General features: G+C 41.4%; 1 protein-coding gene and 1 long non-coding RNA gene across 2 annotated transcripts; both read left to right on the top strand.

Moving 5' to 3' along the window:
• The first annotated feature begins 27196 nt into the window (after positions 1-27196).
• LOC135760302 (uncharacterized) lies at positions 27197-28975 on the top strand. The gene is made up of 5 exons (XR_010537372.2): positions 27197-27771; positions 28301-28394; positions 28493-28626; positions 28709-28810; positions 28921-28975. It is a non-coding gene; the product is annotated as an uncharacterized lncRNA (long non-coding RNA).
• An 8937-nt stretch (positions 28976-37912) lies between these two features.
• LOC135727296 (uncharacterized) lies at positions 37913-60141 on the top strand. Its single transcript, XM_073812469.1, has 9 exons — positions 37913-38003; positions 38151-38354; positions 38434-38490; positions 38610-38955; positions 48710-48788; positions 49606-49674; positions 56041-56163; positions 58993-59157; positions 59376-60141. Exons 7-9 carry the CDS (start codon positions 56158-56160, stop codon positions 59985-59987), a joined length of 783 nt encoding a protein of 260 aa, XP_073668570.1. The 5' UTR covers positions 37913-38003; positions 38151-38354; positions 38434-38490; positions 38610-38955; positions 48710-48788; positions 49606-49674; positions 56041-56157; the 3' UTR covers positions 59988-60141.
• The last annotated feature ends 11948 nt before the right edge of the window (positions 60142-72089 follow it).

Here is a 72089-nt window from a genome sequence, read left to right on the forward strand (position 1 = left end):
ATGATTAGCACGAAGCTAACATGAATTAGCATGAAGCTAGCACGACGCTAACATGAATTAGCATGAAGCTAGCACGACGCTAACATGAATTAGCATGAAGCTAGCACGACGCTAACATGAATTAGCATGAAGCTAGCACGACGATAACATGAATTAGCATGAAGCTAGCACGACGATAACATGAATTAGCATGAAGCTAGCACGACGATAACATGAATTAGCATGAAGCTAGCACAATGCTAACATGAATTAGCATGAAGCTAGCACGATGCTAACATGAATTAGCATGAAGCTAGCACGATGCTAACATGAATTAGCATGAAGCTAGCACGATGCTAACATGAATTAGCATGAAGCTAGCACGATGCTAACATGAATTAGCATGAAGCTAGCACGAAGCTAACATGAATTAGCATGAAGCTAGCACGAAGCTAACATGAATTAGCATGAAGCTAGCACAAAGCTAACATGAATTAGCATGAAGCTAGCACGATGCTAACATGAATTAGCATGAAGCTAGCACGATGCTAACATGAATTAGCATGAAGCTAACACGATGCTAACATGAATTAGCATGAAGCTAGCACGATGCTAACATGAATTAGCATGAAGCTAGCACGAAGCTAACATGAATTACCATGAAGCTAGCACGATGCTAACATGAATTAGCATGAAGTTAGCACGATGCTAACATGAATTAGTATGAAGCTAGCATGATGCTAACATGATTAGCATGAAGTTAGCAAGATTTATTATGAAATTAGCATAACGCTAGCACGAAACTAGCATGAAGCTAGTATGACTTAGCATGGAGCTAGCATAAGGCTAACATGACCAAAAGACCCAACCCCCATGTCTCTATGATGTTCGGATCCAGAGATATAAGGCTTTGTTTATTATGTTGCTAGGGTGCTCATATTTGGTTGCTAGGGGCGTGGCTTAATACCTCAATAAGAATCCTCCGAGACTGATTGGATGCCTGAGTAAAATGAGCCCACCCCCATGTCTCTGTGACACTGTGCTGCAAAGATATCCATCTGGGCATTTTATAATGGCAGTCTATGGGATATGTTGCTAGGGTGCCCAAAAATGGTTGCTAGGGGCGTGGCTTAATAGCTATGGGGCGATCCTGAGAGACTGATTGGATGCCTGACTAAATTGAACCCACCCCCATGTCTCTACGACACTCTAAAGTGAAGATATTCCATCTGGGACGCTTTTATTCCCTTATATGGGCATGTTCCCTGCCCCATTATAAGTCAATGGGGAAATTTGGGTGCCCCTTACACCCCAGGGGTGAAACTTACACCCCAATGTGATGTATGTTCTTACAGAGCCTGCCAGCCTCTTCAAATGTGGTAACCCACAAGTTTCTACAAATTTCTCGCTTGCAGCTATGACCCGTCAAAGTTTGTCGCAATGTTAAGTCAATGGAAAATTTGGGGTGTTTGAGCGCCCCGTTTAGGAATTCGGTAGGTCCCATCAGTTAGAAAAGTCATAGCAACAATCTACGTACCAGTCTTAAAAGTTTTGTAAAGTTTTGTGGGTGTAGCTTGAAAGCTCTAGGAGGAGTTACTGTGAGAAAAAGTTTGTACCAGAAGAATAATAATAATAATAATAACTAGATAGGTACATTTCCTGAAGAAAATGTGAAGTGGTGCTTGCCGTGGCAAATTTCGGGGGACAATATATGATTATACTCCAAGCCAAAAGTAAAATGGTCCAACCCCCGTGTCTCTACGATGTTCTGAAGCAGAGATATAAGGCTTTGTTTACTCTGTTGCTAGGGTACTGTATTTGGTTGCTAGGGGAAAAAATGGCATCCACTAGTGATTACCCTCCGAGTCACGAGTCAAACGGTCCAACCCCCATGTCTCTACGATGTTCTGATGTGGAGATATAAGGCTTTGTTTACTCTGTTGCTAGGGTACTGTATTTGGTTGCTAGGGGCGTGGCTTGGGAGTGGCCAATGATGTGCCCAGTGATTACACTCCGAGTCACAAGTAAAACGGTCCAACCCCCGTGTCTCTACGATGTTCTGATGCGGAGATATAAGGCTTTGTTTACTCTGTTGCTAGGGTACTGTATTTGGTTGCTAGGGGCGTGGCTTGGGAGTGGCCAATTATGTGCCCAGTGATTACACTCCGAGTCACAAGTAAAACGGTCCAACCCCCGTGTCTCTACGATGTTCTGATGCGGAGATATAAGGCTTTGTTTACTCTGTTGCTAGGGTACTGTATTTGGTTGCTAGGGGCGTGGCTTGGGAGTGGCCAATGATGTGCCCAGTGATTACACTCCGAGTCACAAGTAAAACGGTCCAAACCCCGTGTCTCTACGATGTTCTGATGCGGAGATATAAGGCTTTGTTTATTCGGTTGCTAGGGTGCTCAAATTTGGTTGCTAGGGGCGTGGCTTGGGAGTGGCCAATGATGTGCCCAATTGTTACACCCCTAGTCACAAGTAAAACGGTCCAACCCCCGTGTCTCTACGATGTTCTGATGCCGAGATATAACTGTTTGTATTTTATGTTGCTAGGGTGCTCAAAAGTGGTTGCTAGGGGCGTGGCTTAGTAAGTCTGTAAGGATCCTGAGAGACTGATTGGATGCCTGAGTAAAATGAGCCCACCCCCATGTCTCTATGACACTGTGGTGCAAAGATATCCATCCGGGCATTTTATAATGGCAGTCAATGGTATAGGTTGCTAGGGTGCCCAAAATGGTTGCTATGGTAACCTTACACCCCATTGTGGGGGACGTCCTGAGAGAGTCTAGCACCCTCTTCAAATTTAGTAACCCACATGTTTCTATGAAATCCTGGCTCGGACCTATGACCCGTCAAAATTTTTGCAATGGTAAGTCTATGGGATTTTGCCCCATTGACTTTTCATTGGGGCACTTTTGGGCACCTCTTACACCCCAGGGGTACAACTTACACCCCAATGTGATCCATGTTCTTACAGAGCCTACCACCCTCTTCAAATGTTGTAACCCACAAGTTTCTACAAAATCCTCGAGCGGAGCTATGACTCGTCAAAGTTGGGCGCAATGTTAAGTCAATGGGATTTTTTGGGTGGTTTTTCGCCCCCCTTTCGGAAATCCTGCACCCGATCGCTTATAAAAGTCATAGCACACCTCTCCTCAATAAGCCGGTCGATTTGAGCCCTAATTTATGGGTCTACGACAAAGCGTGCGGGACGAGTTACGCGCCGAAAAAGTGTCCAGAAAAAGAAGAATAATAATAATAACTAGATAGGTACATTTCCTGAAGAAAATGTGAGTGGTGCTTGCCGTGGCAAATTTCGGGGGACAATATATGATTATACTCCAAGCCAAAAGTAAAACAATTCAACCCACATGTCTCTACGATATTCTGATGCGAAGATATAAGGCTTTGTTTATTCGGTTGCTAGGGTACTGTATTTGGTTGCTAGGGAGAAAATTGGCATCCACTAGTAATTACACTCCGAGTCACGAGTCAAACGGTCAAACCCCCGTGTCTCTACGATGTTCTGATGCGGAGATATAAGGCTTTGTTTACTCTGTTGCTAGGGTACTGTATTTGGTTGCTAGGGAAAAAATTGGCATCCACTAGTGATTACACTCCGAGATACGAGTCAAGCGGTCCAACCCCCGTGTCTCTGCGATGTTCTGATGTGGAGATAAAAGGCTTTGTTTACTCTGTTGCTAGGGTACTGTATTTGGTTGCTAGGGAGAAAATTGGCATCCACTAGTGATTACACTCCGAGTCACGAGTCAAACGGTCCAAACCCCGTGTCTCTACGATGTTCTGATGCGGAGATATAAGGGTTTGTTTACTCTGTTGCTAGGGTACTGTATTTGGTTGCTAGGGAAAAAATGGCATCCACTAGTGATTACCCTCCGAGTCATGAGTCAAACGGTCCAACCCCTGTGTTTCTACGATGTTCTGATGCGGAGATATAAGGCTTTGTTTACTCTGTTGCTAGGGTACTGTATTTGGTTGCTAAGGAAAAAAATGGCATCCACTAGTGATTACACTCTCAGTCATGAGTCAAACGGTCCAACCCCCGTGTCTCTACGATGTTCTGATGCGGAGATATAAGGCTTTGTTTACTCTGTTGCTAGGGTACTGTATTTGGTTGCTAGGGAAAAAAATGGCATCCACTAGTGATTACCCTCCGAGTCATGAGTCAGACGGTCCAAACCCCATGTCTCTACGATGTTCTGATGCGGAGATATAAGGCTTTGTTTACTCTGTTGCTAGGGTACTGTATTTGGTTGCTAGGGAAAAAAATGGCATCCACTAGTGATTACCCTCCGAGTCATGAGTCAAACGGTCCAACCCCCATGTCTCTACGATGTTCTGATGTGGAGATATAAGGCTTTGTTTACTCTGTTGCTAGGGTACTGTATTTGGTTGCTAGGGGCGTGGCTTGGGAGTGGCCAATTATGTGCCCAGTGATTACACTCCGAGTCACAAGTAAAACGGTCCAACCCCCGTGTCTCTACGATGTTCGGATGCGGAGATATAAGGCTTTGTTTACTCTGTTGCTAGGGTACTGTATTTGGTTGCTAGGGGCGTGGCTTGGGAGTGGCCAATGATGTGCCCAGTGATTACACTCCGAGTCACAAGTAAAATGGTCCAAACCCCGTGTCTCTACGATGTTCTGATGCGGAGATATAAGGCTTTGTTTATTCGGTTGCTAGGGTGCTCAAATTTGGTTGCTAGGGGCGTGGCTTGGGAGTGGCCAATGATGTGCCCAATTGTTACACCCCTAGTCACAAGTAAAACGGTCCAACCCCCGTGTCTCTACGATGTTCTGATGCCGAGATATAACTGTTTGTATTTTATGTTGCTAGGGTGCTCAAAAGTGGTTGCTAGGGGCGTGGCTTAGTAAGTCTGTAAGGATCCTGAGAGACTGATTGGATGCCTGAGTAAAATGAGCCCACCCCCATGTCTCTATGACACTGTGGTGCAAAGATATCCATCCAGGCATTTTATAATGGCAGTCTATGGTATAGGTTGCTAGGGTGCCCAAAATGGTTGCTATGGTAACCTTACACCCCATTGTGGGGGACGTCCTGACAGAGTCTTGCACCCTCTTCAAATGTAGTAACCCACATGTTTCTATGAAATCCTGGCTCGGACCTATGACCCGTCAAAATTTTTGCAATGGTAAGTCTATGGGATTTTGCCCCATTGACTTTTCATTGGGGCACTTTTGGGCACCTCTTACACCCCAGGGGTACAACTTACACCCCATTGTGATCCATGTTCTTAAAGAGCCTACCACCCTCTTCAAATGTTATAACCCACATGTTTCTACAAAATCCTCGAGCGGAGCTATGACTCGTCAAAGTTGGGCGCAATGTTAAGTCAATGGGATTTTTTGGGTGGTTTTTCGCCCCCCTTTCGGAAATCCTGCACCCGATCGCTTATAAAAGTCATAGCAGTCTTCTCCTCAATAAGCCGGTCGATTTGAGCCCTAATTTATGGGTCTACGACAAAGCGTGCGGGACGAGTTACGCGCCAAAAAAGTGTCCAGAAAAAGAAGAATAATAATAACTAGATAGGTACATTTCCTGAAGAAAATGTGAAGTGGTGCTTGCCGTGTCAAAATACCCGGGACAATATATGATTATACTCCAACCCAAAAGTAAAATGATCCAACCCCCGTGTCTCTACGATGTTCTGATGCGGAGATATAAGGCTTTGTTTACTCTGTTGCTAGGGTACTGTATTTGGTTGCTAGGGAAAAAAATGGCATCCACTAGTGATTACCCTCCGAGTCATGAGTCAAACGGTCCAACCCCCATGTCTCTACGATGTTCTGATGTGGAGATATAAGGCTTTGTTTACTCTGTTGCTAGGGTACTGTATTTGGTTGCTAGGGGCGTGGCTTGGGAGTGGCCAATGATGTGCCCAGTGATTACACTCCGAGTCACAAGTAAAACGGTCCAACCCCCTTGTCTCTACGATGTTCTGATGCGGAGACATAAGGCTTTGTTTACTCTGTTGCTAGGGTACTGTATTTGGTTGCTAGGGGCGTGGCTTGGGAGTGGCCAATTATGTGCCCAGTGATTACACTCCGAGTCACAAGTGAAACGGTCCAACCCCCGTGTCTCTACGATGTTCTGATGCGGAGATATAAGGCTTTGTTTATTCGGTTGCTAGGGTGCTCAAATTTGGTTGCTAGGGGCGTGGCTTGGGAGTGGCCAATGATGTGCCCAATTGTTACACCCCTAGTCACAAGTAAAACGGTCCAAACCCCGTGTCTCTACGATGTTCTGATGCGGAGATATAAGGCTTTGTTTATTCGGTTGCTAGGGTGCTCAAATTTGGTTGCTAGGGGCGTGGCTTGGGAGTGGCCAATGATGTGCCCAATTGTTACACCCCTAGTCACAAGTAAAACGGTCCAACCCCCGTGTTTCTACGATGTTCTGATGCCGAGATATAACTGTTTGAATTTTATGTTGCTAGGGTGCTCAAAAGTGGTTGCTAGGGGCGTGGCTTACTAAGTCTGTAAGGATCCTGAGAGACTGATTGGATGCCTGAGTAAAATGAGCCCACCCCCATGTCTCTATGACACTGTGGTGCAAAGATATCCATCCGGGCATTTTATAATGGCAGTCTATGGTATAGGTTGCTAGGGTGCCCAAAATGGTTGCTATGGTAACCTTACACCCCATTGTGGGGGACGTCCTGACAGAGTCTAGCACCCTCTTCAAATTTAGTGACCCACATGTTTCTATGAAATCCTGGCTCGGACCTATGACCCGTCAAAATTTTTGCAATGGTAAGTCTATGGGATTTTGCCCCATTGACTTTTCATTGGGGCACTTTTGGGCACCTCTTACACCCCAGGGGTACAACTTACACCCCATTGTGATCCATGTTCTTACAGAGCCTACCACCCTCTTCAAATGTTGTAACCCACATGTTTCTACAAAATCCTTGAGCGGAGCTATGACCCGTCAAAGTTGGGCGCAATGTTAAGTCAATGGGATTTTTTGGGTGGTTTTTCGCCCCCCTTTCGGAAATCCTGCTCCCGATCGCTTATAAAAGTCATAGCACACCTCTCCTCAATAAGCCGGTCGATTTGAGCCCTAATTTATAGGTCTACGACAAAGCGTGCGGGACGAGTTACGCGCCGAAAAAGTGTCCAGAAAAAGAATAATAATAATAATAATAATAATAAGTATGCAAGATAGTAATAGTGATGCTTTGCATAAATGCAAGCACCACTAATAATAATAATAAGTATGCAAGATAGTAATAGTGATGCTTTGCATAAATGCAAGCACCACTAATAATAATAATAATAATAAGCTTAGATACAACAACAGTATGTTGGCTTTGTCAAGCCAACATAATAATAAGTATGCAAGATAGTAATAGTGATGCCTTGCATAAATGCAAGCACCACTAATAATAATAATAATAATAATAAGTATGCAAGATAGTAATAGTGATGCTTTGCATAAATGCAAGCACCACTAATAATAATTATAATAAGTATGCAAGATAATAATAGTGATGCCTTGCATAAATGCAAGCACCACTAATAAGTATGCAAGATAGTAATAGTGATGCTTTGCATAAATGCAAGCACCACTAATAATAATAACTAGATAGGTACATTTCCTGAAGAAAATGTGAGTGGTGCTTGCCGTGGCAAAATTCTCGGGACAATATATGATTATACTCCAACCCAAAAGTAAAACGTTCCAACGCCCGTGTCTCTATGAGGTTTTGATGCAGAGATATAAGGCTTTGTTTATGCGGTTGCTAGGGTACTGTATTTGGTTGCTATGGAAAAATTTGGCATCCACTAGTGATTACACTCAGAGTCACGAGTTAAACGGTACAACCCCCGTGTCTCTACGATGTTCTGATGCGGAGATATAAGGCTTTGTTTACACTGTTGCTAGGGTACTGTATTTGGTTGCTAGGGAAAAAATTGGCATCCCATAATGATTACACTCCGAGTCACGAGTCAAACGGTCCAACCCCCGTGTCTCTACGATGTTCTGATGCGGAGATATAAGGCTTTGTTTACTCTGTTGCTAGGGTACTGTATTTGGTTGCTAGGGAAAAATTGGCATCCCATAATGATTACACTCCGAGTCACAAGTCAAACGGTCCAACCCCCGTGTCTCTACGATGTTCTGATGCGGAGATACAAGGCTTTGTTTACTCTGTTGCTAGGGTACTGTATTTGGTTGCTAGGGAAAAAATGGCATTACATAATGATTACACTCTTGAGTCACGAGTCAAACGGTCCAACCACCGTGTCTCTACGATGTTCTGATGCGGAGATATAAGGCTTTGTTTACTCTGTTGCTAGGGTACTGTATTTGGTTGCTAGGGAAAAAATTGGCATCCCATAATGATTACACTCCGAGTCACAAGTCAAACGGTCCAACCCCTGTGTCTCTACGATGTTCTGATGCGGAGATATAAGGCTTTGTTTACTCTGTTGCTAGGGTACTGTATTTGGTTGCTAGGGAAAAAATTGGCACCCCATAATGATTACACTCTGAGTCACTAGTCAAACGGTCCAACCCCCGTGTCTCTACGATGTTCTGATGCGGAGATATAAGGCTTTGTTTACTCTGTTGCTAGGGTACTGTATTTGGTTGCTAGGGAAAAATTGGCATCCCATAATGATTACACTCTGAGTCACGAGTCAAACGGTCCAACCCCCGTGTCTCTACGATGTTCTGATGCGGAGATATAAGGCTTTGTTTACTCTGTTGCTAGGGTACTGTATTTGGTTGCTAGGGAAAAAATTTGTCATCCCATAATGATTACACTCCGAGTCACGAGTCAAACGGTCCAACCCCCGTGTCTCTACGATGTTCTGATGCGGAGATATAAGGCTTTGTTTACTCTGTTGCTAGGGTACTGTATTTGGTTGCTAGGGAAAAAATTGGCATCCCATAATGATTACACTCCGAGTCACAAGTCAAACGGTCCAACCCCCGTGTCTCTACGATGTTCTGATGCTTAGATATAAGGCTTTGTTTACTCTGTTGCTAGGGTACTGTATTTGGTTGCTAGGGAAAAAATTGGCATCCCATAATGATTACACTCCGAGTCACAAGTCAAACGGTCCAACCCCCGTGTCTCTACGATGTTCTGATGCGGAGATATAAGGCTTTGTTTACTCTGTTGATAGGGTACTGTATTTGGTTGCTAGGGAAAAAATTGTCATCCCATAATGATTACACTCCGAGTCACGAGTCAAACGGTCCAACCCCCGTGTCTCTACGATGTTCTGATGCGGAGATATAAGGCTTTGTTTACTCTGTTGCTAGGGTACTGTATTTGGTTGCTAGGGAAAAAATTGGCATCCCATAATGATTACACTCCGAGTCACAAGTCAAACGGTCCAACCCCCGTGTCTCTACGATGTTCTGATGCGGAGATATAAGGCTTTGTTTACTCTGTTGCTAGGGTACTGTATTTGGTTGCTAGGGAAAAAATTGGCATCCCATAATGATTACACTCTAAGTCACGAGTCAAACGGTCCAACCCCCGTGTCTCTACGATGTTCGGATGCCGAGATATAACTGTTTGAATTTTATGTTGCTAGGGTGCTCAATAGTGGTTGCTAGGGGCGTGGCTTAATACCTATGTAAGGATCCTGAGAGATTGATTGGATGCCTGAGTAAAATGAGCCCACCCCCATGTCTCTACGACACTGTAAAGCAAAGATATCCCATCTGGAACTGTTTTATTCCCTTATATGGGCATGTTTCCTGCCCCATTATAATGCTGCGTTCCAGGCAACCCGTAACCCGTAACTCACGAGTTCAAAACCACGCCTCACGACTCTGAACTGGGAGTACATCGATCTAGTACGAGTTCACGGGTGGGAAGTCACGGGTTTGACTGCCGTTCCAGTGCACTTTCACCGGTAGAAGGTTGTAAAAACACGAGTTACAGGCTGCCTGGAACGCATAAGGTCGTGAGTCGTGGTTTTGAAGTCGTAACTCACGGGTTTAAAAACCTGCCTGGAACGCACCATTAGTCAATGGGAATTTTCGGGTGCCTCTTACACCCCAGGGGTACAGCTTACACCCCATTGTGATGTATGTTCTTACAGAGCCTACCACCCTCTTCAGATGTTATAACCCACATGTTTCTACAAAATCCTCCAGCGGAGCTATGACTTGTTAAATTTGGGCCCAATGTTAAGTCAATGGGATTTTTCGGGTGGTTTTTCGCCCCCCTTTCGGAAATCCTGCACCCGATCCCTTATAAAAGTCATAGCAGACGTGTCCTCAATAAGCCGGTCATTTTGAGCCCTGTTTCATTGGTCTACGACAAACCGTGTGGGACGAGTTACGCGCCGAAAAAGTGTCCAGATATAAGAATAAATAAATAAAGATATAATAAGTATGAGCAATAATAATAGTGATGCCTTGCATAAATGCAAGCACCACTAACTAGATATTAAAGTTTGAGGACAAACTTTATGTTGGCTTGAAAAAGCGTAGCCTGAACATTTAAAATGGTTTAACAGAAGTTTATTTTAGTAGGCTATCTGGCTGTTAGCATGATTAGCATGAAGTTAGCATGATTAGCATGAAGCGAGCATGATTAGCATGAAGCTAGCATGATGTTAGCATGATCAGTATGAAGCTAGCATGAAGCTAACATGATTAGCATGAAGCTAACATGAAGCTAACATGATTAGCATGAAGCTAGCATGATGCTAGCATGATTAGCATGAAGCTAGCATGAAGCTAACATGATTAGCATGAAGCTAGAATGAAGCTAACATTTATTCCGTTGCTAGGGTACTAAGTTTGGTTGCTAGGGAGAAAATTGGCATCCCATAATGATCAACCTTCAAGCCCCAAGTAAAACGGTCCAACCCCCGTGTCTCTATGATGTTCTGAAGCGGAGATATAAGGCTTTGTTTATTCCGTTGCTAGGGTACTAAGTTTGGTTGCTAGGGAGAAAATTGGCATCCCATAATGATCAACCTTCAAGCCACAAGTAAAACGGTCCAACCCCCGTGTCTCTATGATGTTCTGAAGCGGAGATATAAGGCTTTGTTTATTCCGTTGCTAGGGTACTAAGTTTTGTTGCTAGGGAGAAAATTGGCATCCCATAATGATCAACCTTCAAGCCACAAGTAAAACGGTCCAACCCCCGTGTCTCTATGATGTTCTGCAGCGGAGATATAAGGCTTTGTTTATTCCGTTGCTAGGGTACTAAGTTTGGTTGCTAGGGAGAAAATTGGCATCCCATAATGATCAACCTTCAAGCCACAAGTAAAACGGTCCAACCCCTGTGTCTCTATGATGTTCTGAAGCGGAGATAAAAGGCTTTGTTTATTCCGTTGCTAGGGTACTAAGTTTGGTTGCTAGGGAGAAAATTGGCATCCCATAATGATCAACCTTCAAGCCACAAGTAAAACGGTCCAACCCCCATGTCTCTATGATGTTCTGAAGAGGAGATATAAGGCTTTGTTTATTCCATTGCTAGGGTACTAAGTTTGGTTGCTAGGGAGAAAATTGGCATCCCATAATGATCAACCTTTAAGCCACAAGTAAAACGGTCCAACCCCCGTGTCTCTATGATGTTCTGAAGCGGAGATATAAGGCTTTGTTTATTCCGTTGCTAGGGTACTAAGTTTGGTTGCTAGGGAGAAAAATGGCATCCCATAATGATCACACTTAAAGCCACAAGTAAAACGGTCCAACCCCCCGTGTCTCTATGATGTTCTGAAGCGGCGATATAAGGCTTTGTTTATTCCGTTGCTAGGGTACTTAGTTTGGTTTGCAAGGGAGGAAATTGGCATCCCATAATAATCAACCTTCAAGCCACAAGTAAAACGGTCCAACCCCCGTGTCTCTAACATGTTCTGAAGCTGAGAAATAAGGCTTTGTTTATTCCGTTGCTAGGGTACTAAGTTTGGTTGCTAGGGAGAAAAATGGCATCCCATAATGATCAACCTTCAAGCCACAAGTAAAACGGTCCAACCCCCGTGTCTCTAAGATGTTCTGAAGCTGAGAAATAAGGCTTTGTTTATTCCGTTGCTAGGGTACTAAGTTTGGTTGCTAGGGAGAAAAATGGCATCCCATAATGATCAACCTTCAAGCCACAAGTAAAACGGTCCAACCCCCGTGTCTCTAAGATGTTCTGAAGCTGAGAAATAAGGCTTTGTTTATTCCGTTGCTAGGGTACTAAGTTTGGTTGCTAGGGAAAAAATGGCATCCCATAATGATCAACCTTCAAGCCACAAGTAAAACGGTCCAACCCCCATGTCTCTATGACACTCTAAAGTGAAGATATTCCATCTGGGACGCTTTTATTCCTTTATATGGGCATGTTTCCTGCCCCATTATAAGTCAAGGGGAAATTTTGGGGGCCTCTTACACCCCAGGGGTACAGCTTACACCCCATTGTGATGTATGTTCTTACAGAGCCTGTCAGCCTCCTTAAATGTGGTAACCCACAAGTTTCTACAAGTTTCTCACTCGCAGCTATGACTCGTCAAAGTTTGTCTCAATGTTAAGTCAATGGAAATTTTGGGGTGTTTTAGCCCCCCGTTTAGGAATTCGGAAGGTCCCATCAGTTAGAAAAGTCATAGCATAAATCTACGGACCAGTCTTAAAAGTTTTGTAAAGTTTTGTGGGTGTAGCTTGAAAGCTCTAGGAGGAGTTACAGTCAGAAAAAGTAGGGATCAGAAGAAGAATAATAACTAGATAGGTACATTTCCTGAAGAAAATGTGAGTGGTGCTTGCCGTGGCAAATTTCGGGGGACAATTTATGATTATACTCCAAGGCAAAAGTCAAACAGTCCAACCCTCATGTCTCTATGATGTTCTTATGCGGAGATATGAGGCTTTGTTTACTCTGTTGCTAGGGTACTGTATTTGGTTGCTAGGGAAAAAATTGGCATCCCATAATGATTACACTCCAAGTCACGAGTCAAACAGTCCAACCCCCGTGTCTCTACGATGTTCTGATGCGGAGATATAAGGCTTTGTTTACTCTGTTGCTAGGGTACTGTCTTTGGTTGCTAGGGAAAAAATTGGCATCCCATAATGATTACACTCTGAGTCATGAGTCAAACGGTCCAACCCCCGTGTCTCTACGATGTTCTGATGCGGAGATAATGAAGCTAGCATGATTAACATGAAGCTAGCATGATTAGCATGAAGCTAGCATGATTAGCATGAAGTTAGCATGAAGTTAGCATGATTACCATGAAGCTAACATGAAGCTAGCATGATTAACATTAAGCATGATTAACATTAGCATGATTAGCATGAAGTTAGCATAAAGCTAGCATGATTACCATGAAGTTAACATGAAGCTAGCATGATTAGCATGAAGCTAGCACGATGCTAACATGAATAGCATGAAGTTAGCATGAAGCTAGCATGATGCTAACATGAATTAGCATGATGCTAACATGAATTAGCATGAAGCTAGCATGAATTAGCATGAAGCTACTATGATGCTAACATGAATTAGCATGAAGCTAACATGAATTAGCATGAAGTTAGCATGATGCTAACATGAATTAACATAAAGCTAGCATGAAGCTAACATGAATTAGCATAAAGCTAGCACAATGCTTACATGAATTAGCATGAAGCTAGCACGATGCTAACATGAATTGGCATGAAGCTAGCACGATGCTAACATGAATTAGCATGAAGCTAGCACGATGCTAACATGAATTAGCATGAAGCTAGCACAATGCTAAAATGAAGAAGCATGAAGTTAGCATAATGTTAACATGAATTAGCATGAAGCTAGCATGATGCTAACATAAATTAGCATGAAGCTAGCATGATGCTAACATAAATAAGCATCAAGCTAGCATGATGCTAACATTATTTAGCATGAAGTTAGCAAGATATATTATGAAATTAGCATAAAGCTAGCATGAAACTAGCATGAAGCTAGTATGACCTAGCATGAAGCAAGCATGAAGCTAACATGACCCAAACACCCAACCCCCATGTCTCTATGAAGTTCGGATCCAGAGATATAAGGCTTTGTTTATTATGTTGCTAGGGTGCTCATATTTCGTTGCTAGGGGCGTGGCTTAATACCTATGTAAGGATCCTGAGAGACTGATTGGATGCCTGAGTAAAATGAGCCCACCCCCATGTCTCTATGACACTGTGGTGCAAAGATATCCATCTGGGCATTTTATAATGGCAGTCTATGGGAGATGTTGCTAGGGTGCCCAAAATTGTTGCTAGGGGCGTGGCTTAATAGCTCTGGGATGATCCTGAGAGACTGATTGGATGCCCGAGTAAAATGAGCCCACCCACTTATCTCTACGACACTGTAAAGCAAAGATATTCCATCTGGAACTGCTTTATTCCCTTATATGGGCATGTTTCCTGCCCCATTTTAAGTCAATGGGAATTTTCGGGTGCCTCTTACACCCCAGGGGTACAACTTACACCCCAATGTCATGTATGTTCTTACAGAGTCTACCACCCTCTTCAAATGTTATAACCCACATGTTTCTTCAAAATCCTCGAGCGGAGCTATGAGTTGTCAAAGTTGGGCCCAATGTTAAGTCAATGGGATTTTTCGGGTGGTTTTTCGCCCCCCTTTCGGAAATCCTGCACCCGATCCCTTATAAAAGTCATAGCAGACGTGTCCTCAATAAGCCGGTCGTTTTGAGCCCTGTTTCATTGGTCTACGACAAACCGTGTGGGACGAGTTACGCGCCGAAAAAGTGTCCAGATATAAGAATAAATAAAGATATAATAATAAGTATGAGCAATAGTAATAGTGATGCCTTGCATAAATGCAAGCACCACTAATAAGATTAAGATGAAGAACAGTATGTTGGCTTTTTCAAGCCAACATAATAATAATAATAAGATTAAGATGAAGAACAGTATGTTGGCTTTTTCAAGCCAACATAATAAAAAGCCCAGTAAGAACAGTACAGCGCATTTTCAATGCACTGTAATAATAAGTTTAAGTGCAACAACAGTATGTTGGCTTTCTCAAGCCAACATAATAAGTTTAAAAGCAAAAACAGTATGTTGGCTTTTTCAAGCCAACATAATAATATCCCTGAGCAATAATAATTTCTCAAGCCAACTTACAGTTTTTCTGAATTGTTAAAACACATTTTTTTGAAACCATCACTCATTTTCTCAAAACCTTAAACTCAAATCCCAATTTTAAACACAATTCACAGAACCCCTGACTCTTCCAGCAAAATCAAACAATTCCTTCAAAACCATTTCACTTGTACTCAAAATCAAACTAAGCTTTCAAATCATACACACATAAGTCTATAATATAAAACACTACAAGCATCCATTAGACACTACCTTAAAAAATGAAAAACACAACATCCAGGAGATCTGCTTACAGAAAAATACACGTTTATTGTACATAACAACACACTTGACAAATACTCTTAAAAATCTCTATTACTGTAATCACAAGTTTAGTTCAGTGAATATAGTGAATACTTTACTGTAAGTACTGCAAGTAATAGTAAGTTTTCAAAATGACTGTAAGCAACACTTGTATTTTGTAAAAAGTCAGCAATCCAACTTCAAATTTTGTCAATTGCATCGTCTCTGATGTGCTTTTCTTCCTCATACTCTTCATCTGCCTCTCAGACTGTTTCCAATTCACACAATTGGTAAAAAATACCATTAGATAAAAGTGTGTAGAATTTTGAGTTGTTGTGTTTACTCGATGATAACGGTGTTGCAGTTGTGTTCAACTTTTGCCTGACTGTGTTTAGGATTTATAAAACAAGTGCATTGCAGTGTGAAATGTGTGTTTTAGTGAGAGGTTTGTGTTTAGAGTTTTGCAAAAAGAGTGCATGATTTGACAAATGGGTTTAGGCCACTATGAATTTGGTTCAAAGATTGGGGTTTAGTGTTTTAGCAATTCAGAAAAACTGTAATTAAATTACCTCCCTGGGACAGTTACGTTGCCAGTAAGTTATGAAATTACCAAAATAGTACGAATTTATTATGTAACTGGGACGTACTTGGTTATCTTGCGACGTAAGGTGTTCGTACTGGCGACGTGGTGATTTGGTTCTGTAATGGTAATGAAATTACCTCCCTAGGACGTCATGAAATTACCAAAAATGACCAATAAATTATGTAACTAGTACGTCGTGTGTTAGCTGGGATGTTCTACAATGAAAGTATTTTTTAGTCCAAACATTACTGTTGTATACATTAGCATACAACAAAACTATAAACATGTAAACCAAAAGTATATTCTTTACAGTAGAATACAGTAAATTGTGTGTGGGGTCCCGGTCCAGAAATTGGCAGGGGGGTGGGGTGCAGATTCCCAAAACAGGTAATCTGACCTTTGACCTATTTATAGGTCTATCTATACTACTGTAAAGTAAAGTTGTGATTGGTTAGAGATCAGTTAAGCAATTAGTGTTTGCACATGTGAGGAGTGTGTCTGTGTGACCTGGTGAATAAGTGAAGCATTTTTAGGGCCCGAGCACACCGGGGTGTGAGGACCCTATTGTTCTTCAAGGAGTTATTATTAGGGCCCGAGCACACCAGGGTGTGAGGACCCTATTGTTTTTGCTCCGTTTATTATTAGGGCCCGAGCACACCAGGGTGTGAGGAGCCTATTGTTTTTGCTCCGTTTATTATTCTTATTCTTCTTCTTCTTCTTCTTCTCCGAAATGGATAGCATTTTTGAGGGCCTAAACATACCCGAAAACTCATGAAAATTTGCACACGCGTCAGAAGTGGCGAAAATTTACATGTAGTATAGGCGTCAGAAGTGGGCGTGTAAAAATGGCTCGATAGCGCCACCTGCAAAATTTCAAGAGAACAGCCCCCCCACTACGAAAAACGTACAGATACGAAATTTGGTAGGATCATCTATTACTCCAAGACCTACAAAAAAGTATCTTGGAGCTAAGCTCTAAACCCCACAGGAAGTCAGCCATTTTGAATTTTCTCTGTCATTTTTTGACATTTCCAAGCGTCGTACTTTAACGAACTCCTCCTAGAGATTTAATCCGATCATCATCATATTTGGTCAGTATCATCTAAAGGCCTTTGCGATGCTAAATTGCGGAGCTTTTGACTTTTCATTGGAGGGCGTGTCCGTGGCGGCCTGGCAAAGTGTAATGTTTCGCCATGAAACAGGAAGCTGATGTAATTCAGGCATACATTGTCCAATCTGCCCCTGACTTCACATGTTTGATAAGGGTCCAGGCCTGAACACATCAACATGGCATAATTCAGTAACAGTCATAGCGCCACCTAGAGGCAGCAGGAAATACCATGTTTGACGCTGTGACTTACTGCTCCTAGGTATTTAACCATATCAACATCATATTTCACCAGTGTAATCTCAAGACCTTGTGTGATGATAAAAAGCAACGACCTTGACTTTTCATTAAAGGGCGTGTCCGTGGCGGCCTGGCAAAGTATCGCTAATTGAATCGCATTTTGACAGGCTAAACAACCTCAAAAAGTCATAAAACGTTGCACACACGTCAGAAGTGGCAAAGTTTACATGTGGCATAGGCGCCAGAAGTGGGCGTGCAGAAATGGCTCGATAGCGCCACCTGCAAAATTTCAAGAGAACAGCCCCGCCGCTACGAAAATCCTACAGAAACGAAATTTGGTAGGGTCATATATCACCCCAAGACCTACAAAAAAGTCTCTTGGAGTGAAGCTCTAAACCTCACAGGAAGTCAGCCATTTTGAATTTTTGCTGTGATTTCTGTGCAAATTTTGTCATTTCCAGGCTCCGTACTTTAACAAACTCCTCCTAGAGATTTTGTCAGATCGTCATCATATTTGGTCAATCTCATCTAAAGGCCTTTGCGATGTTAAATTGCGGAGCTTTTGACTTTTCGTTGGAAGGTGTGTCCGTGGCGGCCTGACAAATTTCAGCGTTTTCGCCATGAAACAGGAAGTTGTTATAACTAAGGCATACAATGTCCAATCTGCCCCACACTTCACATGTTTGATAAGAGTCTTGGCCTGAACACATTTCAATGCCAATATTCAGCTTCAGTCCTAGCGCCACCTAGAGGTAGCAGGAAATGCCTTGTTTTACGCTGTGATTCACTGTTCTCAGAGATTTAATCAAATCATTATCATATCAGGTGAGACTGATCTTAAGCCCTTTGCGATGATAAATTGCGAAGATCTTGACTTTTCGTTGAAGGGCGTGTCCGTGGCGGCCTCGCAAAGAGTGATGTTTCTCCATGAGAAAGCTGTTGTAACTCAGGCATGCAATGTCCGACCTGTCACAGACATCATACGTTTGACAAGGGTCCTGGCCTCAACACATCAATGTTACAACAATCAAATACAATCATAGCGCCACCTGCTGCACAAAGGAGGTGTGGCACTTCAAAGTTCCCTTGAATATCCGCCTATATTTACCCACTGAAATTTCAATCCCCCTGGTTCATTGCTTTACTAAGGCCATAGAGGTGCGGTGCACATGCGTGCGAGGGCCCTTCCATCACTGCTTGCAGTTTTAATTATTCTTCTTCTTCTTCTTCTTCTTCTTCTCCGAAATGGATCACATTTTTGAGGGCCTAAACATACCCGAAAACTCATGAAAATTTGCACACGCGTCAGAAGTGGCGAAAATTTACATGTAGTATAGGCGTCAGAAGTGCGCGTGTAAAAATGGCTCGATAGCGCCACCTGCAAAATTTCAAGAGAACAGCCCCCCCACTACGAAAAACTTACAGATACGAAATTTGGTAGGATAATCTATTACTCCAAGACCTACAAAAAAGTCTCTTGGAGCTAAGCTCTAAACCCCACAGGAAGTCAGCCATTTTTAATTTTCTCTGTCATTTCTTGACATTTCCAAGCGTTGTACTTTAACGAACTCCTCCTAGAGATTTAATCCGATCATCATCATATTTGGTCAGTATCATCTAAAGGCCTTTGCGATGCTAAATTGCGGAGCTTTTGACTTTTCATTGGAGGGCGTGTCTGTGGCGGCCTGGCAAAGTGTAATGTTTCGCCATGAAACAGGAAGCTGATGTAATTCAGGCATACATTGTCCGATCTGCCCCTGACTTCACACGTTTGATAAGGGTCCAGGCCTGAACACATCAACATGGCATAATTCAGTAACACTCATAGCGCCACCTAGAGGCAGCAGGAAATACCATGTTTGACGCTGTGACTTACTGCTCTTAGGTATTTAACCATATCAACATCATATTTCACCAGTGTAATCTCAAGACCTTGTGTGATGATAAAAAGCAACGACCTTGACTTTTCATTAAAGGGCGTGTCCGTGGCGGCCTGGCAAAGTATCGCTAATTGAATCGCATTTTGACAGGCTAAACAAGCTCAAAAAGTCATAAAACGTTGCACACACGTCAGAAGTGGCAAAAATTTACATGTGGCATAGGCGCCAGAAGTGGGCGTGCAGAAATGGCTCGATAGCGCCACCTGCAAAATTTCAAGAGAACAGCCCCGCCGCTACGAAAATCCTACAGAAACGAAATTTGGTAGGGTCATATATCACCCCAAGACCTACAAAAAAGTCTCTTGGAGTGAAGCTCTAAACCTCACAGGAAGTCAGCCATTTTGAATTTTTGCTGTGATTTCTGTGCAAATTTTGTCATTTCCAGGCTTCGTACTTTAACAAACTCCTCCTAGAGATTTTGTCAGATCATCATCATATTTGGTCAATCTCATCTAAAGGCCTTTGCGATGTTAAATTGCAGAGCTTTTGACTTTTCGTTGAAAGGTGTGTCCGTGGCGGCCTGTCAAAATTCAGCGTTTTCGCCATGAAACCGGAAGTTGTTATAACTAAGGCATACAATGTCCAATCTACCCCACACTTCACACGTTTGATAAGAGTCTTGGCCTGAACACATTTCAATGCCAATATTCAGCTTCAGTCCTAGCGCCACCTAGAGGTAGCAGGAAATGCCTTGTTTTACGCTGTGATTCACTGTTCTCAGAGATTTAATCAAATCATTATCATATCAGGTGAGACTGATCTTAAGCCCTTTGCGATGATAAATTGCGAAGATCTTGACTTTTCGTTGAAGGGCGTGTCCGTGGCGGCCTCGCAAAGAGTGATGTTTCGCCATGAGAAAGCTGTTGTAACTCAGGCATGCAATGTCCGATCTGTCACAGACATCATACGTTTGACAAGGGTCCTGGCCTCAACATATCAATGTTACAACAATCAAATACAATCATAGCGCCACCTGCTGCACAAAGGAGGTGTGGCACTTCAAAGTTCCTTTGAATATCCGCCTATATTTACCCACTGAAATTTCAATCCCCCTGGTTCATTGCTTTACTAAGGCCATAGAGTGGCGGTGCACATGCGTGCGAGGGCCCTTCCATCACTGCTTGCAGTTTTAATTAGGGCCCGAGCACACCGGGGTGCGAGGACCCTATTGTTTTTGCTCGGTTTATTATTATTATTATTATTATTATTAGGGCCCGAGCACACCGGGGTGCGAGGACCCTATTGTTTTTGCTCGGTTTATTATTATTATTATTATTATTATTATTTATTCTTCTTCTTCTCCAAAGTGAATCGCATTTTTGAGGGGCGAAACATGCTCGAAAACTCATGAAATTTTGCACACATGTCAGAAGTGGCGAAAATTTACATGTGGTATAGGCGCCAGAAGTGGGCGTGTAGAAATGGCTCGATAGCGCCACCTGCAAAATTTCAAGAGAACAGCCCCCCCGCTACGAAAAACGTACAGATACGAAATTTGGTAGGATCATCTATCACCCCAAGACCTACAAAAAAGTCTCTTGGAGCGAAGCTCTAAACCCAAAAGGAAGTCCGCCATTTTTAATTTTTGCCTTGATTTTTGTGCAAATTTGGTCATTTCCAGGCTTCATACTTTAACGAACTCCTCCTACAGATTTAATCCGATCATCGTCATATTTGGTCAATCTCATCTTAAGGCCTTTGCGATGTTAAATTGCGGAGCTTTTGACTTTTCGTTGTAGGGTGTGTCCGTGGCGGCATGACAAATTTCAGCGTTTTCGCCATGAAACAGGAAGTGGTTCTAACTCAGTCATACAATGTCCAATCTGACCCACGCTTCACACGTTTGATAAGGGTCTTGGCCTGAACACATTTCAATGCCAATATTCAGCTTCAGTCATAGCGCCACCTAGAGGCAGCGGGAAATGCCATGTTTCACGCTGTGATTTACTGCTCTTAGAGATTTAATCACATCATCATCATATTTGGTCAGACTGATGTTAAGCCCTTTGCCGTGATAAATTGCGAAGATCTTGACTTTTCGTTGAAGGGCGTGTCCGTGGCAGCCTGGCAAAGTGTGATATTTCGCCATGAAAAAGGAAGCTGTTGTAATTCAGACATACATAGTCCGATCTGCCCCCAACTTCACACGTTTCATAAGGGTCCCGGCCTGAACACATCAACATGGCATAATTCAGTATCAGTCATAGCGCCACCTAGAGGCAGCAGGAAATACCACCTTTTATGCTGTGACTTACTGCTCTTAGAGATTTAACCATATCAACATCATATTTCATCAGTCTAATCTCAAGACCTTGTGTGATGATAAATAGCATCGACCTTGATTTTTCGTTAAAGGGCGTGTCCGTTGCGGCCTCACAAAGTATCGCTAAATGAATCCCCTTTTTGACAGCCTAAACGAGCTCAAAAAGTCATGAAACATTGCACACGTGTCAAAATTGGCGAATATTTTCATGTGATATAGGCTTCAGAACTTGGGATGTTAAAATGGCTCTATAGCGCCACCTACAAAAATTCAATAGAGCAGCCCCCCCCCGCTACGTTAATCGCACAGATACGAAATGCGGTAGGATCATGTATCACCCCAAGACCTACAAAAAAGTCTCTTGGAGCAAAGCTCTAAACCCCACAAGAAGTCAGCCATTTTGAATTTTCTCTGTAATTTGAGTGCAAATTTTGCCATTTCTGGCCTTCGTATTTTAACAAACTCCTCCTATAAATTTAATCAGATAATCATCATATTTGGTGAGTGTCATCTAAAGGGCTTTGCAATGCTAAATTGCGGAGATCTTGACATTTCAATGGAGGGTGTGTATGTGGCGGCTTGCCAAATTTCTGTTTCTCAATGAAACAGGAAGTTGTTCTAACTCAGGTTTAAAATGTCCAATCTGACCCACGCTTCACAAGTTTGATAATTGTCCTGTCCTGAACACATCAACATGGCAATATTCAGTAAAAGTTATAGCGCCACCTGCTGGAAGCAGGAAATGACATGTTTTACACTGTGATTTACTGCTCATTGAAATGTATTCAGATCATCATCATATTTGGTCAGTCTGAACTTAGGGACTTCACAATGATAAATTGTGAAGATCTTGACATTTCGTTTGAGGGGCGTGTCCGTTGTGGCCTATCAAAGTTTGATTTTTCGCCATGAGAAAGCTGTTGTAACTCAGACATGCAATGTCCGACCTGTCACAGACATCATACATTTGACAAGGGTCCTGGCCTCAACACATCAATGTTACAACAATCAATTACAATCATAGCGCCACCTGCTGCATAAAGAAGTAGTGGCACTTCAAAGTTCCTTTGAATATCCACCTATATTTATCCACGGAAATTTCAATCCCCCTGGTTTATTGCTTTACTAAGGCCATAGAGTGGCGGTGCACATGAGTGCGAGGGCCCTTCCATCACTGCTTGCAGTTTTAATTATTAGGGCCCGAGCACACCGGGGTGCGAGGACCCTATTGTTTTTGCTCGGTTTATTATTATTATTAGGGCCCGAGCACACCAGGGTGTGAGGACCCTATTGTTTTTGCTCCGTTTATTATTCTTCTTCTTCTTCTTCTTCTTCTTCTTCTTCTTCTTCTCCGAAATGGATCGCATTTTTGAGGGCCTAAACATACCCGAAAACTCATGAAAATTTGCACACGCGTCAGAAGTGGCGAAAATTTACATGTAGTATAGGCGTCAGAAGTGGGCGTGTAAAAATGGCTCGATAGCGCCACCTGCAAAATTTCAAGAGAACAGCCCCCCCACTACGAAAAACTTACAGATACGAAATTTGGTAGGATCATCTATTACTCCAAGACCTACAAAAAAGTCTCTTGGAGCTAAGCTCTAAACCCCACAGGAAGTCAGCCATTTTGAATTTTCTCTGTCATTTTTTGACATTTCCAAGCGTCGTACTTTAACGAACTCCTCCTAGAGATTTAATCCGATCATCATCATATTTGGTCAGTATCATCTAAAGGCCTTTGCGATGCTAAATTGCGGAGCTTTTGACTTTTCATTGGAGGGCGTGTCCGTGGCGGCCTGGCAAAGTGTAATGTTTCGCCATGAAACAGGAAGCTGATGTAATTCAGGCATACATTGTCCGATCTGCCCCTGACTTCACACGTTTGATAAGGGTCCAGGCCTGAACACATCAACATGGCATAATTCAGTAACACTCATAGCGCCACCTAGAGGCAGCAGGAAATACCATGTTTGACGCTGTGACTTACTGCTCTTAGGTAGTTAACCATATCAACATCATATTTCACCAGTGTAATCTCAAGACCTTGTGTGATGATAAAAAGCAACGACCTTGACTTTTCATTAAAGGGCGTGTCCGTGGCGGCCTGGCAAAGTATCGCTAATTGAATCGCATTTTGACAGGCTAAACAAGCTCAAAAAGTCATAAAACGTTGCACACACGTCAGAAGTGGCAAAAATTTACATGTGGCATAGGCGCCAGAAGTGGGCGTGCAGAAATGGCTCGATAGCGCCACCTGCAAAATTTCAAGAGAACAGCCCCGCCGCTACGAAAATCCTACAGAAACGAAATTTGGTAGGGTCATATATCACCCCAAGACCTACAAAAAAGTCTCTTGGAGCGAAGCTCTAAACCTCACAGGAAGTCAGCCATTTTTAATTTTTGCTGTGATTTCTGTGCAAATTTTGTCATTTCCAGGCTTCGTACTTTAACGAACTCCTCCTAGAGATTTTGTCAGATCGTCATCATATTTGGTCAATCTCATCTAAAGGCCTTTGCGATGTTAAATTGCGGAGCTTTTGACTTTTCGTTGGAAGGTGTGTCCGTGGCGGCCTGACAAATTTCAGCGTTTTCGCCATGAAACACGAAGTTGTTATAACTAAGGCATACAATGTCCAATCTGCCCCACACTTCACATGTTTGATAAGAGTCTTGGCCTGAACACATTTCAATGCCAATATTCAGCTTCAGTCCTAGCGCCACCTAGAGGTAGCAGGAAATGCATTGTTTTACGCTGTGATTCACTGTTCTCAGAGATTTAATCAAATCATTATCATATCAGGTGAGACTGATCTTAAGCCCTTTGCGATGATAAATTGCGAAGATCTTGACTTTTCGTTGAAGGGCGTGTCCGTGGCGGACTCGCAAAGAGTGATGTTTCGCCATGAGAAAGCTGTTGTAACTCAGGCATGCAATGTCCGACCTGTCACAGACATCATACGTTTGACAACGGTCCTGGCCTCAACACATCAATGTTACAACAATCAAATACAATCATAGCGCCACCTGCTGCACAAAGGAGGTGTGGCACTTCAAAGTTCCTTTGAATATCCGCCTATATTTACCCACTGAAATTTCAATCCCCCTGGTTCATTGCTTTACTAAGGCCATAGAGTGGCGGTGCACATGCGTGCGAGGGCCCTTCCATCACTGCTTGCAGTTTTAATTATTATTTTTTCTTCTTCTTCTCCAAAGTGAATCGCATTTTTGAGGGGCGAAACATGCTCGAAAACTCATGAAATTTTGCACACATGTCAGAAGTGGCGAAAATTTACATGTGGTATAGGCGCCAGAAGTGGGCGTGTAAAAATGGCTCGATAGCGCCACCTGCAAAATTTCAAGAGAACAGCCCCCCCCGCTACGAAAAACGTACAGATACGAAATTTGGTAGGATCATCTATCACCCCAAGACCTACAAAAAAGTCTCTTGGAGCGAAGCTCTAAACCCAACAGGAAGTCCGCCATTTTGATTTTTTGCCTCGATTTTTGTGCAAATTTGGTCATTTCCAGGCTTCATACTTTAACGAACTCCTACTACAGATTTAATCCGATCATCGTCATATTTGGTCAATCTCTTGTAAAGGCCTTTGCGATGTTAAATTGCGGAGATCTTGACTTTTCGTTGGAGGGTGTGTCCGTGGCGGCCTGACAAATTTCTGCATTTTCGCCATGAAACAGGAAGTGGCTCTAACTCAGGCATTCAATGTCCAATCTGCCCCACGCTTCACATGTTTGATAAGAGTCTTGGCCTGAACACATTTCATTGCCAATATTCAACTTCACTCATAGCGCCACCTAGAGGTAGGAGGAAATACCATGTTTTACGCTGTGATTTACTGCTCTTAGAGATTTAATCAAATCATCATCATATTCGGTCTGACTGATGTTAAGCCCTTTGCGATGATAAATTGCGAAGATCTTGACTTTTTGTTGAAGGGCGTGTCCGTGGCGGCCTGGCAAAGTGTGATGTTTCACCATGAAACAGGAAGCTGTTGTAATTCAGACATAAATAGTCCGATCTGCCCCCAACTTCACACGTTTCATAAGGGTCCCGGCCTGAACACATCAACATGGCATAATTCAGTATCAGTCATAGCGCCACCTAGAGGCAGCAGGAAATACCACCTTTTATGCTGTGACTTACTGCTCTTGGAGATTTGATTATATCAACATCATATTTCATCAGTCTAATCTCAAGACCTTGTGTGATGATAAATAGCAACGACCTTGACTTTTCGTTAAAGGGCGTGTCCGTCGCGGCCTCGCAAAATATCGCTAAATGAATCCCATTTTTGACAGCCTAAACGAGCTCAAAAAGTCATGAAACCTTGCACACGTGTCAAAAGTGGCGAATATTTTCATGTGATATAGGCTTCAGAACTTGGGGTGTTAAAATGGCTCTATAGCGCCACCTACAAAAATTCAATAGAGCAGCCCCCCCCCCGCTACGTTAATCGCACAGATACGAAATGCGGTAGGATCATGTATCACCCCAAGACCTACAAAAAAGTCTCTTGGAGCAAAGCTCTAAACCCCACAGGAAGTCAGCCATTTTGAATTTTCTCTGTAATTTGAGTGCAAATTTTGCCATTTCTGGCCTTCGTATTTTAACAAACTCCTCCTATAAATTTAATCAGATAATCATCATATTTGGTGAGTGTCATCTAAAGGGCTTTGCAATGCTAAATTGCGGAGATCTTGACATTTCAATGGAGGCTGTGTATGTTGCGGCTTGCCAAATTTCTGTTTCTCAATGAAACAGGAAGTTGTTCTAACTCAGGTTTAAAATGTCCAATCTGACCCACGCTTCACAAGTTTGATAATTGTCCTGTCCTGAACACATCAACATGGCAATATTCAGTAAAAGTTATAGCGCCACCTGCTGGAAGCAGGAAATGACATGTTTTACACTGTGATTTACTGCTCATTGAAATGTATTCAGATCATCATCATATTTGGTCAGTCTGAACTTAGGGACTTCACAATGATAAATTGTGAAGATCTTGACATTTCGTAAAGGGGCGTGTCCGTTGTGGCCTATCAAAGTTTGATTTTTCGCCATGAGAAAGCTGTTGTAACTCAGACATGCAATGTCCGACCTGTCACAGACATCATACATTTGACAAGGGTCCTGGCCTCAACACATCAATGTTACAACAATCAATTACAATCATAGCGCCACCTGCTGCATAAAGAAGTAGTGGCACTTCAAAGTTCCTTTGAATATCCACCTATATTTATCCACGGAAATTTCAATCCCCCTGGTTTATTGCTTTACTAAGGCCATAGAGTGGCGGTGCACATGAGTGCGAGGGCCCTTCCATCACTGCTTGTTATTATTATTATTTTTTTTCTTTTTCTTCTCCGACTTCAGCGGGACTTTAGAGGGCCTAAACATACTCGAAAACTCATGAAATTTTGCAGAGATGTCAAGAGTGATGAAAATTTACATGTGGTGTATTCTTTGGAATTAGGCGTGGGAAAATGGCTCTATAGCGCCACCTACAAATTTTCAACGAAGCAGCCCTCGGACTGTGTTTGACGTACAATTACGAAATTCGGTACCCTTCTGTAGCATGACAAGACCTACAAAAAAGTATCTTGGAGTGAAGCCGTAAATCAAACAGGAAGTCAGCTATTCAGAGTTATTTTTGTGATTTGGGCGCAGTTTTTGTCATTTCCAAGCGTCATACTTTAAAGAGCACCTATTATGGGATACACGTTTTTAAACATCCTTTTGTGTGTAAGTGTGCATTAGTACATGCTAACGATATTCAAAAAGTACATACCTCAAAGAAAACGATGACGCGAGTTATCGTCTCTAACGTTCGAGGACTACAAAAAACACTCGGATTGTAGGCAACAGTTTACTTCCTGGGATTAGTGACGTAGATAAGACCAACATTATCATAGTTCAGCCCTCTCTGCTTTGCTTGGGTACGCCCTCAAAGACGAGGGTGGGGAGCGCCGAGTCAGGAGAGAGCTAAAATGGCGGAGGTTGTGAGTCCCTGCTTTGACTCTGTTTGCAAACTCTTGTTTCATTGTTTAAGCGATTAAATCTCTCGAGTAGACGCTGTCTGTTTAGATGCGAGGGCAAAATAGCACTTTATGGACTTCCACAGAGGACATCATGTTTAATACGTTTCCGGAAAAATCCAGTCAGAAGTTGTTCACGGAGTTTTCACAATAACTGCTTCTCATGAACCGAAGCTGGATTTGCATGACGTCTCCTCTTGAAAGTTGGATTACTGTGCACTTCTGGATCACAGGCTGTAAGTATTCACGTTTATTATTTGCCTTTTACTGTACGTTACGTAAGATTAACATAATGTGCGTGTAGAGCTAAGCTTGCAAGCTAATTGTTTTGTGTTGTAATACTGTATTTCATAAACAACGTACCATATTTACACACGTGTATGTTGAATTATGCAGACTATCGTTTTTTTTATCGATGTTGGTTTAGACATGTTTACAAACTTGCTAAGTTGCTAAGCTAAATACAAATACAAATGCCAGCTAAACTGTTACAAGTAAAATTTGTTCTCATGATCAAACTCAAGAAACTCTAAGTACAGATGATTTGTTTAAAGTTATATGTATTTTACTGTTGTATTTACTTGAAGCTTTCTTAGATTTTGAAACGAAGTAAACACGTAATGTGTGTTGCTAATGTTGGGCCATGGAATATGTAATACATTAACGTTTTAATGAATAGTCTAACGATTTATAGTCATGGTACTCTATTGTTATAATATGTCTTTTTGACTGAATACATGTTTGTTTTATTTGTCTATATCTTAGATTCGCAGCTGTACACATCCTTCTACACTGTATGCAAACATGCAACATCATAACACACAGTACAAGGAGTCAGACTGGCATATGAGGAGCAAAGGTGTGTAACACACATGATGTATTTAGCTAGTGAAACCACTACCAGTCTTAGATGTATAACTGATGATGACAAAGTTTTTTTTCTCTGCATAATCATAGGAACCCAGGCAGTAGCATCGTTTCACAATGTTTCCATCACCATCATCAGTGGATGCCTTTGCCGTCCGTAGCCTGAGATTTCAGATTTGCAGCAAAAAAAAATTGATTTTCTCATTTATTGGAATGCTGTGCAGGTATTTAAGTATTTTAGTAACTTTGTTAAATAAAGTAGTATTTACTTTTACAATAAATTAATTGCTTGTTTATATTTTACAGGTATTTGTACCTTGCAGCCATCCATTACAATGTCACCAAGCCGTAACAAAAGCAGGAGGGAAAGTACAAGGCTATGTTCCCAAAACACACAAGTGACATACCGTAAGCAGTAATGTTTTATTTCAAATACATTCATAATTAAAAACTTAATGTATGAAGCAGGGAAATAAATGATCAAAACAAAAGATTTATTGACCGCAATATTTCTACAGTTATGTGGAGGATGTGATCAGGCTTGTGTTTGATGAGGTATTTGAAGATAAGCTGAAGGAAATTCCAATGGACCTGGCATCACAGTTTGAGAGACCTTCAAAGGAGGACGTGATTGCATGCCATCTTCAGTGCAGGGGTCATCGAAAGCCAAAATTGTGAACGATCTGATCAGGAAGCTCCAAGCGTATCTGGAGAACAACACACGACAGGATGATAACCTTATAGTGTCGTCTTAAATAGCACCAGCTGACAAAGCTTTGATATGCCATTTATCTGAATAGATAGCTGTAAGAAATGAATTGAAAAAATTTTGAAAGAAGAGCACAATATGGTTACTAAAGTATGTTTATTTGTATATTGTTTAACATTTAAATATATATTTGTAATAAATAAATAAAACTTTTGACTGACTATTATATTTTCTTTAAAGTTACATCTTTTGTACTATACTTTACTATACATTACTATAATGATACTTTAGTGTTATTGGTTTAAAAATGTAATAAAACTTAATCTAGTCCTGCACCTCAAAGGCTTATAGTCGGTACAATAAATGTTCTGTGTGTAGGGATTTAGACAATTTGTGCAAAACCTGGATGATGAATCACGCAGGTAAGAGGCCCTGGAACCTGTTGCATTCTCCTTAAAACCTAATAAGTAAAAACATAGCACTTATAAGTAAGCAGTTTTTCATAATAAAGTTTCCCATAGTGAAATAATGTAGAACATTCATTTCAATTAATACTTTCTTTGTGCTACATTTGGTGTTTCCATATAGTTTGCACAGTGATATAGTATGTAAACAGTCTTTTATAATACAGTTTACTATAGTAAAATAATGTTAACAAATGAAATAGTTTTATAATCATTTCAACAAATACTTTCTATGTGCTACATTTGGTGTTTCCATATAGTTTGCACAGTAATATAGTATGTAAGCAGGCTTTTTTAATAAAGTTTACTATAGTAAATAATGTTAATAAGTGAAATAGTTTTATAATCATTTCAACAAATACTTTCTTTGTGCTACATTTGGTGTTTCCATATAGTTTGCAAAGTAATGTAGTACGTTATAATTACCTTTTGGATGTCTTTGCAACACATTTTCGTCTTCGTTTAGCATTCTGGCAGAGCTAAGGACACCTAAAAAAGTTAAATCCAATCGCGTTCATTGACGGAGATCGTTTATATCGTAACGCCGTCTGAACTCTCTGGATCGAGCTTGAAGTGGTAAGGCAGTACCGACACCATCGTTTATAGAGAAATATAGCGCTTGTTTACGTTGCCTGTGACTCTCAGTCAGAACCGGAAAACCCACGCGTAGTCAGGGGCGTAACCTTTCAAACACACGCCGAACCCAGTTGACCAATAACAGTTGAGTAGTCATCTGACCAATCCGAATACACTAGACATTTTGGGAGGCGGAGACAGGAACTAAACCGAGCGTTTTCCAGACAGTGGGAAATCGGTGAGGTATGTAAGCAATTTATAAGACTCACAGTGCATTAGTTCAAGTTTTAATAACATGTATGTACTATGGGATATTACAATAACGTGCTAACGTGCTCATTTATTAGCATAATTGGTGCTCTTTAACTAACTCCTCCTACAGTTTTCGACGGATCATCTTCATATTTGGTGATTCTCATCTTAAGGCCTTTGTGATGCTAAATTGCGAAGGATTTGACTCTACATAAAAATTTGTGTCAGTTCTGGCCCGACAAAGTTTGATGTTTTCCAATGAAACAGGAAGTTGCTGGAACTCATGCATACAATGTCCGATCTGTCCCAAATTTCACATGATTGCTAAGAGTCCTGACCTGAACACATCTACATAACAATTTTCATTTATAGCCATAGCGCCACCAGCTGGCAACCTGAAGGAACATGTTTTAGCGCCACTTTCAAATATTGAATGAAGCAGCCCTTGGACTGTGTTTAACTTACAATTACGAATTTCGGTATGCTCATGTATTATTACAAGCCCTACAAAAAAGTCTCATAGAGCAATGCCCTACACCAAACAGGAAGTCAGCTATTTTGAATTATTTCTCAGATTTTGGCTCAGTTTTTCTCATTTCCAGCAGTCATACTTTAACTAACTCCTCCTACAGTTTTAGTCGGATCATCTTCATATTTGGTGATTGTCATCTTAAGGCCTTTGTGATGCTAAATTGCAAAGGATTTGATTCTATATTAAAATTTGTGTCTGTTTCGGACAGCCAAAGTTTGATGTTTCGCTATGAAACAGGTTGCTGGAACTCAGGCATACAGTGTCCGATCTGTCCCAAACTTCACATGATTAATAAGAGTCCTGACCTGAACACATCTACATGTCAATAGTCACTTATGGTCATAGCGCCACCAGCTGGCAACAGGAAGTGACATGTCAAAGGCTGAGAAATAGCTTATGGTTTTGAAGATTTGGCATGTAGTTTTGCACTTTGAGTGAGAGGTATTAAAAATCGTGTGACATGAAAAGATTTTGTGTGTAAGCAATCGTAAAAAACTGTAATTCTTGATCAAGATTTACAAATATTTTCTTCAAAATTAAACAAGTCTGTGCTTGCAATTTTAAGTCCACTCGTGTGAATGAAGGGAAAACATAAATTGGTTAGCTACTCCAGTTATGTTACCAAAGATATTACAGTTTTTCTGAATTGCTAAAACACTAAACCCCAATCTCTGAACCAAATTCATAGTGGCCTAAACCCATTTGTCAAATCATGCACTCTTTTTGCAAAATTCTAAACACAAACTTCTTACTAAAACACACATTTCACACTGCAATGCACTTGTTTTATAAATGCTAAACACAGGCAGGCAAAAGTTGAACACAAGTAAAACACCGTTATCATCGAGTAAACACAACAACTCAAAATTCTACACACTTTTATCTAATGGTTTTTTTTACCAATTGTGTGAATTGGAAACAGTCTGAGAGGCAGATGAAGAGTATGAGGAAGAAAAGGACACCAGAGACGATGCAATTGACAAAATTTGCAGTTGGATTGCTGACTTTTTACAAAATACAAGTGCTGCTTACAGTAATATTAAAAACTTACTATTACTTGCAGTACTTACAGTAAAGTATTCACTATATTCACTGAACTAAACTTGTGATTACAGTAATATAGATTTTTAACAGTATTTGTCAAGTGTGTTGTTATGTACAATCAGAGTTGGGTATAACGCGTTACTGTGTAACGCATTACTGTACTCTAATTACTTTTCCTGATAACGCAGTAACGTAACGCTTTACATTTTAAATGTATGTAATTTGATTACAGTTACCAATGACAACAAAATTACGTTACTAGCGTTACAAATTAAGTGTTGAAAAATTAATTAAAATGTATTTTAAAATGACGTTTTGCCATTGCACGGCAACGTCTGCGAGCATGCGCGCAGCGTCAGTTAACGAGCATATGCTTACTCACTCGTCTGAGACGCAAACAAATGGATGCTATGTGAGTGGTGGTTGATCCTTCAAGTGGAATACAGACAATACATGTCCAAAACCTTGGCATTTTTAGAGTGGGCTTTGCGCGATGACATCTGGTCTGCTAGAAGCGGTCGTACAGGTGTGTTTTTAAATCACTAATGTACAATAAGGTTTTATTTGTTAACATTATTTAACTATGTTATTTTATCATGAGCTCAATGCGTGCACTGCATTAAGTAATCATATGTTTATTTAAACAATTACCAAAACAACTTTTAATTGTTATATTTAACGAACTAACATGAATATTAACATTCTTTAACTTGACCAAAAAGCCCTCGCGAATGCGACGACGTGTTAAAACTATAGTTTCTGTCTCCGCGACCGCGAATGAATGTAGATAGTGTAGCATTCAAGAGAAATGCACAGACACTCGTTTAACAAAACAAAAAAACAAAAACCCCCTCCCCTCGTTGCACTAACCAATCACATTTCAGGGAATACATGGCAAAGAGAACAGAAACTCAGCGTTAACCCTTACAGAACAGAGTTGTAATAAACATCCAAGAACATCATTTTAAACACTGCTACAATAGATAGATAGATAGATAGATAGATAGATATATAGATAGATAGATAGATAGATAGATAGATAGATAGATAGATAGATGTTAATGAATGTAGAATGTTTAATGAGAAATGTTAAACATCTGTAACTTATTATAAAAGCTACAAATATTTCTGGATCACTATATGACCAGTAATTTTAGGAGGGGGCAAAATCACACCAAAAATAGCTTTAAGCATTCAAATATGCACTGTAATCATTACTGTTTTCAAATGTTACAAGAAACATTTTCACATTAACACTGCGTTTGGGTTTATCTGTCCTTGTTTCTGACAGTTTCACTTTGTAGTTTTTTACATTTGATGTTGTCAAAGTAACTTAAATGTAAAGTAATTAGTAATTAGATTACTTTTTGCATGTAGTAATCAGTAATGTAATCAAATTACAATTTTAAAGTAGAATTAGTAATTTGTAGTGGATTACTTTTTTTGAGTAACTTACCCAACACTGTGTACAATAAACATGTATTTCTGTAAGCAGATCTCCTGGATGTTGTGTTTTCCATTTTTTAAGGTAGTGTCTAATGGATGCTTTGTAGTGTTTTATATTATAGACTTATGTGTGTATGATTTGAAAGCTTAGTTTGATTTTGAGTACAAGTGAAATGGTTTTGAAGCAATTGTTTGATTTTGCTAGAAGAGTCAGGGGTTTTGTGAATTTTGTTTAAAATTGGGATTTGTGTTTAAGGTTTTGAGAAAATGAGTGATGGTTTCAAAAAATGTGTTTTAACAATTCAGAAAAACTGTAGAATAAAGGCCTTGTATAACAATCTTCTTCACGTAACAATTGAGGATTTCTTCGCTCACGTTAGGTGGCATAGAATAAGATTAGTGCTTATAAAAAGATATTACTATTATTACACTGCAGTTATTCAGTTGTTTAACAAAGACTGGGCCTTCTCAGTGAAAAGGCAGAGTGATTGTCAAAGGTGTGAAGAATGGGGATTGGTTTACCTTTTCCCCTCACACCAAGGAAACCAGTTTGGTTTAGTTGCATTCAAATAGCATTGTTTCCACATCTACTTCACAAAACACAGAGGATTCCTTCCCCAAGTTAGAGGCTGTTTACACTTGGTATTAAGATGTGTTTTCTTCGATCGGATCACAAGTGGACGAGAGAGACACATTACGTTTACACCTGGTATTTAAATCCGTCTCTTTTGTCCACTTTCGAACGCTTCTGTTCTGAATACTGTGAGGGGGTGGTCTGTGAGACAGTGGGCGAGTCTCTCTGCTGTCATTCAAACGCGAGCGGGAGTAATTATGAGTTTATATGGACGCAAACTAATATTAATGTCGAAGTCCGCTGCTTGTTTAGCAAGTATACATGCTGCACAGTGTTTTGTACGTTTATATGTTGGAGCTTTCTCTGAATTTTCAGCGCAATTGATGAAATAGGATCGCGCAACTTTCACGCTTTCAAAACGAAACTACGGAGAACACCCGCAGTAGTTTTATCAATGAAAGGCTAAAAATAGCGCTGTTCACCATATGTTCACGCCAGAAGTCAAAAAAAGACGTAAAACTTGTGTTTAATACCTCAGATTAGATAAATGGGCGGAGAGAAGGCCGCGTGTGGCTGTTCGAACACATTCAACCACATTGCGTTCCGCAACTCCAAAGCGATCCGATCGAAAGTGGTTTCGACTACCTCTGGATGTGGTTGAAAGTGGTCGAAAGTGGACGCGTTCAAAACGTTTTGAACACCGTTTACACCTGGCATTAACGTCGTCCACTTGTGATCCGATCGACGAAAACGCATGTTAATGCCAAGTGTAAACAGCCTCTTAGGTGGCGTAGAATAAGATCAGTGCATATAAAACTTTTTTTAGTTTTTATAATATCCTTTACTCTTTTTAGAGGAATTCAATACCGTTCGCCACTATAGTGAGGTTGCATAACCGACAGTATTACACAGTATGTTTTGGATAAACATCACACAGAAAACATTTCAGGGCAGTCCAGCCGAGGCGTGACTTAACCCCTCTTCTCCCAGACAGTTCGTTCTCTGTCGATGCAGCTGTGCTGCGAAGAGCAGAGCTCGGCCGTTCAGGTGCACGAGCCTCAGTAGTGACGGTGACCCGAACGGCTCACGGAGCAGAGCAGTATGTCTAGGTGGTTTAATGTCAGACTGAACCCATCGCAGAGAGGAAGTCTGCCGTGAGGCCCGCGGTTTTGCCGTTTATTAAAAGGGCAGAAAAACTGATATAGTTATAGCGCACTGATATAGGATGGGACTGAATAAAGGGAGGTATTCGGGCCTCAGTATATTATAAACAAATTCGTTCTGCCTCTGATTCCGTCTAAACCAGAGAGAAATGACCGGGCAGACTAATAGTGAGCTCTCCCGAGCAAGACAGACTCAGGCTGGTTAAGCTCTATAATAAGTGTTTTAGCGCTCCAATAGAGGCGTGTCCGCCTTATCGAGCAGACGAATGAGATCGCGCCGCTCCAGGAGGGGAGGGACATGAAGCTCTGTATAGACGAATAGTGAGACCGACTCAGGCCGGTTAAGCTCTTATAATGAGTGTTCTTGGTGCTCCAATAGCGGCGAATCCGCCCTATCGAGCAGACGAATGAGATCGCGCCGCTCCAGGAGGGGAGGGGCATGAAGCTCTGTAATCGTTGAACACTAGACAGCTGCATTTAGAGGCAACGAGCCGTAAGACCGCGTGCTAACTAAGCCGTTAAGAGACCTCACCACTGCGGGGAAAGGAGCGAGGGACTCTGGGAACAGGGAACAGGGGCAGACCCGCCCATGTTTGCTTGTCGTATGCATCTATCTAGTTCTATGGTTCCCCCGCTTGTTCATCTCAACAAGAGAGGAATGGCAGAGGGGAGCAGCAACACAGACAGAACAGCCATGCGTCATATGAACGGTATCATCCGATGCACTCGGGGGATTAATAGATGTGCCAGAGATCTCGCCACTGAATGTGAGAGGAGCAAAGGGACTCTGTGAGTGTAAGCATGAACGGTTGCGATGTGACAGAACACGGGGGGGTTAGTCCGTGTGTACTTGTCTATGCATCCATCTAGTCTCATGGCTCGCTGTGTGTTCATCCCGGCGAGAGAGGAACAGCAGGGGGAGCACGAAACATGGATAGGGCAACCGATGCATATAAGCGCGATCCCGGCGTGAGAGGTGCGGGACCGGTGACGCGCTCGGGGAAATTCATAGCAGAGAGGCTCACTCAAGCCGCTGTGCTTGACGCTATTACAACAGCGCCTGCTCTTTTAGCTTATAGCTTTATATTAAAAAATATTGATCTTACCGGGCGGCCGCAGGGGAGACCTCGTCAGGCATGTGTCAACTGGTAGCTTAGCTCACTACATTTTCCAAGTAGCTTGCCCAGCACTGACAGTATATCAGAAGCATATACGAGCTCCGCTCCCTATCGCTCACGCACTGTGCACATGGATCATCTCTTTATGACGCACGCGCGATCACCGGAAGCTCGAGCTGCGGACCAAAGCACGATAATAAACAAAGCTTGAAGGCAAAAGAACGCATCCTGTTGAATTTCAGAAGTCAGACTGAGCTGCAGCGGGCAGTATCACTTAGTGCTCGCACATGCAGCCATCTCGCTGTTGTGTTTGTCACATGACAGCTGCAGTTTTGGCTGCGTGTGTGAGGAGAAAAAACACAGACGTCCACAGGGAGGCAATGGAAATGTGCGTTGCATGCAAAAACATGAAATGTGTCACTTACAAATCTGGGACGCATTCATTCTTAAAAGTATTGATACTAATACATTTAGGAACCGTGCCGTTATTTATTTCGAGAATTGCGGTACTTTTGAAGTATTGATGCATCGTACAACACTAACCATGACAATAGCTTGAAACAACAAGGCCTGTTCATAATGGCTTGTTTTTGTCAAATTGAAACTTATCCTGTAACACTGAGTTTGTTTAACCTTTTTCATGGTACAGGCCCCTTATCCACTCGTTTAACTCTGTTGATGTGATTGGTTACATGTTTGTGATGTAGGAAACTGAGGCGATTTCAAAGCATAAAAATGAGACTGTTTTGTAAATTCCAGTTCTTTTCCGTAAAAACGCTCTTGACATTGTGTCACGAGCGGACGCTATGGTTTCTTTGAAGCTTTACTGAACAACGCCTGGCCAATGCCAACTATTTAGCCCATCTGTGCAAAATAACCAGATTCTTTCGACTGAACAAACAGTAAAGGTGATTTGAGCAGTAATACAGTAGCTTATGCAATGTCTAGTTCCCTTCTCTTAGGTATTCGATGTTAAAAAAGTAACCACAGATGTTTTATGGAGAAAATACTTAGTAATGGAGTTAAATGATTATTTTACACATAACTTAAAGCATATTAAAGACGTCACATAGGTGTCAGTGACAGGAGACAATGGAGGCAGGATTAAAAGTAAACAACAGTTGAGATAAACGATAAATGCAAATAAATGAGAGTCCAGCACACACACACACACACACACACACACACACACACACACACACACACACACACACACACACACACACACACACACACACACACACACACACACACTCACTCACTCACTCACTCACTCCAGAGCCAAAGATGTAGAACAGGGAATCCTAAAATCCAAACTCTTCACAACAATGAAATGGTAATCCTGTGAAGGGTAGAATAGGTCAGGTTAGCCCACACAGCATACAAGCGTAGCTAGCATTGACGAGCCCGGACATTGTGAACTTGATTTTCACCACACAAGGAAATTTATAAAATAATGCAGTTTATAAAACTCACTTGAAATTTTTTTTATTTGACACGTATGTAATTATATCCACACATGGGGATTGTCTTAGTGTGCCCATACTTTCCAATTTATCCCAACACAACTGCATATGTATTATATAACCATTACCAACTTTGTGTTATTGCTTGTGTGCTCTTTTGTTTTAATAAAGTACTCCAAAAACTGTGGAGGCCAACACATGCTCAATGAGGATTTGTCTCATGTTGAGTCACCAACAGATGTTCAACTGTCGAAAAGGTAAAACATATTTAAAATATTGACATCTTGTCAAAGAGATAATTACAAATAATGATTATATGTTTAACATAAGTTAAAATAAGCCGAGTTGAAAACCATCAATGTGTTTCTTTCTAAATATTTCTCCATATTATTGTTTCTTTTTAGCTGAACTAGTAAAGATCCACAAAGTCCCCAAAAATGTGGATGCAAATGGATTTAAAGACCATCTACGAACAATATTTCCACAGCTAAAAACACAAAATTTTTACCTTTGTAAATAGAGTTGTAACCCCAGTGGAATATTTTACTCCCAAAGCCACTCGTTCAGGTGAAGTGATGGGACGATCAGCAGTATATATTCGTCCTGAGGTAAAAAAACTTCCAGAATCTTTTTCTCTGGTTTGTAGCACAGAATTAATGTTTTTGCTAATGTTTCCATATTTTGTAGCATGACATTCACAGTGATAGTGGCAGTGACAGTGATAGCAGTCAAGTGGTAGATTTGGTAAGGAACAAAAGTACTTTGGAATTTTCATTAATAAAATACAGAGTTGTGTTAAAAATGGCAACTGTAAATCTATTTCTGTATTTGTATTATTTTTGGTAAATGTATCTGCTCATGAGGATCCTGAGGATGATATGTCACATGAGATAGACACATCTGCTCGTGAGGATACTGAGGATGATACATCACACGTGACCGACTCATCTGCTTGTGAGGACACTGAGGATGATACATCACACGTGACAGACACATCTGCTCGTGAGGACACTACCGAGGATGATACATAAGACGTGGCAGACACACATAACACTGAGGAAAATATGGTGATCATTCAGCACCATTTATGTTCACTGTTAGTATAAAAATAACACTGACTTCTGTTGTTGACATCCCATACAGGACACAATGGTTAATTCTGTTGGGGAGAGTGGTGTAGTTACACAATCAACCAGACAACATCAAATGGTATTGATTCATGCACAACATTAAGTTAATGTACATGATTAAAAAGCGTACAACAATTGATTGTATTGTCCTAATATACAATTTTTTTATTTGAAAGTCAATAAAAGGTATCTTATATTTAAGCTTTAGACCAGTGGTTCTCAAAGTAGCTCCTACCTAGTGATATGTAAAACAATCACTGAATTTAATGTAAATTCACACCCATGCCCATTCAGTCTTAACAGTTCAATGGTAAATGACCCCCTTGTTTTAAAAGTGCATGAAAGTGCCCGTATTATGAAAAACTCACTTTTTCTGGGTTTTGGGGTGTTCATTTGTGTCTCTGATGCTCCCACACGCATACAAACTTGGAAAAAAATCCATCCATGCTGTTTTGAGTGAGATACAGGTTTCTGAATGTCCTCTGCCTTGAGTCTCAGATTGCGCTAGTTAAAACTCAGCTCCGTTGTGACGTAACAAACCGTTTCGTCACATTAAGTTTGAATTTTCCCGCCCACCACCCCACTCGCAGGTCTCCACCCACCATGTAGCTAGATAGCACAGAGCAGTCACACCCTCTATGCTGTTATCATGTCTCACGGAAATAACAGCAATTTGGATATTATCAGAGCCATGGATATGGCTCTGAATATTATGGATTATACTCCCGCCTACTTTTAAAAGCAAAGTTTTAACGCGTGGTTTTTGGAACCCGGAGTAATCTTATATACAGTGTGTTACCGAAATGTGATGTAAACAACAGACTATCACAGACGGTCACTATGTATCTATATTTCACGGATTATACGCATTTGTGGACAAAAATGGTCATTGAATGTATTTCACACATCTAAAACAGACTGGATTCGATTCGCGATCGTTGTATCAACAAAAAAAGGTAAGAAGTCACGTTATATTTTGCATGTTGTCATCTTCGGTCACAAAATACAACATTAGAGCATCTATATCTCAAAACAGAGATCATACATTGATGCTAATCCCGTAAATTATACCTTTTAAATGTATAGTGATGTTAAAATTGTTTAAGTTAGGCTATATAGATATTTTTGCAGGCTAGATGGTTTGCAGCGTGGTTTCGAAAGTTAAAAAAAAATATTTAACGGCATTATTTTACAATTCTACAAGAACTAAGTAATGGTGCTTTGCCAAACTAAAAGTGTTTTGCCAAACTAACGGAGACCGGGCCTTACCGCCCCGGCTTTTCTGACGAGGCTAACCCCCGAGCATCTAATAACTGTTACGGTCCGGACCTCCCGCTAGCTTCTAGCAATTAGCACGCGGTCCACAAGCAGTATACATCCCCCGCCGGGTCTTAATTTCTGTAATTTGCGATAATAATGCGTTTGAAAATGTTTTATAACAGGAATATGTTAGCATTGTCCTGGGAAAACGAGTTTATTGTTAAAACTGCTACATCACAATTTACGCTGGAATCTTTGTGTGTCATGATGAGTTTGACACACCGAGACCGGGCCTTACCGCCCCGGCTTTTCTGATGAGGCTAACCCCAGAGCCTCTAATAACTGTAACGGTCCGGACCTCCCGTTAGCTTCTAGCAATTAGCACGCGGTCCACAAGCAGTATACATTCCCCGCCGGGTCTTAATTTCTGTAATTTGTGAAAATAATGCGTTTGAAAATGTTTTATAACTGGAATATGTTAGTATTGTCCAGGGAAAACGCGTTTATTGTTGAGACTGCTACATCACAATTTACTCTGGAATCATTGTGTGTCATGAGTTTCTTCTCCTGTAGTGTAACGTTACTTATTAGTGATACTTTTCTGCTTGATTTGTCTGTTGGCAACATAAACCGTTAATAATAATAATATATAAAATAATAACACAGTACGGTCTGTACTGCTCACGATATCACTATGCACGCGCACATGGCGTTAGTAGTGGGGCGTGATCAAAGGAGCAGCAGCTCATAAATATGTAAGAAAGACTAGCTCAAAACGGCACAATCTGAACTGCCCTGAAACAGAGGCTACTAGAGATGGGTAACAATCTTTTCCTACAAGCTATTTCGAGCAAACATCTTTTGAAACATGCTTTTTGGAACTCATACACCTATTTAACTTGTGGTAAAGCTATCATAATATGGGCACTTGAAGGAAAATAGTGGAGTGGTGAAGGAGGAGATGGGGAAGGAGGAGGAATGCATTTACCTTTTTTTTATCATTTTTATTGATGATTAACATAACTAAATGTTTGTGCTTCTCCTGAACTTACGTTTAGAATTTCATTCATTTAAAGTTTAAACGTCAGCATAAATGCATACAAATAATTTATTAATCATTAACGTGTTCAAATAAAATAATGCAATTAATTGCCCAAGCAAGCCGACTGGCATGTGGTAAAGTTCTGCGAGAACATTTAGAAAGAATACAGAAATCTTTGTTCTTGTAGAGCTGTGCTTGTATTGGTCTATGTCAAGGGTCACCAATCCTGCTCCAGGAAGACCATAGTTTTGCATAGTTTAGCTCCAACCCTAATCCAACACTCCTAAAGCAGCTAATTAAGGTGCTCAGGTGTGTTTATTTAGGGTTTGAGCTAAACTCTGCAGAGACACCGACCCTTCAGGAGCAGGATTGGTCTACGTAGAGGTGCATCAAAACAAACACACATAGACCACATAGCTGGGTATTTAAAGAAACAAATATTTCCCTGCCCCCGTTTTCAATAATAACGTTGGGCACACAACATTGTTTTCTAAAACTTGTCATTTACATTAACCTGCATAAATATGCCTTCGGGTGCTATAATAACAATGCCAAACGGCAGCAGTGTAGGGAGGGGAATAAAGTCATGCAAGTGAAGAAGTTTATTTTAATCCCAATCTACATGAATATGAGTTTACCATTATAATCACATGCAATTTGTTTACCATGAAGTTATGCAGTATTTGTGTCATGTGTTATGCTGTGTGTAAGTCAGGAGTTTGCCATGGGATTGCTATTGCAACCCAGCTGTGTGTGTTTCATGTCAAAGGGCACAAAGGGTTTAAGTAAGTGAATGGCCAGGGTCAAATAGGTCACGGGAAGAAGACACTGGTCTGAGGAATGTCATGTGGGTCTTGCCTGAAAATAAACATATTGTTGTAACCATGAGGGGAGGGACAAAGACCATATATATTTACCAAGCCTGGCTCAGAAAGTCAGACTGATTTGGGGAATCCTCCCAGGACGCTGGTTCTGGGGGGATTAACCAGGGGAGTCTCGGCTTCTTATTTTGTCCGGAAAATAAAAGTCTATCTCTTGAAATCAAAACCTAAGACTGAAGATTGTTTCATTGGAGGAAAAAGAAAACCACAACACAAGTCAATCAAAATCCTCAGAATCGGCACCAACGAATAACATGAGCGACTTCCTGTTCCTTTTAACTGTAAACATAGGGCGCTCACATGACATTCAGCATTTTCAGGCACATAATGTGACGTTTCAGAATCTAAACCCCTGTTTCTTCCAGTTGACACAGCAACACATACAGTAACTATGGTTATCAGAAATCTCCACAGTGGCCGGAGGTTTTAGAAACGGGGCAATAGGCTCTCACCTCTTGGTGGATCTAGTTTGCATGTGTTTGTGCATATGTGTGAAACGTCTCGGTTACGTATGTAACCCTCGTTCCCTGAAGGAAGGGAACGGAGACGTCACGTCGTGACCGACGAATTGGGAACTCGCTTAGAGAGACCAATCTGCTTCGTACTCTACTAAAACGCCAATGAACTTGGCATTGAGATATTTGCATAATGCTGGCGCCGCCCCGCCAGGTGCGTATATAAGCCACAGTTGCAAATATGGAAATTAGCTTCATTTCGCTGAGAAAGCCGGAAAGTGTGACCGGCCGATAAACAGCAGGGAGCAGCCCTGTGGCGACGGGACGTGACGTCTCCGTTCCCTTCCTTCAGGGAACGAGGGTTACATATGTAACCGAGACGTTCCCTTTCAGTCGGTCACTACGACGTCACGTCGTGACCGACGAATTGGGAATCCCTACCAAAACGCCACTGAGGGCTGACCTCTTCCAGTGACTGCGTAAAGCCCTCCGGTTCCACTTAAGGATAAGGAGAATTAGGTTTTAAGGCAGAAGGCCGGGCACTAGATGTTCCTTTAACCCCACAGTAGTGCCAGCGACTGGGAAGCGCCCTATCTGAGCGGTATAGGAACGCTGCGGAAGCCACCGCCCCGTTAAGGGCTATTGGTGGGCGAAAGTCAACCGTAGTTGAGGTATAAATGACAGCCGTGGCTGTGTAAGCAAAGCAGTGCTCTGCTGAGGGAAACGTGGGCTAGTAGGATTAACCCCACGGAAAAATACTCACAAAGGAACCCGGTGGGACGCAATGTGGATGCCCGAGCCAAACACAGGTTCGCGAGGATGCAGCTAGTGATAGGCTGGCAGCGAATGCTCCGCAACATCAGGCTGCCAAGGCAGCGGAGGAAGGCAAAACAAATTATTACGCGTTTTTGCCTCGATGGCCTTCCATACTGAGCTCAGTTTGGAGCAGCAGTCGGAGGCTGCAAGCCGACCTGCGAGCCTGTTCTCTGTGCTTCCCCTAACGAGGAAAGAACACGAGAGGAGACAGGCTCGACACGAACACTGTAAAATCTAATGAACGTATTAGGTGTCGCCCAACCAGCAGCTCTGCAGATGTCTGTTAGCGAGGAACCACGAGCGAATGCCCAAAATGAGGCAACACTTCTAGTAGAGTGAGCTCTCAAATTAAATGGACAAGGAATGCCCTGCAGATTAAAAGCAAGGGCGATAGTATCAACTATCCAATGAGACATCCTCTGCTTAGTGAGAGCTTTCCCTCTCTGCTGACCACCATAACAAACAAAGAGCTGATCTGAGGTCCTAAGGCTTTATGTGCGATCCACGTAGATGCGTAACGCTCGTACGGGGCATAATAAAGCCATGGTTGGGTCTGCCCTCCACCGGGAGGGGAGCGCTTGCAAGCTCACCACCTTATCTCTGAAGGGAGTGGTGGGAACTTTGGGCACGTAGCCTGGTCTGGGTCTCAGTGAGACAGCAGGACCAAACTGAAGGCACGAATCGTCAACAGAGAATGCATGTAAATTCCTTACTCTCTTCACGGAGACCAATGCTATCAGGGTCAGAGTTTTCATTGACAAAAACTTCAGACTCGCAGACTGCAAAGGCTCGAACGCGGAACCTGTAGTAGGGCTTCAGCACCATGGACAGGTCCCAGGAGGAATAGAGGGAGGGCGCGAGGGGTTTAGCCTGCGAGCGCCTCTTAAAATCTAATAAACAAATCATGCTGCCAACTGATCTGCCGTTAATAAGCGAGTGATGAGCAGAAATAGCGGCGATATCAACTTTAATGGTGGAGGGTGACAGCCTACCATCTAACCTATGTTGAGGATATATAAAAGCACAAAGTTAAACATTCTCTGGGGTCCTCGCGTTGCGAAGAGCACCAGGTGACGAAAAGGGTTTCATTTAAGCGCGTAAGCCCGTCTTGTGGACGGTGCTCGTACCGCGTCGATGGTGTTAGATACCGCTTGCGATAAATCACCTAAACCTTGCGCGCACTCAACGACCATACATGGAGATCCCACAGGTCGGGGGGCGGGTGCCATAATGTGCCCCTTTCTAAAGAAAGAAAGTCCTTTCTAGGGGAATTCGCCAGGGAGGGGCTGTCGCGAGGAGCATTAACTCTGAAAACCAATTCCTGGTCGTCCAGTATGGGGCGACTAACGAAAGGCTCTCCTCGTCCTGCCTGACTTTGCACAGTGTCTGTGCGATTAAGCTCACTGGAGTGAATGCGTATTTTCGCGTCCCCCGCGGCCAGCTGTGTGCCAACGCATCCACGCCGAGGCTGCCCTCGGTTAATGAATAAAAACCGGCGACAGTGGGTATCGTCCGGCGACGCAAACAGATGTATCTGCGCACGACCGAACTTCTTCCAAATTAGCTGGACCGTCTGGGGGTGGAGTCGCCATTCACCGGGGCGCGCAGCTCGGGAAAGCGCGTCTGCCGCTGTATTGAGCGAACCCGGGATGTAAATGGCACGAAAGGACCTCAGATGCTTCTGACTCCAAAGGAGGAGATGACGAGCGAGATGCGACAGGTGACGAGAGTGCAAAAACCGCCTTAACGGTAAATAACGCAACAGTCGCAATGTTGTCGGTGTCGGCTAATACATCGTTCCCTCGCATCTCCATAGCGGAGCGTACAAGTCCCAGATATACAGCGCACCGCTCGCGGCAGTTGGGGTGCTATGCACACCCCTGAGACTGCAAGCCCGTCATACGTGGCTGCTCATCCCGTGCTGGGGGCATTGTATGTGCTACAGAATGCCAGGAGACCCGACTCAGGGGCATATCTTGCTATCAGAAATGCTGGGTCTGCCACGGGGTAAAATTGAAATGACACGCAGGTGTAATGGTTACACAGTGTATGCCGTTGCGCCACGCTCTCCTTGAGACTCGATCGTAAAACCAATGCTGAAGCGGTCTCATATGAAGCAGCTCGAGCAGTGTCACAGCCGCAGCATGCTGTCATATGTCCAGGAGCTTCTGAAATTGTTTCAGAGGGACCGCGTACTTCCCTCGAATTAAACCGAGGCAAGTCAGAACTGACTGGTTGCGCGCTCTTGTAAAACACGCCAATAAATCGATCGAGTCTATTTCCATACTGAGAAAAGGATCCTCTGCACGGGGCAAAGTTGCTCTTTTCCCAGCTGACCTGATGACTTAAACGAGCGAGATGCTGAAGCATTAAATCTCTGTGTTCGCGCACGTTTGCCAAGAACGAGCCATTATAGTTGACGTAAATATAAGCAGAATGCGAACAACGCTCTCTCTCTCTCGGAGATTTTAATGCCATGACTAGCACTTTCATGGAGACACGGGGAGAGAGAGACAGCTCGAATGGTGTACTTAGTATTAATATGCCCACCCCACGAACGCAGAGCGAAAAACGGTCTAAGGCGAGGGGAGATGGACACAAAGTACACGTCTACAGGTCTAAGGCTGCAAACCGATTTGAATATTGAAATACGAGCCTCGGCGTATCATCCTAAAGGATCACACTTGTAGAGCCGGTGCGTAAATAAATCGGTCGTAACCCACTGCGTATTTTGGGTAATATGAGATAAAGGCTGGAAAAACCTTATCATCATTCTCTGTAAGAGGGACCGGCTCGAAATGTCCTTTGCCAGCAGGACATCGACTTTTGCACGCAGTACATGTGCATCGGACGCTTTCAGTATAGTGAAACGAATGCCCGAGAATTTGGGGGAGTGCCGGTAATTGTATTACGTAACCGAGGTGGATAGTGCGTAAAACCCAACGAGACGGGCTGGGAACTGAAGCGAAGCATCCCGGGACCGTACGAGGAGAATTAACGACACTACCGAAGTACCCGCGGTGGGGCAGCGAAGCGAGACAGGTGAGACTGCCGGTGCTTCTGCTGTGACAGCATAAACATCTACAGTATGTGTGTGTGACACTGACCTGAGCCCGCTGAAGGTGACGGTCGTCTGGTCTCCTCTGCGGAGAGCGCAGACTCGGATGAGGGTGCTGGTGGTCCGGTCTCCTCAGTGGAGAGCTCGGACTCCTCAGGACACCCGCTGGCGATAGAGGAGAGGTAGAGTGAGCAGGTGTACGCCCACGGCTCTCTCGATCCTCCGGAGACCTGGAGAGGAAAGAGGAATGCACTCTTATGTGTGGTTAAGTGGGTACCGGCTGGACAGCTGGTGGAACATATGCAAACCAAGGATTTTCCACCCGACCCTCTACCGGGGGAAGGAGCGAATCACTGTCTCCTGAAGAGTGATCCTCTGCCACTACGGGTCGCCCGTCTCTGGCCACTTAAACTCCCGATTTTCACGGGAAGCGGCTAAGCGGGCGGGGCGAGCTGCTGACGACCGGTTCCCCTGCGCTGCCGAGATGGGGTCCGAGGAGGGGAACGGAGGTGGCCGCCGCAGGACGCCGACGGCGAGAGGCAGACTGAGGAGCCGGCGTTGGTGGACCAGGGCAGCTCTCTTCCGCCGGGGCACGACCTAGGAGATCGCCTCAGTCTGCGCAGCGGAGCTGTACGACTCCCCGGGCTCGCTGAAGAGGCCAGTCTGTGAGACAGGAGCATTCAGGAAGTTGTTCTCGTCTGCGTCCGTCATGTAAGCCAGACACCGCCAAACGTGGCGATCTTGAACCACTGTGGTGGACATCGCACGACTGAAGGTCGCGGCCTCCCTTGTAAATCTCTAAAGTCACTGCAGCAACGTTATTGCGTGCAGGGCTGAAGCCGCGTCTCCACATGCCTGATGGGCAGCGCCCGTAACCGGACGACTGTCTATACAAACACGAGAGGGAAGGGTTGGGTGGATCCCCGTCCTTATAGCGGCTCCGTTGGTGAGGGAGGTGAGGGGTGAAAGCCGAACGGCCGAGACGGCCGCAAATCACGTCAGCTCTTCGTGCCGTCGGGAAAGGCAGGCACAGGAGGTGAGGACCGTAGAGGCCCGGGCAGCACCGAAGTACCAATCATGTGGGCGGGACGGTTCGGGCGGAGAGGGATTAACCCCTCCAACTCTACCGTCTTCGCCGCTCGAGCGGCCACGGCCGCCATCTCCGGGACGACTCCTCCTCGGAGAAAAAAAAAAAAATGGGCACCCCTCTGATGCTGCAGAAGTGACGGGATCAGAAGGAGGTCCAATGGATTCGGCAGAAATCGCAGAACACGACTCTGCAGTCTCCACCGGAGCCTCAACCGGCTGAGGATGAGAAGGCCGGTAGGTGAAGGACGCATCCTCCGTCCTACTCAGCGTAGTGATGCGAAGAGCGTCCTGCGAGCGCTTGACAGCCGCACCATGGCGGCGTTCAGCAGTGCAAAGGCGCGGACGCCGTTCCCGTAGAAACGACAGTCGTCTCCGCAATCCAAGAGGGTTATGCTCTCACAGAGAGAGCAAAAGCTCTCCACGAACGCAGCCTCGGAGTGCTCGATGCCCAAGCACGAAGACAGCGCTCGTGACCGTCACTGGAATCCCTGTACTTCTCGCATCCAAGATCGCACGGAGGAAAAGCTATCCTGAAAAGGACGCTGATCTACGAATATACGAGAGAGTGGCTGTCTTTAAAAAGACACAGAGCTCTCACGTATCACTCTTTAGGGAAATCACTCTTAGGTGCTCAGCTGATGATGCGCACAGGGAGAGGCAACGCAGACACTAAACTCAAAACAAAAAGGATGCAGAGCAGTGGAATACTGCGAGCGTCCGCTGTGTCAGTACTGCTTGTCAATCAACTTCAGCAACCATTCCCAGAAGAGCAGAGAGTAGCTTCTCAGTAGCAGATAATGCGGGCTTTCGAAGCGAAAAAGCTAATTTCCATATTTGCACCTGTGGCTTATATACGCACCTGGCGGGGCGGCGCCAGCATTATGCAAATATCTCAATGCCAAGTTCATTGGCGTTTTAGTAGAGTTCGAAGCAGATTGGTCTCTCTAAGCGAGTTCCCAATTCGTCGGTCACGACGTGACGTCGTAGTGACCGACTGAAAGGGAACCCTTTGACTTATGAAACTATTTTCAAATTAAAGCATGTAAAAGGAAAGAGTTGCTTTTTAAAAGGCATTTTTCCTAAAGGGGGTTGTCTTATATTTGGGAGAATATGGTAATATTCATTTACAATACTTAATATTTATATGTTTAGAAGTACTCAGTAATAATTTTCATTCACGTAATCACTATCCAATGTCTATGTCAAAATTGCCTGTTGATCGTTCATTTTAGGAAAGTCTTCAACAAAGACTTTCTTATTATGGAACAGGATGCAGCATTCCAAAGAGCTTTGGAAACTGACAGACAGAAGGTAATACAATAAGATATTATCTAATTTTAAATTTGATAAAAAATGAATTTAATCACTCTCTGTATGTCTGTTGTGTGCATAGACTCAGAGAGGCTGTTTACACTTGGCATTAACATGCGTTTTCGTCGATCGGATCACAAGTGGACGACGTTAATGCCAGGTGTAAACGGTGTTTAAAACGTTTTGAACGCGTCCACTTTAGATCACTTTCAACCACATCCAGAGGTAGTCGAAATCACTTTCGATTGGATCGCTTTGGAGTTGCGGAACGCAATGTGGTTGAATGTGTTCGAACAGCCACACGCGACCGCCTTCTCTTCGCCCATTTATCTAATCTGAGGTATTAAACACAAGTTTTACGTATTTTTTTTACTTCTGGCGTGAACATACGGTGAACAGCGCTATTTTTAGCCTTTCATTGATAAAACTACTGCGGGTGTTCTCCGTAGTTTTGTTTTGAAAGGTTGAAAGTTGCGCGATCCTATTTCATCAATTGCGCTGAAAATTCAGAGAAAGCTCCAACATATAAACGTACAAAACACTGTGCAGCATGTATACTTGCTAAACAAGCAGCGGACTTCGACATAATATTAGTTTGCGTCCATATAAACTCATAATTACTCCCGCTCGCGTTTGAATGACAGCAGAGAGACTCGCCCACCTTCTCACAGACCACCCCCTCACAGTATTCAGGACAGAAGCATTCGAAAGTGGACAAAAGAGACGGATTTAAATACCAGGTGTAAACGTAATGTGTCTCTCTCGTCTACTTGTGATCCGATCGATGAAAACACATCTTAATACCAAGTGTAAACAGCCTCAGAGAGAGAGAGAGGCCCACCGCATTGCTAAATGTATAGAGGAGGCAGAGAAGAGGCGTGTCGATGTAGGTGTCAAATGTTTTTTGTATTGCAAGCCTAATTAGTGGTGCATGCATCTACTAATCAATGTCTTTAGCAGGGGCGATTCTAGGATTTTCATTTTAGGGGGGCTCAGCCCCCAGTAGGGTATGATCAAAAAATATTATTTACCTATTAGGTTGTATACTACTAACCTTATTGCAATCCACTATTCCATTGTATTCCCTGTGTGTCACATATGGGACTAGAAAATTTTCATTTGGGAATGGAGATTTTTTTACAATGAAGACTTCCTGATTCATTATTCACTGTGCAAATACACATACACATTTCCAGTACAAACACATCATTTTACTGTTTGCATTTCTATGCTCACATAGAAACCTTAGCCAAGGATTTTTTTGACAAAATAAACTTTTAACCAGAAAATAAGATAAATGTGTGTGTTAACATAAATGTAAACATAAACCGGATTTGCTAATCTTATAGGTTAATATTATTAGTTGATAGCCACTGTGTTAATCTGGGAATTATACAGATCTAAAATATAGAAAAGGGGACTGACCAACAAGTGATCTACCTTAATACTGAGTTGTCAAGATGCAGTATGATTTGGTTTTCAGGACAGGGTTTTGATTAAGCCAGGACAAGGCCTTAGTTATATTAGGATGTTTATGTAGTTTTTACAAGCATACCTTACAAAAATATTACAGGTGTGCATCATGAGACAAAACAATGTGACTGATGTATTTTAAGATATGTTAGTGCAAGCTACTTTTAGTTAAGAACTAAAACTCAAACAGGCATTTTAGTCTTGAACTAGACTTAAGCCCTGTTTGGGAAACAGCCCCTATGTCTATACTGTAGGTCAGGGGTCTCCAACCTTTTTATAAGCAAGGGCTACCACAATGGATAAAACTATCTGGATGGGTACTTACTTTCTGATATAGTTTAATCAAAACTATTTTCTTTTACATGTTGATACGTTTAAAGGAACAGTATGTAGGATTGTGGCCAAAACTGGTATTGCAATCACAAAACATGTGGCTAAAACTGGAACTGCAATCACACAGCTGGTGGCCAATATACAAAACGACAACATAAACATCAGTTGAGGGCTGCAACTCCACTTTTTAATTGACAATATCCTGGCCAGACCACTGTTGTCAGTGATATAACTATTTGAAATGAAAATGATTTCTTAATGTCTAGTGACATATCAGGGCCATTTTATGATTAATTGATATAAATTTCTTACATACTGTTCCTTTAAGATAGGTAAACCAAGCCAAGCTAATATTAAAAATACCACATTGAACCCTCAAAAACTTACTAGGAATACACAATGCCAAAGACAAATACACAGGTGCCTTACACGTTTTAAAAGGTTTTCAGGAGTTCAAATATTGAAATATTAATATTTTAAATTAAATGAAACAAACATATTTAATAAGCTATACTTTACTTATATTGTTAGATTTTAAAAAAGTTATTTTACTGCAAGTATAAGGTGAATTGCCCATTAAAAGCTCGATTTGCACGTTTGATCCAGTTTTTCCACACAAAAAAAAACTAGTTTTATAAAAGGATACACTTCACAATAATCTGGTATTTCGCTGCATGAAATGATCTGCCTGATGCGTTCAGTACAACAACCTTAAAGCAATGCATCACGCCAGCACCTGACTTAAAAACCTGTAACGTTAATAAGCAATATAGATGCGTGCTTTTACTGGTAACTTGACTGACCTGCTCCCTTCTTGGCGAATATTTCTGTGATTGATTTTGCAGTATCTCGCTGCGTCTGTCTCTCTCTCTGCGTCTCCTTTGCGCTGCATATTTGCAGAGGTGGAAAGAGTACTGAAAATTTGTACTCAAGTACAAGTAGTTGCTAAAATAATACTCAGTTACAAGTAAAAGTACTGGTGTTAAAAATGTACTTAAGTAAAAGTACAAAGTACCCCTCTTAAAAACTACTCAAGTACAAATTACTTTTTAGCCGGTGATATTTATTGAATAAACATTAAATCCATTGAATGAAATCAGAAATATGAATGGATTAAAAACAGGCAATTTGTGTTTTATACGAATAAACACATAGTACAGGAATTTTGTCTGTTTAAAGAATGTTAAATGATTTTAACAGCAGCTATAATAATAATAATAATAATAATAATAATTATTATTATTATTATTATTATTGTTTCTTCATATAATTTTTATCAAGTTATAAAAATGGTCTAATGTTATTATTATTAATGAATTATGATGCAACATAAATAAGCTTGCTGGGTTATTTTATTTAAAAACAGATTTTTTTACATTAACTCATTCCCCGCCAGCCATTTTTTCGAAAAGTTGCCCGCCAGCATTTATGATTTTCACAAAAGTTTTACAAAATGCCTTCCAGGAAAATTTTCTTCTAAAAATATATAAACATACAAATATATCAAATGAAAGAACAGACCCTCTACTTTCAAACAAACAATAAAAAAAGTGAAAAACCGCTTCATCATATTTTTTCCCCTGCTTATAAACTCTTAAATATTGGTATTTTTCTTTACAAATACACTTTTTTTTAGCAAAAAGCTGAAACAATTGCATTTTTGTGAAGGAATTTAGTTAGAGATCAGATTCAGAACGAATATCAAACATAAAATTAGTAAAAACGTTTTGGCTTCAGTTTATCCATAAATTGGGTAAGTCCGCTATCTAGTGGACAATCGCGGTATTGCACATTAACATAAATTCTTCAGAAACACGTTTTTTATGCAAATGTTTTTTTTCTTAATTGACAAGATAACTCGTCAATGGCGGGGAAAAGAGTTAAAAAATATTATTGGACAAGAAAGCTTTGAAAAAGTACCCTACTAATATTTCAAAAGTTATCAGCATTTAGCACTGACATATGTGTAATTTAGACAGGCTGTCAGTGCAGTTACACTGCTACGCCAGTGGGACGCGGCAACAGACGAATTTGATAAAAGAGTCCTTATTAGACTGTTTTTATTATTATAAGCTTAAAACACTGATTCAATATGAATAATACAATGTTAACAATGACATGAAATTCATCTTTGAGCGCCATTTTCAATGCTAAACCTTTTTTTACGGTCTATGTGCTCGTCACCTAACTTAGGTAACTGAAGCTCATGTTTCAAGTGATGTTTTCAGTCAAATTATCGTGAGGTCTACCCAACATTAAAAACGAAAACGATCACATAAATATGGTTGGGGAGAGTGGGGTAAAGTGAGACATTTTTTTACATTTGCTCCCCTCTAAGCGAGCTAAAATGATATATCAGTCAAATTTACACATTTCTCATTAATTCAGGATGTTTCCTAGCTATGGAAATTACCAGAATGTATTCAGGACGAAGAGCAGTGAAAATATGATTGTTTTAAAAAAAGTGGTCTTGTGTCTCACTTTACCCCAGCTTAGGGGTAAACTGAGACAGACCAGAAAAATCAAGGGGGTAAAGTGAACCAGCTCGGGGTAAACTGATCCACTTACTTTTTACACTCTGAAACTACCATAACAGCACATATTGTAACAGATAAAATCCTGACGGCTAGCTTGACAACCACACATTCCAGAACTAATGTTGGACTAGTAACAGAATCAAGGGGATTGGTCAATTAAGAACATTATTTTTCTAAACACTTGAAAGTACAGTAACTCTGAACCAAAATCAAATACAACATAACATAACTCAAAAGTTATATTTTTTGGCCAGTTTTTGCCTTTATTTAACAGTGAGTTTTGGAGAGGACAGGAAAGTACAGGGAGGAGAGAAGGGTATTGGATTGGCAAATGACCACGAGCCGGGAATCGAACTCCCAGAAAGTGTGAAAGCACCACATGTCGGAGCGCTGCCCACTGTAGACCATTGGCTCCGACAATTCAATTTTTTTTAATTAACATTCAAATGACATATAGAACCAGTTAGATTAGAACGCAGTCTGGGGGTCAGAACAAAGGACCCTTAGAGCCAGCTAGTGTCTGCGGGTCAGCGCAAAAGACAATCAGAACCATCTATCAATATTTCTATCCCTTGCAGCTGCTCTTACTGTGGGTTCACACCAGACGTGAGTTCAACGATTTGTGCAAGTAGATTAAATTCAAAGTTAATGCAAAGACACGATCAGACGCATCCTCGCCTGGGGCGATGCGAATGACGCCATATGAGCGGAGCATTTGCCGCGAAAACACGCACTATTCACCTCAAACATGTCTTCGCCCAAGTTGAAAATATTTATCTCGAACGAAAAATTTGCATGACACAATGTTAAATCCCGTGAGTAATCTAGAGTGAATAATGCTACGTACACACCAAATGCGGGGCAGTGCGTTACTTGATCTAGATTACTCGCAGGATTTAACATTGTGTAATGGAATTTTTCGCTCAAGTTGAATATTTTCAAATTGGGCGAAGACATGTTTGCGGCGAATAGCGCGTGTTTTCGTGGAAAACGCGCCACCCATATCACGTCATTCGCATCGCCACATGCGAGGACGTGTCTGATTGCGTCTTTGCATTGACTTTGTATGTAATCTACTTGCGCAAATTGTTGAACTTGTGTCTGGTGTGAACCCACAGTACCATGATGCCTCGCGTTTGGTGTGTACATAGCATTAGAGAATTCTTTCCTTCCTTGACCTAAGCAGCTGCACTCTCCATCTCCTCAAGGGGTGTTTTTCCCCAGGCTGTCTTCCTGGTGTATTGACTAGGCATAATGGTTTTTCTGCAATGTTTATAACATTAAAAATAAAACATATGTAATGTAATATTACATTAAAATATGTTTAAGACTAAACTGAACTTGTGCCTCGTGTCTCACTTTACCCCACATCATTTGTCTCACTTTACCCCACCACCACATTTTGGAAAAAAACTCTCTCTCTTGGAAATTCAGGCTAATCTTCAGCTAGCATCAACACAAGGTTTTATATGTTGGTAGTTCATAAACATGTGTGATATAAGTTTTTCTACCTGAATCAATTTGCTTTGGCACAACAGTTGATTAAGTTGACAGCAAGAAAATTTACTTTTACAAGCAAAAAATATATTTTTGTGAAAAAAACATGTTAACCACAGCAGCATGAGGTCCTGTCCTTCATGGCCAAGGGGAAATTTGAGGGGCTTAAAAACATAATGGTCATAGGACCACAAATGTGTTCCATTGCCTAGATACAGGGGGTGTCTCACTTTACCCGATGTCTCACTTTACCCCACTCTCCCCGTCTTCTTACCATAATGTGCTTTTTGAGATTAGAGGCTGTATTGTAAGCCGAAATCACTGCAGATGGCAAACAAAGTTGGCATTACATTTGCACGCTGTCTCCTTTCCTTCCTCTGTTTGTGAACAACTCCCAGGTGCGGCCATGGGCACTCATCATCCGGTATTTCTTTGGAATTTTAAATTAATTCAGCGTCCATAACGCCACAGTTCTTTGACATTAAATACAACGTCACAGTGAAGGACGCGCGAGGATCGATTGAATCGCTCTCCAGAGACCGGGCTTTTTTCCGGTCCAAAGGGTTTTTATTGGCCCACCCACGATCAATTATTTCTATTGGATATCCATATGCTGTCAAAGATTTGAATATTAATTTAATTCAAATTCTACAAGTACTTAGTAACGAATGTGATTTTCAAAGTAGCGAAGTACATTACTTACCTTAATTTGTACTTAAGTACAAGGAAAATTACAGACTTAAAGATTTACTCATAAAAGTACAAGTACACGAAAAAACTACTTAATTACAGTAACGTGAGTAGTTGTAATTCGTTACTTCCACCTCTGCATATTTGTTAGATAAAGCCAAAAAGCAGTGGGTTGCCGCCGTTTGGTCATGGTGGCATTTTCTCACCGCGATTGACTGACTCGTAGATTTTAAGAGGTCCGTCATTCATTCATATCATATTATTTCACATGTCAACCTGAGCTGACTGCACGGCAGGTTAGAACAGCCGCCAGGTCAAGATGGCCAGTCCGCCCCGTACTACTGATGTTCGCTCTGCTCGGCCCCCCTGCGGATTGAAAAATGCGCTAAATCCATTCTGACTCCGATCAGGGGTGGAGCCGAAACTTGACGCAGCATTCCGCCTTTTCTAAAGAGTTTTTATAGGGGACTGAAGCGATCACAAATTAATGAATCAAATATTTTTTTAGGGGGGCTGGACAGAATTTTAGGGGGGCTGAAGCCCCCCTAAAATGAGCCTAGTGACGCCCCTGGTCTTTAGGATCATTTCATAGTTAAAGGCAGGAGTGTTTGATTATAGTTGGGCCAAAATTCTACAGGACAGTCAATTGTCAGGAGTACGATTGGGCACCCCTGGAGTGGAGGGTTGAAAAGACACTAATTCATTGTTAATCATTTACACAGATTGTGAATCAGAGGATGGCTGAGGCAGAAATGGCTTCTGAAACAGGTGGAACTTCCTTTTAGTTCCGTTATTCTGATGGAAGTTATCGTAGGAGGGATTTCCATCTTGACAGCCCTATGCAGGTATGTGGAATAGTCCAATGACATAATTTACCTATGAAGTCTTAATGAATTAAATGTAACAGAAGCCCCTTTACACATGCACAGTTTACCTAAATTCTTGAAAAGAAGATCCCATCATCTTGAGTTATTTTAACATAAAAGTGGAAATAACCTGAAAATTAAAGTGGTGTGAACTCCGATATTATCTTTAAAGGAGCATTTCACCCGTAGAAACATTAATCTTTATTAAAAGTGTGTCATATTTGTAGTCGAAATGTAACATACATTTAGAATTTGGTGCCTATTTGACCGAGAAAAGGGGTGTTTGTAGTCTCACTCCCTCAACAAAGATATTGCACTTCCTTCTTTCAATGATGCAAAATGATGATTTTTACATCATTGAAAGAAGGAAGTGCAACACTGAAGTCTGTATTTCTCCTGTCTCAGCAACAACTGAGAAAATAATGCATGATCATTCAAAAACATGACTGGGGTTCTAACTATACAAAGCTTTATGCAAATGGGTGAAGTGTCCCTTTAACATAAAATGGTTTTCAAAACTGTATTTTTTAGAGTTATAGTTATCGTTATAATGTGAACGGCCCTTTAGGAGGTTTGTGCTTAATTGCACATGATTGTGCAAATTGTGAATGAAACATTGTAAATATGATTTTTATTGATGATTACCATGTATCCAAAATATAAAAACACTTCAATCTTAATGTAAGCAAATCATAAATGTATACTTGAAATAATATCAAATATTTACACAGTAAAATACTTTAAATATACAAACTAATAATTACCCCTCACACTTCATAATAATAAAAAAATTGATATCTAAAAAATAGGGGTGTGACGAGATCTCGTGCAACGAGATCTGGATTTCTTTTGGAGGTGAAATGCTGGCCTATTTTGAAATAAAAGACTACATCCTTCGGAGGTCGCATTTTTAAACTGAATTTACTTCATAAAAACTGTCTTATTAGAGAATATTAACAATTATAAAGTTTACTAATTATTTAGTTAATCGCAAATTTTTTTAGTTGCTCACAACTTGCGCATGTAATGCTCAGATAATAAATGAACTGAAATAAACCTTGATAATAAATTAACTGAAATAAACCTTGATAATAAATTATCTGAAATAACCCTTGATAATAAATTATCTGAAATAACCCTTGATGATGTATGCAGCCTGCATATGCGACATCCGGAGGATGCAGCTTTCTGTTTGAACCTTTTACAGTGCATGGATTATATTCTGTCTTTTACTGCGTTTTGCTTTTTTGGTTGGGTTTCCAATAATGTTCGTTCGGGAACTCACATGAAGTCTGAGATGCATTGTGTTTGTCTGTTGATCAGTGTCAGAAGTCTCACCAGATTAAACCCTCACACAGAGTTTACATGATTTAATGTCTGCATGTTCTTGCTCAAAAAATGACAGTGGCTGTATCATTTCTATTGTAAATAAATGGACTTACATTAAATATTCAAATGGATTTAAACATTGTTTGACTAAAAATTTGCGTTTCTCTCCGTCGAAAGTGAAAATGGCGTCCGCGAGACGAGTCCACTATCGCCCTCTGCAGGCATTTGTTATAATACATACATAATGCTTTTTATTTATAGGACACAAATGTAATGTGTTTGTTAATGTAACTTTAATTAAATGTTGTTTAATGTAACTTGCCTTTAATACTTTATTTGAACCAATTATTATTGCATCTTCGTTATTATGTAATTTAAAAGACTACTGCTCACTTGGCTCTATTTTTATTACCCAAAAAATAACAAATTACTTCATTATCAGTTAGCAAAAAAATTGTTAGGGACAGTCCTTGATTAGTTGAAACTTTTAAAAATGACGTGATTTCAGTTTCTTATTCATTTATTTTATCATGGAGGATTTCTTAAAGTGTAAAAATATCGTCTTGTCTCGTTCTCGTGAATCCAGTCTGGTGTCTCGTCTCGTGGATTAAGTGTCTCGTCACACCACTACTAAACAAACACTACTCAACAGAAGAAAGGCCCAAACAATCATTGCACTGCCTTTAAAATAATGAATGCTTACCTTCTCCCATATTATTATGAGAGTAGAACATTCTGTATCCTGCGATTGGCTGACTTAGTTCTCACTATATACATTTAGATGCAACCACGTAATCCGGTTGTAATCCCACTGATAGCTCAATTGTATTGAAAAGCCTCATGTTAACACCTTATTCAAAACAATTAAGGTTGATCAGATGCTTATTTTGATCTTATTGGGGGGAGGGGTTGTCCAAACTGTGATCCGATCATCAGGAAAAAATTAGGCATGTAAACGCGTGAATCAAAGTATTTTCTCAGTCTGTTGCAAGAAAAAAACTTTCTCTAACTCAGCTTTGTACATTTATCCAGAGATAAAACGTAAACCCGTTGAGAGATGCTGTGCTGCTTTTTTCTAGTTCAGATTTGGGCTACTGTTTAACTGTCTCGGCTGGGTTTTTTGGGACAAAATTCTGTCTATTAGTTATTGTTATTTGGGCCGTGAATAGTCATGGATTATTTTGGGTTAGTTATAAATATCCATTTGGATTGCACAGACATTCGGATTACATAGGATGTACAGTACATGTAAATTTGCTTTTTAATCCAATTGCAATGTTTAGATTACAAAGATTGATTTAATTAGGGTTTGGCATCAGGCCTTACACTAGTCTTTAATAACCCAGGCACCTTAGCTAGCACCTGATGGTACCTGATACTTCTGAAGCACTTATTTTTTTGTGTTAGTTGTTATGTTTCATAGGTTCCTTTGTCTTCACCAGCCGTGTAATATGCCTAACATATGTTCTTTGTTTACAGAGCCTAATTTCTTTTGCTGGGGCTGTTCCTTCTGCAACAGATGACTTTATTTTAACTGCTCCAAGTCTTTTCTTACTACTTAACAGTCAGCAGACTGGAACCATAAGAGAAAATGGTTTATTGGAGTCAACAACCATATTTATTCACTGGATACATGGTGGTCAGGTTAGTTAATCTTAAGAAATAAAATTATGCAAATAATGTTTTATAATGCTTACATTTATGCAATACAATGGTAATACAAATGGTTTGGAAAGTGTGATATTATTTTACTCAAAAACAAAACCATTAAAAGCCATTACAGTAATCAAACACTGAATAACTTCATCAATGAAGTTACAGTTATCGCTGGTGTTGCTTGATAATATTTTTATTTATCCCAGCCTCCGTCTAGTTCTCCGCGGCCTCCATCTGGTTCCCTTCCATCTGGTTCTCCTCCGCGGCCTCCGTCTGGGACTGCTCCACGGCCTCCGTCTGGTTCTCCTCCGCCGCCTCCGTCTGGGACTGCTCCGCCGCCTCCGTCTGGGACTGCTCCGCCGCCTCCGTCTGGGACTGCTCCGCCGCCTCCGTCTGGGACTGCTCCGCCGCCTCCGTCTGGGACTCCTCCGCGGCCTCCGTCTGGGACTCCTCCGCGGCCTCCGTCTGGGACTCCTCCGCGGCCTCCGTCTGGGACTCCTCCGCGGCCTCCATCTGGATCTCCTCCACGGCCTCCGTCTGGATCTCCTCCGCTTCCTATGTCTGGATCTCCTCCGCTTCCTATGTCTGGATCTCCTCCGCTTCCTATGTCTGGATCTCCCCGCTTCCTATGTCTGGATCTCCTCCGCGGCCTCCGTCTGGATCTCCTCCGCGGCCTCCGTCTGGATCTCCTCCGCGGCCTCCGTCTGGATCTCCTCCGTCTGGATCTCTTCCGCTTCCTATGTCTGGATCTCCTCCGGGGTCTCCTCTGTGGTATCCTCCGCAGTCTCCTCTGTGGTCTCCTCCGCGGTCTCTCTTAGGGTCTCCACGGTCTCCATCACCCATACCTCCATGGTCTCCTTCACGCTCTACACTTTCTGAACATTCTTCTCGGAGTCCTTTGGATTCCAACATAAAGGATGTATTACGCACTTTGCATTCAAATATTCATTTTGACGTGGTGCCACCAACAGCAAATCGAATTAACGTTGTGAGGACAGACATTGTTGAAAGTGCTTTCCGAGCATTTAAAAGAAAGCAATTCGAGCTTTCTTTCAACCGGACGATCCGCGCTCATCTCGAGTCGAGGCACTATGGTTAAAATGGATGCCGTCATTTTCGGATTCATTTTTGATAAAACGTCACAAGTTCAATATCATCTCATATTTAAACATCAAATGTCAAGAGATACCAGAGAGCCATACGTGACATACATGCACATCCCTATTATGAATCCAAAAGCAGTAAATACTCTATATTTGGATCATCTTTCTAAATCTGATCTTTAATAATTTATTTTTTTATTCAAAATGTGGTATTTTTGGACGAATCCTACCCATATAAGAGGTGATAAATAAGTATAAATAAAGACAACATGAAAGTTTTTTTGTTGTTTAAAAGGATCTGTTCTTTCATTTGATGTATTGTAAAGAAAAGCATTTTCTGGAAGGTATTACTATTTTGTGAAAAATAAAAAAAATGCTGGCACTGGCTGGCAACTTTTTTTTAAATGCTGGCGGGGAAAGAGTTCAAATCACAGTGAGTTAATAGACAGGTGTCTATGAACTCACTAATTTAGGTATAAGGTGACACAAGTAGCTCTCGACCACTTTTATTTTTTAGAAAGTAGCTCTCCAATAAAAAAAAGGTTGGAGACCCCTGATATATGTTCAGTACTGAGATCATTAACAGTATTTATTGAGACCTGAATCCAAAATCAGGAGCAGGGTCTGCGTGAAATAATAAAAGTTATGAGAGGTGGCTTCTTAAAAGAGGATGCTAAAAAGAAAAAACAAACCAGAGCCTCAAAAATACCACCAGTTTCGTGATGAATACTAATAAGCAATAAACCTGCTCTGGGGCATCAGATATAATAACTGTCTCACTCTCATTTCGCTGTATCTCAAAATCAAATGTTGTTGACTGGTTAAGGGGTACTTGGCTTGAAAAAATCATAAAAAGGGGTACTTCAGCCAAAAAAGTTTGAGAACCACTGCTCTAAGCGAATTGAAGCGTTTTAGACCATAAAACATTTTTTGTTACATACCGGAAACATCTCCTCACTATCTGCTTGCTGCCTGTCCACTGATCAAACTGTAAAAAAACGCGATCTCTGTAGACAGCCCAGGCTTAACAAACGGCAATATCAACATACTGGCCAAACCTAGCATCACAAAACAAAACAAAGTATTCCAGCCAATAAACGACAAAAATGATTTGGGGGTGGGGGTTGGGCGCGTTCATGAAAGCACGGAAGGGAGGGGGAGGAGTTAGCTACGCTCCGTCTGTTTGAAAACAGTTTCAAACGTCAACAATAACTAACGTCTCGAAGATTCGCTTAGAGAGCCTTTAATGCTTGTATGAGGCATATAGGCCTACGCTGAGTTTTATTTATTTATGATGAGGTGCGTTCTAATTAACAATGCAATGCAAGTGAACGCGCCGTGCCGGCGCCTTCATGCACGGACCGGTAATTATATACTCTGCTATATTTGCTTTTTATTTATTAAATACATGCATTTGGTTGATGAAACATTTATTAAAATTAAGATACAATTTATAAACGAAATTCACTTTAAAGAAATGCTTTCTACAAAGCAAAACTTAATAAAGTAGTAAAAATCATGGCTGAGGATTTACAGAAACAAAACTTACTCTGCACTTTACTGTTAGCCTAAAAGACATAAATGTTAATAATTTGGAACACAACCAAAAGAGACATTGGGCCATATCTTGCACCCAGCGCATTTGACTTTGTCAGTGACGCATGTATCATTCGTATTTTGCGCCGGCGCACAGCGGGGTTTTTCCCTCCACAGATGCACGTCAGCAAACTAGGGAATGAACTTGCGCTCCCTGGGCGGTTCAGCGCAAATAGGAGGCGTGTTGCGGCGCAAACCATCTCTTATGCTATTTTGCAGTTTCAAAAAACAATTGCGCTACTAACCAAAAAAAACTAGTCTAAAGTCAGTGGCGCGTTGCGCGTGGTTCATTATGCTATTTTAAGGGCGCATGCTTGACCATAATGTATAGCGTGCACAACGCGCATACACTTTGCTTATCTAATCTACACAGATGCAACAGTTATTTTTGCAAATCATAAATTGTTACACTTAAAAATATTAATACACGAGATAAGGGGAATCATAGTGGTGAGCATTGTGGTGATAGTTTTTATTTATTCTTATGCAAATAACGATTAAAATATTTTCATAACTTTGTTGTGTGGCTGTATTACGTTTATTTTATGTAAATAATAGTTAAAATGTTTTCATAAGAAACCTTAATGTATATGAACTTGATTTGTAAGAGTACTTTGGGGTTGGACCTTGCTTGCGTTTCTTGGGTCCGATTTCAAAGCCCCCAAACCCTTTCAGCGGTGAGGGTGGACGCAGCGATGTCCTCTGCTGGCGTCAAGTCCTGAGGCAGATCCACCTCCCGTTACACGGCGTGCCTGATTTATGCTGGCAAGCGTGGGATTCCCCCGTACAAGGACGTCGGTCTCCTCAGCTGTGAACCGCTCCTGGCGTGCGCCTGGTAAATCCGTCATAATAATAGCAACCCTCCATGGAACTTGCGCCCTTGCGTTTAAAGGGAATGTTGGCTAGCGTTCTGATTGGTTTATTTGACGTTACGCCCAAACCACACCTATGAATAATGAACCTACTTCAGACCAACCCCTTATTGATTTGCGCCCGGCGCAAGAGTTATTTCTCACGCCGGGAAAATAGCAACAGCGCCCAAGATCCGCCCACAAACTCACTTGCGCGTTGCGCTTCGCACTTGCGTTTCAGATCGTTAAAATAGAGCCCTTTAATTTTAATTATTTTATTGCTGTATTTTATTTACTATTCGAATAAAGGAATTTATCAAAAAATAGCCTGTACCATTTACTTTTCGCAAACCTTGTGAGCATGCGAAACCAAAAGCAGTGACCTCGCGCCAAATGTTTTTTTATTGGTTTATAAAGTACAAACAGACCAGTTATGAAAAACTGAGTGTGAGGGATTTGTTCACTTCACACAAAAAGATGACTAACTGATGACTAACTGTAGTAGGGTTAAGTCCACTGTCTATAATAGCCTAATTTACAGATCCCTTTTTTTAACCGACAACTGACAACTTTGACCGGTTAACGTTGATACGGTCAACCATTGGTCAAACGGTCATCGGTTAACATCACTAGTGGACCCACCAGGGAATTTTTGACCCTGCTACTGAGAGATCTGATAAACTCACATTTCTTTGTTGGGCCAACATGTAAGAAGAATCTAGGGCTAGACTCTATAGGTACGCACGTTACAGAATTGCTCATAGATTACAATTTACAGAATATGTTTGACAAGGATTTGATTATATTGTTGCATGTTTTTGTGTCCTGTTCAGGTAAATTTTACTTATATGCTTAACTACTCCCTGATCTGTTGCTTTAGTTACTGTCTAGGGCTGGGACAACGTCGACGCAAAAAATACGTCGACACAAAATATGCGCGTCGATTCGTCAGACCCAAAAAGGCGGCGCCGTAGAGTAGTAGCAACGCGAGTGGCTCCAGTCCACACCGGCTTCACAGCAAGTGTGAGCAGTGCGTAAGCGGCGCATGTTTTTTCACCGCCCATGTTAACGAGCATGCACCCTGCCGCATGAGCAGCGCGAGCAGTGCAACTCATGCTCAAATTAAAGTGAAAGTGCTTTGTTTATGGGTTAAATGCTCGTGGATTGACGCGAAAGAGTGTCATTTTACCATAAAATCATGAATGTGATGCCAAGTGTGTTTTAAACAGTCATGACTGAGCAATTTAACAAAAAGCAATGAAATATGTAAAAACACACTGTTGCCAGAAGACTGCGCTTTCATTCCCTCTCTGTCCAGCAATAAATGAGTCCTCATTTATCTTAATAAACTTAAGAGAGAGAGATTTAATAGTGTATGTGCTTCTTAACCTCTTGAAAAGCACCCCCATTCTGGCCCGAAACCATGAAAATACCTACTTTCACTAAAAGGGCTGTTTTTACTAAACCATTTATAGTATAAGCATAACTGTGGTATCATTAGATAGAAGACACTTTGAGCTTTGTTTTCCATGTTTCAAAATTATTTTAAGATTAAAAAAAAAAAGTTAGAGAGGCTGAAGTACATTGTAATAAAAATTTTTTTGCATAACATCTTTTTTAACACTAAAAATCTTAATGATAAATATATGTGTGAAACCTATAAATGCAATGAGGCCAAAGCCACAAGTCTAAAGAAGTTATATTTCACGTTTGAAGTCAATAGACCCAAAAATGAGGTTCTTGCAAGAGTTTTTGTAAGACTAGTGCCTTTTCTAAGTGCCAGTCAGCCACAAAATAAAAGTCTTTTGTTTACATGCATACACGTTCGTTCTTTTTATTGTTTATCCTTATATAAGCGTATAAAATCAGGGGGGCAGGGTTTCATATTTTATTGAAGCTTCCCTGGACGCCGCCATTGCTTAGCGAACACCCATCTGCTGTTAGCATCCCATTGACTCCCATTCATTTTGGCGTCCCTTTGACAGCGAATAACTTTACATCTGAGGCGTTTAAAGACTCCATTTGTCCATTAATTATTTCTAAAGAAACACGAAAATGTATAAAAGTCTCCATTACCATGTATCTTACGTTATGTCCCAGTAGAAGCAGTTTTTGTAAAAATAGGCTAACGATTGCGTCATAACCTGCGACTTTCTGTCGCACAGTAGAGAAATTACCGTATGGACTGGGAGTGAAGCTCACAGGCAATCTTTTACTGACTATGAGGCAATCGGGTGGACGTGAAGGCATAAAGTCAAGGGAGATTATTAATCAGAATACTAACCAAAATGTGCTCCTGTTCACGCTCGCCGTCTCTGCAAGATTCAGTAGGTGATTCAGATTTCCCGTGGCACGGCTATTTAGAAGACTTACAATTGTCAGACAGGTTGCTCACGTGACATTCACGTCATTGAGCTCAATTTGAGTCTGCGCAGTTCGCTCGACACCCAGGAAGTGCGTGCTTCTAATTGACTTCACTTGTCTCCGTTGAATCCAATGGGGTCGCTGTGTCCATTTCTTTTACTGTCTATGTATAAAATGCCGTATCCACACCAGGAAATAAAGCTTCACACAAAGATCGTTGAATTCGTGTTCTAATTGGCTACACGTTCTGTCTATCAATATTTTCCATGAAGTCATTGGAGGAACGCGCGAGTCAGATGACGTCACGATATTAGACAGCGCTGTTTGGATATTATGTATTATACTCCCGCCTACTTGTACAATCAAGTTTGAGCGCTGGTTTTGAACGGGAGTGTGCTCTCATATACAAGTGTTACGATGTAAATAGTCCTTAGATTGTATATTATAATCTATTACAAGACGTGCATCTGAAATCTGATGTAAACAATGGAAAATATATCCATATTTCACGGATTATAGGCATTTGTGGACAAAAATGGTCATTGGATGTACTTTGTTGGAGAGTTTTTATGGGTTATTCACACATCTGAAACAGACTGGATTCGATTCGCGTTCCTTATACCAGCACAAAGGTAAGGAGTCAGTTTATATTATGCATGTTGTTATCTGGACTTCTGTAATAAAATACTATATTTATGATACTAGAGCAATTTAATCTCAAAACGGACACCATACACTGATGCTAAACCCTTAGACCTTTTAAACGATGTATAGTAGTGTTATTATTATTGTTGTTTGTACACAGTAGGCTATATATATATTGTTAGCAGCATTAAAAAAAACTGACGTCCTTCCGTCCGCGAGCTAGTGCGCGTCTTAAGTCTAATTGTGTTTATATCTGTCATTACATAGAACAGCACGAAAACAATGTGGATTAAACAAATCAAGTTATAAAAATTACACAGACCATCAAAAGGCACATTGAAGAGGTTTTGCTCATAAATGCATGCAAAATAAAGTAATTTGAACTTGAGATTTTTATACTGTTACTAAACTGCACAGTATGAGCTGCAAACGCTTTATTAAATGCTACCTCTGACTAAGAATGCATTATTTTGCACTTGTATAATCTTTTTTTATTTTGAAATTTCAAGAGCAATCAACATATATTGAAATTTTTACATTCAGATATGTAAATCAACATGTATAAATTGCTATTAGTTAATTAATGGGGAGATAATCGAGAATTGAATCGAATCGAAGTCGAATCGGACTGATAAAATGAATCGTTAGATTAATCGATGCATCGAAAAAAGAATCACTAGATTAATCGTTTAAAAAATAATCGTTTATCCCAGCCCTATTACTGTCCAAATGAAGCTGTATGTTATCTTCAGAACTTACACAACATTATAAAAGATGTCTACAAATTGTATTTTATATTTACAGGACTCAGCAGAGGCACCTACTGAATTATTGGTATAATATTATCTGTCTGCTTAGTTCATGGAGGACTCGGACGCCATGTTTTTTCTAATAGACTACTATGCCAGCTGATTGGAGAACCCAGCCCCCCTGTTTGACATCTTGGAGGTGGACGATGCTGACCTTAGACAACGGTTACAAAAGGCCGGTTTCAAATTCATGAAAGCATTCTTTTTTTCTGTGTTTCTATAGCATTGTGCTGCACAGTGGGAATTCTTATGATGGGATAGTACTCATTTTCATTATGATGACAAAATATGATCTGCAACAGTAAAGAAGTAACTAGTATGTTTCTGTACTGTAACTGGTTCTAAACAGCAGCTTAAGTGTGATGTAAAACAACACCTGGAAACTACCCTAATCACAAACTGGGCTAAGAAAGTTTAAAACATCATCTACACACATTTTGTACTGAGAAATTTCTAATAAAGTAATTATTTGTTCATTACAGATTCAAGAAGCAAAATCTGTGGAGGAGACACGAGAAGCTGCAAATGTGGCAGCCAATAACCTTTCACTTCTTGGGTCCCTGATAGTCATCAGAACATTAAGTGACCGTGATGACATACTGTCGTCATCCCTAAATGATTATCTAGAGGGAAGACTTGATGCACCTTTGAGGCAATAAGTGTTTTTATAGTGCCTAATGAACCAAAATGATGTCCATTTGAGATTAAATAAGGTTTGGTAACATCTAGTTTTGTTACTTAAGTAAGTGATAATGTGCATCCAACTGGTTATCACAAAATAAATACTGACAGGGTAAACTGAACCCCAACGTTACATTGAAGATGACTTGTATCACCCTGAAGGGATTTATTTGTGATATTAAGACTTCGGGCTGTGTATTATTCCACGTAGTACACATTTAGTTGCTATACAAGTAAATATGTGGCACTCATGTATATATAAAAGTTGCTAAACACCACCTCCGTCAAAAGTGAGAGTGATATTAACCAAATGTTCTCACCATGTGTTATCTATACTTATTACACGGCTCTCAGGAATGCTTGATTCTGATTGGTCAGTTGAGACATTTGCAGGTTCGTTCTTTTTCGAATAATAACCGCTCCAAAATAATAACGCATAGCCGGTACTACTTTTACGAGTAAGATCGCTCCGCGCCAATAAAGATTACTGTTTGTTTGGCGCCATCTTGTGACAAACACTGGACAACCACGACAAGACACAGAGCTTACTGAGACTGAACTTGACAAAATAGAGCATGACAGCTACGAAGCCAACACACAAAAAAATACAGAATGGGCATTAAAACTTCTCAAAGACTGGCTTAAAGAGAAAAAAATGGAGACAGACAAGTATGAAGCAGAGGATCTTAATAAGGTATTACGATCATTTTATGCATCTGTGCAAAGTTTCGCGGAAGGATAAAAATGTTAATTTAAAACAAATATACCAATAAAATGTTTCAAATTCATATTCATGTCCAGTTTTTTTTCTTTTGTGACAAGTAGCCGTGTAATAAGCGGGATAATGTAGAGTCAGCTGGTAGTTATCGTGAAATAAGCCCCTTCAGTGTGATACAAGACCCTCCGCTTCGCGTCGGGTCCTGATCACACTGTCGGGGCTTATTTCCCGATAACTACCGGCTGCCTCTACATTATCCCTTACATCAAATACTTTCGCTTCAAATCCACTGTATTCTGTTTTCTGGCCATTTATAAATACTGTTTTTTGGACATATTACATTAAAAGTATGATTACTTTTATAAGCCTACTTTTTATGAAATGAAAATCTTCTGCAAAGGGAAATGCATTTCCTAATGGCAGTAAGCAAATGGCTGTGTCACCTCGGAATAAAATCACATTTTGTGACTGGCCAATCAGAATCAAGCATTATAGAGTGCAGTATAATGTTAATATCAAACAACCATATGTTGTGTGTTTGTTGAAGTGATTATCTGCATAACCTTGTTAAGCAGGTAAATGTCTTGAATGTTGGTTTGTACACCCAGGTAGTAATGTATCAAGTCACTGATATCACTTTGTGGAATGTCTTTACTAGATTGAAGGAGGGCTTGGAAACTCTGGGAGTGTTACAGGCACTAAAAAATAACCCGTGCCTAAGTTTTTTGTTTGCTGGAGGTCCCCCTGCACCGCTAATGGCAAAACAAATAACAGACCTCTTTAAGGTCTGTTATTCCGAAAAAGGAAGCACGCGCTGGGTGGAGGAGGAGCGTGCAGTTGGCCAGTGGCGAGACTGGCTCATAGACCTTGAGGGTATGCACTCTTACCAGAAGACACATGTAGTGTTTAACACTTAATGTAAAATATAGTGATTCACATAATTTGTGGTGGTCTACTACACCATTGTCTGCAAATATACTGTACAACAAAAACAGTTTTTTCCCCCTCATATCCCTTTTAGTCCTGGGCATTATCTCACAGATATGGTCAATTTTATTTTATGAAGTTTATTTAACTAAGTTCGGGAGGAGCATGGTCATGTGATCCAACCAATCAGTGCAAAGAGGTGCCTATAAATGGCAGTCCCTCACCTCTGTCCCGTGACAGATTTTTTGCAGCATTTGGCCCCGCCCATGTGTCGTCACATCCGGTTTCGAGCGTTGTTTTGCGACGACATGCTTTCTCGGCCCGCCACTACTTACCCAGCAAGGATTAATTTCTTTCTTCCTGAAAATTTGGGGATATTAACCGACACTTTCCACTTCACACCAGGACGCCGAATCCTACTCTCGCCCCTGCCAGCGAGACCTCCGCCATTTTTTCGCCTCGGTTCCTATCCGGCCCAATCGAGCCGAATCATTAAACAGGGACTGATAAAAGCCTCGAAACGATCACTATTGAACTAAATCTTTCGCGCAGGTTTAACGCTATGACTAAATGTCTCCTTTCAGACTACTAACCATTTCCCATTGAGCCTCTCGTACTCATCTAGCAAGCAAGGCCACCGGGCCCAAATTTTGCGCCCTCCACCTTCCACCCTACTCCGCCGAGTACCGGGTTTTTTTCCTAATGCCTCTCACCACCGGTGGCAGGCGCTCGGCAGGTCCGGGCCGCGTCCTAGAGCGCCGGTTTCAATCAGTTCCCTCGCCCGCATAACAGTGGCTCCCGCTTCCATTTCACCAAATATTTCTGTTATATCCGCCAGCGTCGCAATCCGTTTTCCTCATCTGTATTTTTGTCCATAGGATGTTAACTTCAGGTGCTTCCTAGCTTGAGGCTGCCTCCGCTAGCGGCTCAAGCCCTGACGCTATTATCTCTCATTCCTCTGTTTTTAGTTCAACCTGTTCTAAATATCACCAAATATAATGGGAGATTGCCTCTGCAGACCACTATTTTTTCCCGCTATTAAGACGATCATTTACTGCCGACACCGTGCCTCTATCGTGCCCGGCGTTAAAGTGTCGGCTCGTATGTCCTACAGGACGGTGTTTTGTTCCCTAAGAAGTGCACTAACTAGCTCCATCCTTGCCGCCGACGTTAAAAGCTGTTCCTTGTTCGCGTCAGCTTACCAGGGTTCTTCAGCACCCGCAGCAGCGCGCTCCGCATGTTTCCCTCACGTTAAGGGGTTATTTATTTCAAAATCTAACTCTATATTCGTCACCTGCCAATCGATTCGTTCTTTTGTAGTCGATGGTGGAGCTATGACGCTGATTTTACCATTCAAATGATGTCTGACATTAATCATTGCTTAATTCTGTCCCAGGATCCCTGCATACTCGAAATATTTTATTCCAATCTGCCTCTGCAGATCCCGAGCTGTTTAAATCATATGCCGCACAAGGTAATCTCTTAATCTTCCTTTAAGAGTTTTTTCCTATTTTTAACCAGCCCGTAAAATAAAAACCTGCAAGTATAGACCATGGGAAAGTTGACGTTAGTCTAATACCCTGATTCGCAGCATTCATTTAACGCCCGCTGGCGTAATATAGGCTACCGCATTCAATTCCGCATCACGGTTTATTTAACTTGTGGGGAAATCAGTCGCAAAAAAGTTGGGTTTTCGGTTTTATTTAATGTAACTATGCACTTCCATATTCGCTGAAAAATCTCAATCTAACCACCCGATGCTTTTCCAGCAGATCTCCCTCACAGTTCAAAAAGTTTAAAAGATCCTGGCATTTTGGCATCGCTTAGTGCAAATCATGGGACCCATCCACCTCCTTCGGGTTTCTGGGTTTTAAGCTATATTTCGGTCATATAGCGTTGTCGTATTTAATCTCCTTAGCCAGTTTTGTTTTAAATGTAAACTCCTCTCATCTAAAATTTTGTTCTGTCCTACATGCTGCTCTGGTAGAATTGAAAACACTCAAATTTTCTAAATTTGTCAACGAAACACTGCGCCCCCTCGCTATGCTTTTACGATGGTCTTCGGAATCAAATTTAACTGCCACGCATGTGCCAGGGAGCAAAATCGTATTAATTTTTTTCCCCCATCACCGGCAGTTAGCCTGCCGGCATCAGAACTGGATGCAAGTCCATCCAGTCATCATACAAAACCGTTTTTACAAAGTCAACAGGTAAAATCTTGATACCTCGATTTATATTCGGAGACATTTACCCTATCCTCCAAAGGTATTATTCAACGGTAAATCATTTAACCATGAACTCTTTTTTCCTCTACACTGTAAAAATCAAATTGTTGGCCCAATTAATTATTTTTTAGTAACTAAGAAAATTGGTTTAACTTATATATATATATATATATATATATTTGTTTTTTTGCCCGTCCAACATTTCATTAATTGGATTTTTACAGTGTAAGGAAACCACACCTGGAACTAATTAATTTGCTCGTTTCCAACACCTGAGCATTCCCGCTGTTACCAATCACATTCGCATGTTCACATGCCAATTCAATCGTGTTTTTTCTAATTGCTCAGCACTTGCATATCAGCTCTTATTTCACGTAATTTTCTATCAGCATTTGCTGCTTGTCTAAACCTCATTATATTGTCATTAAATAACAATAGTTTTTTTTTTAAGCTCTGCTATTTGCATTACTGCACATTTCCCCCAATCAGAAACTATGCAAAGTTTTTTTTTTTCTTCTGTTTATTCGTCTTGCCCCTTCAAAGTGCTGGGTGAGCCCCATTCGACCGCAGGTGGGACCTACCCGTCTGGTGCTGTGAGCATTCCAGCTAAAGCTCCCGCAGACGCTGCGAGGGTCCTCCCTGTCAAACACTTAAATTCGATGCCCAGTTTTGCTCCAAAAAATTCACGCCTTTTAATATATGCACTCTTGTTTCGACTGCATAGGGTCTACCTCTCCGATGCCATGGGCATTTCAGGTCCGTTTCCGGATTTTTCTTTGCTGGGCATCTCATTTATTCAACAGTTAAGTCATTCAGGGTAATTAAGTGGCATTAATTTTTATAAACTAATCTTTGGCAAACCTTCATCAGCTATAAACAACTCTAAAACTCTCACCCGTCATCAAAACTATATTTAGAAATAAGCTCATTAGCCCAAACTCCATGCCGCCCATTACAATTGACTTAATGTCTAGGTGCCTTTCCGCCTTTCGGCTCAGTCA

This window comes from Paramisgurnus dabryanus, chromosome 17, assembly GCF_030506205.2.
Source record: "Paramisgurnus dabryanus chromosome 17, PD_genome_1.1, whole genome shotgun sequence".
Lineage (NCBI taxonomy): Eukaryota > Metazoa > Chordata > Actinopteri > Cypriniformes > Cobitidae > Paramisgurnus > Paramisgurnus dabryanus.

Coding starts and splice junctions, on each gene's coding strand:
- LOC135727296 (XM_073812469.1), top strand. Junction 59,158..59,375: donor ACTGGATACATGGTGGTCAG/GTTAGTTAATCT, acceptor TATTTATCCCAG/CCTCCGTCTAGTTCTCCGCG.